Source organism: Nicotiana attenuata, chromosome 6, assembly GCF_001879085.1.
Source record: "Nicotiana attenuata strain UT chromosome 6, NIATTr2, whole genome shotgun sequence".
Classification (NCBI taxonomy): Eukaryota; Viridiplantae; Streptophyta; class Magnoliopsida; order Solanales; family Solanaceae; genus Nicotiana; species Nicotiana attenuata.
In genome coordinates this window covers 47,510,467-47,582,555 of record NC_031994.1, presented here as the reverse complement: position 1 = coordinate 47,582,555, position 72,089 = coordinate 47,510,467, and the positions used below count along the sequence as shown (strand labels likewise).

Sequence of the window (72,089 nt, the reverse complement as noted above, 5' to 3'; positions counted from 1 at the left end):
AAAGTCGGATGTCGATCCCACGAGGACTTGTGATTAACTATTAACTAAATTGGACTATCCTAATTATCTATACAAGAATTAAACCTAGAAGTATTTGATTCTAAACTAATTAAATAAATAAAAACAGATAATGAACTTTTAACAGAGAGAAAGAGCAGATATTTATGATATCAATGTAATGAAAACGATCTAGGGTTATGGGCTATCTAACATTCCTATTGTATTCTTCAATTGAATTAACTAACTAATTTATCTAGTTTATTGGTTGACAAGGTTAATATTGCTCATAAGAATCTGTCGAGTTCTTACTCGCCTATTCAAGCTAACCTAACGCATATATGTCTATGGAGTTAGAATCAATAAGAACGCATTTATAATTCCTGTAAATCAACCAAGCAAGGCAATTAGGTATATGTCTATCCTAACCGCGAATCCGTTCCCCGATGCCCAGGTTCAAGAATTTGCTCTACTCAATCCTATATGCAATCTAGAATTTCCACTTTCGAGTTCAATTCGAGATTCTTAGATAGTATTCAATTGGTGATCAAGCAATCAAATAATTAAGTGCAGGATTGAATAAATAAACCAATATGATAAACTAAGAAATCAAAATCAATATCCGAATAACAATAGTCATGAAAGAACCATAACCCTAGAACGTGAAGTTTAGCTCCACATAGACATGGTAGCAAAACAACAAATCATACAAAGAAACATAAAAATTACTAAGTTGGTGGAAGAAAAGATGAAACCCGGCCTCCACGGCGGCTCTGTGCTCTTCCTTGGTCAAAAATTACTCTAAAAAACGTTCTCTCATGTATATATACCAAGTAGGGTTGGGCCCAAACAATTATACCTTCTCCAATGTGAAAAAGGACACTTTTCCCGGGTGACTAGCGCGAGCTCGCGCGTGACTTCGCGCATAACTTCGCGCATCATTCTGCCTCAGCTCCCTAACACGCTCGACTTCGCGCATGAGCTCGTGCAGGAGTTCGCGCATGAGTTCGCGCATTTTTCACCCTGTTCCGTTCCGAATTTGGAAAAACGTAAAACATGAAGGTTGTAGCCCCTTTGAGTTAGTTTTCTAACCATATATTGTGTAGCCAAAATGGAGTTCCGAGCAAAAAGTTATATCTGTTTTACTAGACAGTGCGCAATATGCCTACTGTAGTCCTCGTTTGCTCTAACTATCATCCGTTGACCCCCAAACACGATCCCGGCTTGATTCCTGGAACTTTTACTCAAAGTTTAAAGCTTCAACTCACTTGAATTCACTCCATAACATGTACATAGCTCGGAATCACTCCTACAAGGCATAAAACACACCATTAGTGCAAAATACTAGCGATTAAAGCTCAAACTCAATTTAAGTGCAGTAAATTAGAATGTAATAATCGACTAAAATACGTAATTATAGCCTATCAAAATACATCAGGATTTTCCAAGTATCTGGATCCCTCCCTATCGCCCACACGTTGATGAAAAACCTTGTCTTGGGAGGAATAGTATACCCGGCCCTCTACGGTGATTTCTTCAGTGGACTCACTTGGAATTAATAATGGACCTGAGGATGCAACCGAAAGACTTCTTTTATGACAGATTTTATGTAATCCAACTGAGGCAGATCGCTTTCTGATACGAAGCTTCTGTTTCCCACAACATTTCTCACCTCTGCTTGTCCTCTTTCCATTGTTTTTGGGTTCATCAGTAGCTCTGTCATTGCCCAATCCAACGTAATGAATGTTGAATCCGTTCCTGCAGCAAACATGTTCTGCAATTACAGTAACAAAAGTTACAACTGAGGTTTTTGCCTTGCACAGTTATGAACTTAAAGACACTAAACAATGAACTATGAAAGTAATACTAAGACTTTTCTTGCTCCCTCCATTTCAATTTATAATGATATAGTTTGACTATAAAGACTTTTGATAGTTGTACTCCTAAATATATCATAACATTTGAGTGATTATATATTATACTTTTGAAACGTGTGTTCTTAAACATGTCATAAGATTTGTATAGCTATAAAAGCTTGTCATTTAGGTAAAATGAGAAGTGCAAGTCAGGTTGTTTCCGACTTTACAAAGTTGTCACTAATTTTGGGGCCTAACTTCTTTGCAAGACAGTGAAGGGATTTGTGAGGAGCATTACCTAGTTGATGAAGGTTGCCAATGATGGATAATTTGGGAGGGCTAGGGGGGAGTTTGATATCTCTTTTCTTGTTAAAGAGAAACCTCAGAGCAAGTGTAAGGAAGATTGATACAAAGAGTAATGGTCAAAAGTTTGTCTCAGAGCAAGTGTAAGGAAGATTGATACAAAGAGTAATGGTCAAAAGTTTGTCTCAAGCTGTTGGAGGAGAGACATTGGAGCTTTCAACAAAGTTTGCAGCTGTACTACAATACAAATGATCTTAGTTATCTTACAGTTCAAAAGGTATGTTGATGTGATAAATATAATACTCCAATAAGACTTTATAAAAGAGTTATAAATACTTGTATGTTGGTTTCTTCGTACCTCTTTCTTTTTCGAAATATGTTTGGGGAGGGGTTAAAATTTTGCCACAATTTATTAACTCTGACATATATAATTATTTTGGAGTCGTCATCTAATATTTATTTTAGTGTGCTAGGTCACCTAATTAATTTTATTATGTTGAAATTATTATTACTATTTAATTTGAGGAAAGAAAAAAGATTGAAATGAGTCCTAAAGGTCCACCAACTTGAGGTTTCAAATTAGGAGTTCATTTAACCTAACAAAAATATGTTCTCTCGACTTTTTTTCTTCTTTTTCCGTAAGAAAGGACAAGAATAAAGTTGTAAAAAAAAAGGATGTCAAGCCAGCTCAAACTGATTCTGACCAGCTCATCCCTAGCATAGCTTGCCAAATTCCTACTTCTCTAGAAAATTACCATATGATACTGTATGGGATAAAATATATTATATTAAATGATCGTATGAGAAAGTAATACAAAAATAGAGGATGACGGAACCCGAAGGTAACCATTTCGTTTGTTACCAGAGATAGTGATATTCATAAAGGTGAAATAAATGTCTGCCACCCGATAGCATTTAATGAAGAATATTCCGTAGATTTAGTACACTGTCCGTTACAAAATAATATGGCATTCATGCCCGCTGTTAACATTCTTCATGGCCCTCATAATTGACATTAAAGAGGGGTTTGATCCTAAGACATTGTTCCCTAAGTACAGCTATAAATAGTGAGCTCTATTATCATTGTAAGGACACGAATTTTCTAGCAAACATACGCTGCACTCTGTTCAAAGTTTAATACTCCCTCCGTTCCAATTTATGTGAACCTGTTTGACTGGGCACGGAGTTTAGAAAAAATGAAGAGTTTTAGAATTTGTGGTCCCAATAAGTCAAAAAGAGGTCTAGAGTATTTTTGTGGTTATAAAAGTTTCTCATTAAGGGTAAAATTGGAAGTTTAAGCTAAATTGTTTCCAAATTTAGAAAGGAGTCATTCTTTTTGGAACGGACCAAAAAGGAAATAGGTTCACATAAACTGGAACGAAGGGAGTACTACTTTATCTTCTTGCTTCTTGATTTCACTGCTGTTGCGCCGGAAGCCCAGCTCCCGAAACTATTATTTCTGCTATTTTGTCTAGATTTCAAGGCTAAGTGTTCAATTTTTATCTAGTTCATTTATTGTTTTAGGATCAAATTAATTCACTTGTCTATAAACCGCGTATAAATACAAATGTACCGTTTTATGGGTAAACAAATATCACTCGATAGAAAATCTAAGGAAAAAAGTCTAGAAATCACCAAACTCTATTTCAAATTATCTAAAAGATCCAATTCGACAACGATTGACTCAAGTTCATATAGACCAAGATCATTCTCAAGATTAAGGTCTGCAAGTGGATTAATTAGAGCTTAGGTACGAATAGGGGTGACAATTTGAGCCCAAATCCATCTAATTCGCTCAACCTGCCCAGAGATTAATGGGTTGGGTTACAAATATTTTAGTCTATGGGTCAATTTGGGTTGAGCCCAAATTAACCCATTATATTTTATAGCCCATTCTGATCCATTAAGCAGCCCAAATACAACCCATGAAACCCACCCAAAACAAAAAGGTATCTCAAACCAACTTATATAGAAATTTATTTAGTTGCCCCAATTTTACTTTTTTTTGTATTTTCAATTTTATGTTCTTTTGTTTTTCTGGATCATCCACCCCTGCCCCCTCCCCCTCCCCTCCCCCGCAAAACCCCCGCCCTTCTAAAAAAAGTTTTCGTTTTTTTTTTTTTTTGTATTTTCAATTTTTTATTTTTTTTCCTGCACCATCCACCCCTCCCACCCACCCTTGCAAAACCCCCCCTCCCTTAAAAAGTTTTTCTTTTTACTTTTTTTTTTTTGTATTTTTAATTTTCTGTTTTTTTTTCCTGCACCACTCACCCATCCCACCCTGCCCAACCCCCCCCCCTAAAAAGATTTTTACTTTTTTTTTTATATTTTTAATTTTCTATTTTTTTTTTTCCTGAACCACCCTCACCCCCAGCACCCCACCCCACCCAACCCCCTCCCCCCCCCCCCCCCCCCCCCCTCCCCCCCCCCCCCCCCCCCCCCCCCCCCGCCCCCCGTCCCCCCCCTCCCCCCCCCCCCCCCCCCCACCCTCCCCCCCCCCCCCCCCCCCCCCCCCCCCCCCCCCCCCCCCCCCCCCCCCCCCCCCCCCCCCCCCCCCCCCCCCAGCCACAAACCCCTCAAAAAAATTTTTTTAATTTTTTTAGTTTTTAATTTCTGTTTTCTATTTTTTATTTTTCTGCATCACCTACCGCCCAACCCCCCCCCCCCCTCCCCCCCCCCACCCACCTAACCCACCCCACCCCTACCCCTTCCTCCAAATTTTTTTTCAACTTACACATTTTAAGGTAAAAGGTTTTTTATGCAAGATGAGCATGGTTCTAAAACATGGCTCAAGTTGGGCGGGTGGTTGGATTATGACCCATTGTTTAGCTCATCTTGACCCAGCCTATCTTAGCCCAAGTACACTTTGGGCTGATTGGGCAATGACCCATTTATTGGCCTAACCCATCTTGACCCACCCAAATTCAGCCCAACCCGCCCATTTGCCACCCCTATGTACAAATTCAAAAAACAACTTCCAATAGGCTTAGCCAAAAGGTCACTAATAACTCTTGATGTCCCAGCTTAACACTAGTGCTTCTTATATCTAGCTAGACCCAAAAAAAAAAAAACCAAACAGGACAAAAAAAATCCTGCACAAAAAATGTCTTTCTTGTAGCAGAATGTTTTGTGTAGAGGAAAGATCCTGCAGCTATCTTTCGCTCGTTTTTACTCTATTAATTAATGGCGAGCACTACAAAGTCAGGCGTGAAAAGGATGGATGAAAGAGGTATTGCCGTATTTTTAATTTAACAATATACAATAAGTGAAAGATTGAAGGACGACGAAGGGTATTTCAGGAATTTGCCTCAGTCCATTTTTAAATGTTCCCCACTATTCGATTCTTAAATTAAAGTCTACTTGTAGACCTCCAAATCAGTACGTGTCCCATTGGAAACAACACGTGGCCTTAGTTTTTGTCCTTTCATTTAGGCTTCTTCTTCGCAATCTACGAGCTATTTCTCAGCTTTTCCAATCTGCCCATCCTTTTGTTCTTCTTTCTTTTAGGTGAGTTGTTGCTGCTGGCTTTCTCCTTCTGGTTTTTTTTTTGCTCAACTTTTTTTTTTTAATTTTGTGGTTTATTTCTATTTTTTATATATGCTTGTCACTGCTTTTGGTATTCTTTGTACATTTTTTTTTTGTGACTTTTCGGTTTTTCTAATTGCTCTTTCCACGTTGTTCTTCCTCTTCTCTCTATCCACAGGTGAGTTTGCTCAACTTTTTTTCCAATCTTCTGATTCTCTCCTTAGTCCCTCTTCCTTTATGTCTCTTTTGGAATTTTCTTGTAACTTTTTTGTTTCTTCATTACTAAGAAGTAAAAAAATGGACAATATATAATTTGGTACATAATGAATTTACATCGTATTTTGTGCATATGTTTCAAAATTGCTTCAAAATATAATTTTCAGATATGATTTTCTCTGATTTTCAGCAAGTCTGCGCTGCATGTGTTAGCTTGGTGGTATTAATGTTTCTAAAGTATGAATCTTTTTACTTTTTAATTTTTGGTTTTCTTTATTTGTGACCCTGTCACTGATTTTTGTTGTTGGGTCTCGGATACCATTTTGTTGCTTGTTCTTTTGTTTGATTTTGTGGGTATTCAGCAAATTTAGGCGTCATTGTAGCGTATGTCTCCCTTATTAAGTTTTCCCTCTTTTTTTTATCCATCTTTAAATTGTTAAACTAATATTCTTTATCCCTTTTTCTTGAAATTTAAGTACGTCAGAGAGTATAATATTGGAGAAATAAGTAAAAAAAATAGATGTTTGGGGAATACCTAAGATTTACTTTAGGGAATGAATAAATGTAGCAGAAATTTCATTTGAAAATGGAAGTTGCTCAAGTTGGGAAGAAAGATTAAGTTGTGAGTTTACCGTGCTGTGTGTTTTCGCCCTTATGCTTGTAGAACAAAATTAGTCCTAGTAGATTGATTCTCTCCATGCCCTTACATTTGTAGGTTTTTACATTAGGCGAAAAAAATATGTTGCCAGCCGGGAAAAGAGGAAATCTTCAGTAATACTTTCATTTGTATCTTGGCATTTAGGATATTGCGCAGATATAATACAATAACTTCGTTGGTACCTCGCAGAACTCTTGTAATCACATCAGTTTGTTTTCTTAGAATATTATTTATTATTCAAATATTTTTGGTGAATTAGGTGTGTATTATAGATTCGTAGCTCGGCTTCGGAGCAGGTCAATATAGTGAACATCTGAATGATATATATACTATGTTGGATTTTTATCAAGTGTTAGAAATGATTATTGATACATATCAACCTGTTTCAAACAGATAGAACTTATTATCCTTACATTTTGTAGGACTGTCAAGTAATTTTACCCTACAAATAGCCTCACCAGATAGATTCATAAATATGTATTTTGCCATATGTTGCATTGTTATCCGCTCAGATTATTGTTATTGTCTCTTTGAGTCAGGGCCAACAGCTATTGCTACTTATTTTTAGGTGAATCATGTCTTAAGTTTTCTTCTTTACGAACTTACTCATAGGAGAATTAAAGAACGCTATGATGTAGATGATACAAGAGTCCTAGAAAGTAGAAACTTCATATATGTAACTTCTGTCAATTTTCTTAATTACAGTTTTTGGACCTTTTTTGGCTATTGTGTGCTCCCTTTTTCTCAAATTACTCTTTGTATTCCTATTTGGGACAATTCCTCGAATTTTGAAGCAAAGATATCTTAACCCTGGCGTTAGAGGACTTCGGTACAATAAATTAAAATAACTTGAGATGCTTGTATTTTTTTGAACCTTAAACATCTAGCTGAAACAAGTTGCTCAGAAAGATGCTTTCTAATGTTAGATCAGAGGTGATATATTTATTAAACCATACGGAGGAAAACTTATGCCACATATTACTGCTTCAAATGTTATTTCTTAGCTTTGTTTGACTTCTTTGCTTTCAATAATTTTTGTACATGACTAAAATGAAAGTTGATTTTATCTCATGCAACCTTTGTGTGATAGGTTTGTGGTTCGATTTTCTTTATTATTTGCCATCATATTGGTCTTGTGAAAAATGTATGATAATAAAAGGGGAAGAGCTTTGTTCATGCTATAGTTTTACTGAACAAATTGGAAAAACTGGAATTTACCAGAGAATCTTTGCACACTGCTACTATTCTGTTGCAGCCACATTTTTAATTTTAAAGTATCTAATGTTGGCATGTCATGGGCCTAGAATGGTGTAATTACTATAGTGGTTGATGATCTTTGATATTGGAGGTCATGTGGAAGAGCTGACCAACCTAATTTAGTTGTTTGAGAAGTATATGTTTCCTTTCGTATTCTTTATTCTTAATATTCGTTGGTGATTTTAGCAGTTTATTGTCTTTTTGATAGGCGGGATACAGATATCAGCACTGACTGCTACTCAGAGTTGGCATTGCATTTTTGGCGCTTCCCATCATTATTTAAGTGCATAACACGTAAGGCTGCAAGACAAATAACCGAGACTGGAAAACTCTTTTTAACTTTTTGCTGCTAACTAATAAAGATATTGCACTCTATGACATTCATATTCCATAGTTCACCTGCACCACATAATTAAAACTTGCAGTATGGCATGCTAATCAAGGATTTTATTATTTTTGGCCTAGGAACTATTAGGAAGAAATTTACTATGTGGGTCATGATATGTCAAGTTAAAGTGTAGAACGCAAAAAACAACAACAACAACTACCCAGTATAGTCCCACAAGGTGGGGTCTGGGACGCAAAAAAGAGAATGTCAATTACACTTACCTCCATTTAGCTCTTAGATCTTGGTAAGTAATAATGTTAATTTACTTTACCATTACAATCTAATACTTCCTCATCGAATAAACCTTGAATTTGACTTGATTGATATTAGTAGTAATTGATTATCAAGCTTTCCCAATTCTGTTGATCAAGCTTTTGCTATCTCATTATTATGGATGGCGAAAAGATTCTACTCCTCTCACAGATTAAGTGATAGAACATATTATCATTTTGTTTTCTACATCAAAAGTTGTTATCATATCCAATAAGTTCTCCCTCTCCTTTCCTACCTAAATATTGCAAGTACCTTTCCAAAATTACAGTATAAAGGTAAAAATGGTGTTCCCCATTCATTAAAATGTTGGTGCTTGCTGCTCGACCAAGACTTCTCTTCGAATCTGATTATATGGGAATTGTTATACAAATATTTAATCATCAAAATTCGTAGTTGAAAGCTAGCTGTGAATTTGCTGATAATGTTAAATCTGTTTTTACTGAGTTAGCTTGGCTTGGATGAAATATTCTGATTCTAATGCCCAATTTTCTTTTCTTCCAGTACCTCCAAGATAAACTATGAGCTGTCAACTGTTAAAATCCGAATTTTATCTGTGTAGCATCAACTTTTTTATTAGTTGGATCACCAATATGAATTTGAATAATCCGTCTTATTTTTGTATTTCTCATTCTCATGGAAGCAAGCTCAAGAATGTATTTGTACAACTTTGTTCACAAGTGAATGTACATAGTATGAAGCATATTATATTAATATTTCTCAATGTCGGACCACTTTTGTACATCGATATTAGGCATAGCCCGTGCTATGCACGGGCACGGCCATCTAGTTTATTAAGATGAGAAGAGAGTAGGTCGGCTGCAATATATTGCAGAGATCAGGCTGGTGATCATGAAACTACAATTCGTGCCCATCGCCAGTTGAAGAAATTATTGGAGTTAATCAATAGAGTCTAATTGCTAGTAGTGTTACATAAATTGGAAGTTATTTATAAATATGTAAACATGTGACTCCAAAGTTGTTTACCCGTAAAACAGTACAGTTGAATTTATATGTGGTTTATAGATAAGTGAATCGATGTGATCCTAAAATGATAATTAAATTAGACAAAAAATATAAAACTTAGCGTTGAAATCGAGATAAGATAGTAGAGATCTTGAGCCCGGGAACAGAGCTTCCGGAGGTTAAGAACAATGTAAATAAGCAAGAAAGTGAAAAATGTTATTGAGCTTTTGAGAGAATATAGTGTATGCTTATCAGAATATTCATATCCCTTACAATGAAGGTAGAGCTCACTATTTATAGTTGCACCTAGGGAACAAGGTCCGGATCAAGCCCCTCTTAAATGACAATTAGCAGGGCCATTGAAGAATGTGTAACGATAGATAGTGAATGCCATATTTTCTGTAACGGAACGTGCACATAATACTATAGAATATTCTTCATTGAATGCTAACTTCGCCTTTATGAATATCATTCTCTCCGGTAACAAACGAGGTCGTTGCCTTCAGACCCGACTGTCTTCTGTCTTCGACTCCACGTGTCGCTTTCTCATGCTATCATTAAATATGAACATATTTTATCCTATACAGATAGTCCCCTTGCTTTCCAGTGGCATAACTTTGTGTCACCGGGGAGTTGATAGAGATACCTTTCTTGGCGGGAAATTATCTGACTCCTCTGAAAATTTTCTGACGGTTGATTAGACGCACGTCTCTCCGCATTTAATGCCTCGAACACACGTCATCCCACGATTCAGCATCAGTTTTGCCGGTTATCGAGGTAATTATGGCTACGATTCTAATCGACTATTCCTTTACTTACACACATCGAATTTCTCCATTTACACTTCATAATTTTCCAAACTTACTCAAACTCTCTTTACTCCACTCGAACTTGTCTTCAACTTTCTTTAATCTTCTTCTTCAGAAAACCACTTTCTCTCTTCTGATAACAATGACATCTTCTTCCAGAAACTCTAGTTCCTCAAAGAACAAAGGCAAAGATGATGTTGCTCCTCCTACGGTGAGCACCATTTTCCCAAGAAGTCTTGTCACAACTAAAGACTTCGAAAAGAAGTATCCTTCCGCTAACTCTCGCACATGGGCTATTGGCGTGTATCCTTCTTCTATCCATCCTTCCAGCATTCTCGCTGTGAAGGAAGACTGCCATTGCCATGATTTGAACATCATTGTTCCTGACCTGACGGAGCGGATAACCTTTCCCAAGAAGGGTTTCACGTATCTTTATGCGTATCCCTTCACTTTGGGACCATTCTCTTTGAACGGGGAGCTTAACACTGTTATCGTGGAGTTTTGCATTTGTTACCAGGTATGTTTGGCACAAGTGAGTCCTTTTGTGTGGAGGACAGTTGCTTGTCTTCGGCGTCTATGTCAGGATAAGGTGAGAAGCTAACCTTTGGCTCGATTAATGAACCCATATCCCCCCAAGATTTTCAGTGGGGGAATGATAAACTTGAACAAACGTGGTCACCACACTCTGCTAACCAGTATGGATGATGACAACGACCGTGGGTGGATGGAACGGTTCGTTGTAGTTGCCACTAGGGACATCATTCTGGTCACGGCTTCATCCTTTCCGGAACTGTGGAACAGTACTCGTAAGTTCGTCGTTTGCATTTTCTTCTAGTTAAAGATCACCCCATGCTGTTACTGATCCCTTTTACTTATTTCAGCAATTCAGTGGACTCCACCAGGGGTTGAAGGCTTGGACCAGTAGGACCAAAAGATTTTGATTGTTACTATGCCTGATACCCGCACGTGGAAAGAATTAGACCTTAAATATGGGTAAAAGACCAAAAACCATGGTAAGTTGGGCTCATCTTGTTTTTACCTTTTGTATAAGGAAGTTTATTAACCTTTCTCTCCTGTTGAATTTAGGTCTACCCCCATGGCTCATTTGTCGCCCCCGAGGAGGACGTTTTGGCTAATCCCGGTGACGCAGTGAGGCTGCTGTAGGAGGCTTTTACCCGAGTAGGTATCTCCGGGCCTGCTTCTAGTGCAAGTGCTTCTTCTCGGAGTCCCTGGCCGGAGAACAAGCAACAAAAAAGACGAAGCTCACTCCGCGGCCGGGGGAAAAAATAAAAAAGCAAAGAATGCAACACTCGAGCCATCCTCAGTTATTGTAGTGATGAGCGCCGCGCTCGAGCCGATCAAAGAAATCGTGGTGATCGACGATGATGGATGAGCCAGTTATGAGGCGGATTCTCTACATAGAAGACGACGACCTTTATCAGCTCAACATAATGCTCAACCTGTTGAGTTAGTTACACCAACCGAGGACGATGCCTCGACGCTCTGGGGGTATGATATGGTGGAAAATGATAAATCCCGCTTTCGAGTCCCAGCTGTCATGGCCGGTACTCTGAGACTGAGTATTGGGTCCCGTCCATCTTCGGTTGACGAGCAACCAACAACTAGCACTGCGTTTATCGCAGCTGCTTCTCAACCTACAACTTCATCAGTTTTATCTCCTTATTCACCAAACCTACCTTCGCCACCAACAACTGCAACATCATCTCCACCGGTCGTAGTTGCCCGAGAGGAGGATGTCCCTCTTTCTAGTCCCCAGTTCATGGGAATTTGGGGCAAAATTATGATGTCCCCTCCAAAGATCCCCAAAGAAGGAGGAGTGTCACCCTATCGGTCTCTGTCACACCTGATGCCATTTGTTATCCCGACCGGTTGAACTTGCTAATTATCAGAAGCGTTTGGCTTCAAAAAAAGATAGAGATAAAATACAAACTCTCTCGGGAGAGTATTTGTTGAATAATACCATGCACAACGCAGAGGTTGTATAGCCTTTGTTTTCTATGTCGTTTCTTCTATCTTTGTTATGGCACGGTTTTGAGTTTGCATTTTTGTTTTGCAAGCCAACTTCCTTGCTTCCGAGGGCCTTTAGAGGATGATTCGTGATAAGGAGGAACTTACCTCCGAGCGAGATCAACTTTTGGCCAAGCGAGATCAGAATGCTGCTCTCCTCTTAGAAGTAGAAGTACGAGTTGTAGAGGCCGTTGAGTTGGGGGCTCAATTGCAGCTAAGTGAGCAAAAAGTAGTGACCCTTAGCAGGTGGTTGCTCCGTTAAGGGCACAATTTGAAGAAACTAGGGCCAAATGGGTTGAAGTCCATAATGTCGTTCTTGTTGCATCTGATCGCGAGGCTGCCTCCGCTGAAAGATTGAATAATTTGGAGGCAGCCTTAAACTCCAAAACTGAAGAAGTTACTGTTGATGAGGCGAAGTATGCCTGGTTGGAGAGGAAGCACAAGAGGACCATCGAGCACAATAGAGTTTTCAGCTCCACTGTCCGCGACCTTGATGTCAGCCTCTAGGCCATCAGATCTTCACGGATAACCTTTCTACCGATGTTGACCAACTACAAGAAGAACTCCAGCACCGAGTGGCTTCCCTCGTTGTCGAAAAAACATATGCTATGTATAGCATGAGGAGAAAAACCTTGGAAGAGGCCAAAGCGGGTGTCATTGATTTTGATGCCGAAATCGCTAAGGCCCATGAGGTGGAGTCAACTGCCAAAAGGGGTCTTCCAGCACGACCCGATGCTACCGACTCTTCTGGTTCCGGTTCCGAGTTCTCGGGAACTGAAGAAGAAGCGGAAGGTGATGATGTTGAAGGCCAGAATTAGAGGCCAAGATATTGAGCCGACGATGGATCCACCCACTTCTCCTGGGGGCGCAGATACTTCTCTTCCTCCGGGTTCCGGAGATGTAGTAGCTTAGTTTTTACTTTCTTTTCTTTCTCATACTTTTTGTACTTGTGTTGTTTGGCACGTTTATTGTGAATAGAAGCAGCTTTTCATTTAAGTATCGTGCAGGTTTTTCTCTTTGCGTATTTTCGTTTAAGTATTGCGCAAGTTTTCCCTTTTGCGTCCTTTTTGTTTAAGTATTCTCAGAAGTTTTCTACGCCGAGATATGCGAGGATTAGGGTGTATTTTCCCCCGGTATTATTTGGATTCCGGGAATAGGTTCTTCCGAAATCAACCCTTTGACGTGAGGATTTCATATGAGAAGGCCCTCTTATGTTTACGGTGCTCTTGAAGAGGACGTCTCTTGTTCATTAGGACACTAGCATTTGAAGTATGTGTTTAACTTTCAATGATAAAATTAATTCATCGTTCAGACAGGAAACAAGATAAAAATAAAAGGACTTTACTTTATTCCTTCCATTTCAAAAGTACATAAGCATTCGTTGTGCTAAAAAGAGATTGCCATTTCTTGTGGCTAAATTGTACAACTTGTTTCTACGGGGCTGGTCGCCCAGTTTACGGTCCCGATGATACAAATTTATTTTTGGGTTTTGTATTCCGGTCGATGTGGCAGTCATTGTTTCCGTATCCTCATATCAATCCCCGCCAGTTTTTAAATACAAAGAATGTGAATTTGAACACTGGAAGTTTTGCACCTTTGAGGATTCCACTAGTGAATTGCTAGATAATTCAGTTCGATAGCAAACTTCACTTCCCCTTAGGAATTTATGCTATCGAGCCAACGATTATCTAAAAATCCCCCAGTGGCTTGCACTTGCGAATGGTCGGGTAATCCTTGCTCGACAGCAAACTTTACTTCCCGGTAGGAACTTTGCTATCGAGCAAAAGACTATCTAACAGCTCCGTAGTGGTTTTTAGCTCGCATGCCTTGTCTCTTTAAAGGACTTATTTCTACCGCTGAAGCTTCCTTCCTCGTATTCTTTTCGTTACTACCTCGTTTAAAACCTTGCCAGAAAAACTCAATTGGGACAAAAACTGGACGAAGGGAAAAGAGTGCAGCACATACTTTCAGTATAGGTGATGCTCATAAGCTTTAGTATCTCTAGATGTGTGCCACATTCCAGTTGTTTGGCAACTTTTCTCCGTCTTTATTTTCTAACTTGTATGACCCTTTCCCGGTGACAGATGAAACCCGTTGGGGGCCTTCCCACGTTGGACGTAGCTTCCCCGCATTGAGCTCCAGGTGTTCTGAGTTACTTTCCTTAAAACCAAGTCTCCTACTTTGAAATAACGGAGGTTGGCTCTTCGATTGTAATATCTTTCTATTCTCTACTTTTGGGCTGCCATCCTTATATTCGCTAAGTCCCTGCGTTCATCGAGCAACTCCAAATTGACCAATATTGCTTCATTATTTATTTCTTCATTCGCCCGGAAATATCTCAGGTTAGGCTCTCCTACTTCCACCGGGATTAGGGCTTCTGCTCCGTACACAAGAGAGAAAAGGAGTTTCCCCCGTGCTTGATTTGGCCGTTGTCCAGTATGCCCATAGTACTCCTGGCAGCACTTCGGTCCATTTGCCTTTGGCTGCTTCTAATCTCTTTTTGAGATTTTGTATAATCACCTTGTTTGTTAATTCTGCTTGACAGGTTGCGCTCGGATGATAAGGTGATGATGTGATCCCTTTAATTTTTAAGTCTTCAAGAAACTTTGTGACCTTTGCGCCTATAAATTGTGGCCTGTTGTCGCGGGCTATCTCTTTTGGTATCCCAAATTTGTAAATTATATTCTCTTACAAGAAATTTACCACTTCGCATTCGCTGATCTTTTGATAAGGAACTGCTTCAACCCACTTAGAAAAATAGTCAGTTAAAATCAAAAGAATCCTTACCTTAGCAGGGGCTGGTGGCAGCGGACCGACTATATCCATCCTCCACTTCATGAATGGCCATGGAGACAAAACTAAGTGCAATGGCTCTGCCGATTGATGTGCCAATGGTGCATAGCGTTGACATTTATCATATTTTTGAACATAAGCCTTGGCATCTTGTTCCATCCGGGGCCAGTAGAATCTTGATCCAATTAATTTTAACACCAAGGAATCTGCGCCTGAGTGATTTCCGCAGATCCCTTTGTGAACTTCTCGCATAACATAGTTAGCTTTGGAGGCTCCCAAACTCGTGCAACGGGCCTTGGAAAGATCTTCCGTACAATTGGCCTCCCTTGAAGCTGTATCAAGCTGCTTTAGTGCACAGCGCCCGAGAAGCCTTAGGATCTTTGGGCAATTTTCCGTGCTCGAGGTAGTCAATGATCTCATTTCTCCAGTCCCAGACCAAATTGGTCGCATTTACCTCGTAATAGCTATCCGCGTCCAATACTGAATGCATAAGCTGTACGAACATACCGGAATCCGATCCTTTCATCTCCGTAGATGATCCAAGATTGACTAGTGCATCTGTTTCCGCATTCTCTTCCCTCAGGACGTGCGTAATTGACCACTCCCTGAACCGAGTTAGCACAGCATGAACGTTCATTATGTATCATTGTATGCGTTCATCTTTGGCTTCGAAGATCCCGTAGAGCTGATTTACTACCAATTGGAAGCCGTATTTGATTTCTATGACCTCGGAGTCTAGTCCTTGGGCCAGCTCGAGCCCTGCAATCAAAGCTTCATACTTTGCTTCATTGTGAGTCAGAGGAACAATTCTTTTGGCCTGCCTTAGAGTTTGTCTCGAGGGCATGGTTAACACTATGCCGAGCCTGGACCCCTTCATATTGGAAGCTCTATCCATGAACAAGGTCCAAATTCCTGATGTCGATTCTGACACCAATACTGCTTCTTTGGTAGCCGAAGGTAAAAGTCCCGGGCTGAAATCGGTCACAAAGTCGACCAAAACTTGTGACTTAATCGCAGTCCTGAGTTTATATTCTATGTCAAATTCGCTCATTTCGACGACCCACTTGGCCAGCCTACCTGAGAGTTCAGGTTTATGAAGAATATTCCGCAGGGGAAAAGTGGTCACCACAGCTATTGGGTGACATTGAAAATAAGGCCTTAGCTTTCGAGCGGCGACTACGAGGGCTAAGGCCAATTTTTCCAGATGTGGGCAGCGAGTTTCTGCTCCCGTCAAAATTTTACATACATAATAGATAGGAGATTGCGTACCTTCTTTTTCACGGACTAAAACAACACTTACCGCTACATCCGAGACCGCTAAGTAGATCAATAGTTGTTCGTCTTCTTCTGGCTTTGACAGCAATAGAGGACTTGCCAAATACCTTTTCAAATCCTTCAAAGCCTGCTAACATTCCGGGGTCCTTTCAAAGTTATTCTTCTTTTTGAGGAGTGCAAAGAAATAATGGCATTTTTTCAAAGATCGGGAAATGAATCTGCTCAAAGCGGCCTGTCTCCCTGTCAGCCTTTGAACCTCTTTTACGCTTGGTAGCTAGTCTAGGATATCTTCGATGGCTTTAATTTTGTCGGGGTTAACCTCGATCCCTCTTTGCGACACAAAGAATCCCGGGAACTTACCGGAGCTGACCCTGAATTCACACTTCTCTGGGTTAAGCTTCATGTTGTATTTCCTTAAAATGTTAAAGGTCTCTTGCAGGTGTTTCAGGTGGTCGCCTGCGTTCAAAGACTTAACTAACATATCATCTATGTAAACCTCCATAGTTTTCCCTATTTGTTTCTCATACATTTTGTTTATGAGTAGTTGATAAGTGGATCCGGCGTTCTTTAGCCCGAAAGACATCACATTATAACAATATGTGCCGAAATTCGTTATGAACAAAGTTTTTTCCCGATCCTCCGGGTTCATCTTGATTTGGTTGTACCTGGAGTAAGCATCGAGGAAACTCATTAACTCGTGACCGGCAGCCGCATCAATCATTTGATCAATGTTTGGCAATAAGAATAAGTCTTTTGGGCACGTCTTATTTAAGTCCTTATAGTCTACGCACGTGCGAAATTTATTATTCTTCAACTACTACGACGTTAGCTAGCCAGTTAGGATACTTTACCTATTGGATTGAACCAATATCACGAAAGTGAGTTACCTCTTCTTTGACAAATTTATTTCTAACTTCGGCAACAAGACATTTTTTCTATCTTACCGGAGGGATGTTAGGATCCAGGCTTAGTTTGTGCACGACCACTTCTGGCGGGATACCTGTCATATCCGTATGCGACCACGCAAAATAATCAACATTAAATTTACAAAATTTGATAAATCCAGACCTGAGCTCAGGGTGCAGTCCTGTCCCCAAGTGGAACTTCCTCTCCAAGAATTGTTCGAACAATGTGACACATTCAAGTTCTTCCGCTGTAGATTTTGTTGCGTCAGTTTCTTCTGGTATCTGAAAATATCTTGGTACCTGATAGGATTCCGACAACTCCTCCCCCTAGTTGACTTTGCTCGGCTTGGGAGCAGGCGCCGGTTCCTGTAATTGCTATGACGCATGTTCCTTCCCTTTACTACTGGAAACTGAGATTGCATTCATCTCCCTTGCTGCCGATTGGTCGCCTCTTATTTGTTTAATTCCCTCGGGAGTTAGGAATTGCAACAACTAATGGTATGTTCATGGCACAACCTTCATCTCGTGCAATAACGTCCTCCCTAGGATAATATTATAGCCCATATCGCCGTCCACCACTTCAAAAAGGGTCATCTTCATCAGCCCCTCGGCATTTGTGGGCAGCAGGATCTCTCTGCAGGTTGTCACACTCGCTAGGTTGAACCCGACGGGGAGTTTTGTGGCCGAAATGATATTTTCGGTGAGCTTGGCTGGCTCCAACACTCTCCATTGGGTGATATTGGCCGAACTTCCTAGGTCCACCAAAACACATTTAATTTTAAAATCTAAGACATTTAAAGAGATTACCAATGCATCATTGTATGGCAGCAGCAGTCCATCTGCGTCTTTATCCGTGAAAGTAATGTCGTCCTCAACGTCTTATCGGAGTCTCTTACTGTAGATCACCGACACCTTCATCTTTTTTTCCGCCGAAAATGTCACACCATTAACCTCGTTCCCCCCGAAAATCATGTTGATCGTCAATCGTGGGGGATCTTCTCCTGTTTTCAAAGGTTCCTTATTATCACAATTACGACCGTAGTTATTTTTAGCCAGGTAGCTTAAAAATTCTCCGAGATGGCCGTTTTTCAACAGTGTCGCCACCTCCTTGCACAGATGCCGGCAGTCCCTTGTCCGGTGATCGTTACGATCGAATCTCATTGGCTTCGAGAATCGTGCTTCTTTAATGTTCCTCATAGCCGACACCAGCTCCACTACGATGACATTAAAGTTGTATTCAAAAAGCCTGGGTAGTAAGAATCTCGAGAACCTGATGTCTCCTTATCTTGTAATGACCTATTATTCCAGCCGTGATCAATTCTTCTATCAATGGTGAATCTATCCGTCGACTGAAAACCTCTACCACGTCCTTCAGCCCGCTCATAAGGCAAAAATCGCTCCCTTGAAGACCGTCGATTTGTGTCGAAGTCATCCTTCAATTTCTCCTTATTATTTTCCTGGTCCCGGTCCTGACCTTTGGTTGACGTTGAAAAGCCGAGCTGATCATCTTCAATTCTTATCTTTGACTCGTACCGGTTGTGAACACCCTCCCATGTTGTTGCCTGGAACTCAAGCAGACTTGCTTTCAATTTTCTGGAAGCATCGGAGCTTTTTAGATTCAACCCTTTAGTAAATATTTTGTTGCCCATTTGTCTGGTACGACCAGGAGCAGTGTCCTTTCTTTCTAGAATCGCGTCACGAACTCCCACTACAATTCGGACTCTCCTTGTGCAATCCTAAATATGTTGGCCTTTCAGGCATGTACCTTCTGGCCCCGGCAAGGGCCTTAATGAAAGAATTCGCGAGCATCTCGAAGGAATCTATGGAATGCTTGGGCAAGAGTGAATACCATGTTAGGGCCCCCTACGTGAGGGTCTCCCCGAATTCTTTCAATAAGACTGACTCAATCTCAAGCAGAGCCAAATTGTTTCCTTCACCACTGTTGTATAGGTGGTGATATGCTCCTGAGGATTTGAAGTCCTATCATACTTCGGCACATCTGGCATTTTGAACTGCTTAGGGATCAACTCTGGTGCTGCGCTCGATTTGAACCGCAGTTGGGTGTACTTCTTCGATTCCGATCCTTTCACTACTGGCGGTGCGCCCGGAATTTTTTACATTCGGGAATTTGATCCTTTAAAACTGCATGAGTTCGGTTTTAAAGGGATCATTTTCATTGTTGTTTCCGGAACCGCTACCGTTCCCCCCGGCCCTGTCAAAACCGACTTCGCCCTTCAGGTGTTGTTATCGACCCTTTGCGTTGTTTGATTTGCCACCGGGAGGAACTAGACCTCGTCCATTCGCATTGTTAGAAGCACCTGACAGCGCTTGTCTTAATTCCGTCATGACCAGATCCTGCCGCGAGGATGGCCCATAATGGCCTTTTGTTGCTCCCTCAGGATCCTTACTATTTCAACGACATGCTCGTCTTTAGCATTTCATCAGGAGTTGCCTCTCGAACATGTCGTGGATATTGCCCGCCGTGAACTGGCGTGGCCTTATTCCCCTCGTTGCGGGTATCGCTGATGGAATCTTCATGCCGAGGTCTACTCTTTCTTTTTTCGGAGAGTATGCCAATATGATCTTAATGAGGTGCGGGGCTTTGCATCTGACATTCGTTGGGCTTCTCTCTTCGGGAGCCTGCGCCCCGACTTTTTGTGCAATAAACCCCTCCGGCCGAAGACTAGTGGTAGGTGGTCCTGCGGAGCTTTCGGAACGATGTTGACGTCGTTATCTGCCATTTTTAATGACGTTTATTAAGAACAAAGAATCAAACAAGTTAGTAATATATGCAGGGATCAATAGGGAAGAATTTTGAAATACACAGTTACATAAATAAGGTAGAAAATCAATTAGTAGATAGTAAATCAAGGAGTCAGAGATTTGTAATCACTGGTCCATGAATGAACCAAGTCAGAAAAGCTAAGGAAAGTTTTTGACTCAAATCGAGTAACAGGGAAATCAGCAAACAAGGAAAGAAATCAATCAAACTTATACAAAGGAAGTCTGAAATTAATCAAAATTGAAAGCCATTTTAGAGGGGAGTTCAACACATATAAAGAGCACACAAACATGCTAAGCTGAATTTAGGGCAAAGAAAACGTCATGCCATTGCAAGAATGGTACTCACATAGGTCAGCAATGTAGAAGAGAGATAGTATCAAATAGCATACAAAGGGTCCAGTATAAGGACCTTAGAAGAGTTTAGTAGAGAATCAGAATTGCTTAAAGAAACAGAGGTTGAAACAAAGATTTCAAGACTCAGTTGAGCAACAGATTAAACAAATTCTGAAACTCGAAATAGTTAGGGTTTCTGAAATCCAACAATTTCAAAGATGAGGAGCAAGCATATCACATAGACAATGGTCTCAAAACTCGGATGAACCCCCAAATTCTAGGGTTTTTACCATCAATCGAGTGCAGAGATGAGAGGACAAGTAATCAAGGAAAAAGATACTAATCGAAACAGGTTCAGAGGTCTCAGAAAGGAACTGAGACCTTTAACATGCTCTTTCAGTAGTAGGAACTCATGAGAAGCATAGTAAAAGAACAACATGCGAAACACAGTAGAAGAACTCAAAGAAACATAGTAGAAGAAACTAATAAGAAACAGTAGGAGAAACGTATAAAGAAGCATAGTAGAAGAAACTTAATAAGAACACAGTAAGAGAAACATATAAAACACAGTAGAGGAAACTGATAAGAACATGGTAGAAGAATCTTAACAACAAACATAGTAGAAAAAGCACACAAAGAGCACAGTAGAAGAAACATAGTAGAAGAAACACACAAGAGAAAAAAAAAGAAAATCAGAGAAACATCTAAATAACTCAGAACCCTAGATAAAAAAAAATATAAAGGTTTTGAAAGACTTAGCGTTGAAATCGAGATAAGATAGTAGAGATCTTGAGCTCGGGAGCAGAGCTTTCAATGTAAATAAGCGAGAAAGTAAAAATGTTATTGAGCTTTTGATAGAATATAGAGTATGCTTGTTAGAAAATTCATGTCCCTTACAATAATGGTATAACTCACTTAGGAATAAAGTACTAGGATCGAGGCCAGCAGCAATGGAGACTAAGTATGACCGACTTCGAGTGAAGTACAATAACGAAAAGGCGAAATATCCGTAATCGGTCGAAGATCACGGCGGAAATCCCGGAACAGAACAAATCAAGGGCGGTTATTTGTACTAATCATGGGATTTACTTCCGTAATTAGAATTGTACCATAATCAGGATTCCTCTAGTATATAAAGGGGAGTCCCCGTCATTTGTAAGCACCTTACATTCCCAAATATCAGAGCAATATAATATTTCTTAGCTTACATTCTTGTTCACCGGCTTATTGTGCCTTTAACTATTCTTGCATAACTAGCTCGAGGGTGTCCGAGCTCGAGGGCTCTGTTCAAACGCTGGTTTGCTTAATATTATTGTCAATTTGCATCACTTATCTTTACGTTTATCAATTGGTATTAGGTGAAATCACATATCCTTAAAATCACATTATAAGTTTAATTGTTATCCAATTTTTAGGGTAAACAAACAGACACACCATCATTGTTGCATGTTTTAAGTGAATAGAGAAAGAAATAGGAAAAAAGAAATCTAACTCTACCTTTTAATTTACTTTGTTTCCAAAAGGTGTTTCCGGGGCATGTTTGTTTCTATTCTCATCATCTTCTTCACTCAAAATAGAAGGAAAAGGCAAAAGAGAAAAGATAATAAGAAATTTTTTAACTAGTTAGCCTTGTATATTATAGTTATATCTAGGATTGCTACGTAGGTTAGAAGCAAACTGTTAATAAAAAGGAAAAAAGAGATATAGTTGAGCGGAACTAAAAAACAAAAGGAAACAATAAAAAGGATTCCCAGCTAACTAGGTGTCGCCATGGGCCAAACTCGTTGACTTTCCATTTTGTCCAGAGTTGACTATTCAATCCCATTAAATTAAAGGATCAATTACACTATGCAGCCCTTTAATATGTCAATTGTTTATACTTTTCTATATTATGTAATCGTACACAAATAAATGTTATCCCAATTTTTTTAAAAATATTTAAATCCCTACACAAAGGACCGTTCATCTCTTGAAATATACTCTTCCTAACTCTATTTTATGCGACATTATATGTGTAGAAAGCCAATATTTTTTAGTTGACAACTTTGTATTTTTCAAACTTTTGTTAGATATTAAACGATTAGATAATATATTGCGTTTTGTACAACTCTTAAATATACAAATTTTATTTTTAAAAAAAAGTTAAAATAATTTATAATTAAAATTAAGTGATCTCTCGTATTCGGGTCCTGGGATCCAAGATGCGTCCCAAATTTCGGTGTCGGGTTTGAGTCTGGTTTCGTTCGCATGCACACATCTGCCCATGACCCCACCCGGACGCCTTCAACTCGAACTCTGCTTTTTTCCCTTGGCACGCTTCGTTTCTTTTATACGTTTCTGCTGATCCTTATGCTTACATATGTATTGTATGTAACTACTAGTTTGGTGTAACAGAGTCTTCTGTCAATTTACACATCCCCTGAAACTGCTTATATCTCAATTCTGAGACAAAAGTTTACGATTCGATTGTTAATTCGTAATTTCAAATTGATCTGAATCCAATTGTTGTTGTTCGTGAAGAGCTAGGTTTTTTAATTATTTTTCTTCTCATAATTGAATTCATTGGAACGAAGAGAATGCAGCAGGATTCTGCGTCCGAACAGGAACCGGACGATTCTGAATCTGAACCGGAGTTTGTCGAGCTCGATCCTTCTGGTCGTTACGGCCGGGTCAGTTTCTCATTTTTACATTAATTAATTAACTTTTGGCTTCGTTGTACATTATGCTGTGTTTGGAGTACATTTTTCAAACTGCTTAGTGACCATATTCTGCTCATCTTATATGATTTGACTGAAATAATATATGAGTGAAGTGTGAAAAATATAACAATATTGAAGTAATGATTGAAAAGTTAGTTTGGTAAGGAAATAGTCGAGCTACGGACAAGCTGGTCCAGACACCAAAAAAAAGTTAGTTTGATAAGGAAAGAATTTATCATATGCTACATAAATTTTAATAAATTAGAAAGTTTGAAGTCAGTTAAAATTGTACATAAATGGAATAGTGTGAAACGTTTCTTTTAACGTCCCAAATGGAAAGAGAATCAAATAAATTGGGATGGGGAGTATTTCATTTTGTATTTCCCGCCGTTCTATTCTTTGTTACTGCTTTGCTATTACTGTTGCCACATATCTGGCTAATTTTTAGTTCGGGTTTGGTGTCCATTTCATTAGTTATATACATATATTTGATTATGCATTGTGACTTTGAAGTTGATTGTCTTGTTATCTGCAGTACAAAGAGGTTTTGGGAAAAGGAGCTTTCAAGAAAGTGTATCCTTTATAACGTCTTTACGTGTGTGATGCTCTGCCGCTGTTTCATTTTGATTGATGGTGTTTGACAGGATAAGTAATAGAAGTATTAATTTGACTGGTACTCTGTTTCAATTTATGTGGTAGCGTTTGATTGAGCATGGAGTTTAAGAAGAAAAAAAAAGACTTTTGGAACTTGTGGTCTTAAACATGCCATGGATTTTTGTGGCCATAAAAGCATGTCATTAAGGGCGAAATAAGAAGTTTAAAGTTAAATTGTTTCGAAAATATAGGAAAATGTCATTCTTTTTCGAACAGATTAATAAGGAAACAGTGCCACATAAAATGGAATGGAGGGAGTATATTATAGGCCAAACCCATAAGCGGCCCCCTAAAGTTGGCTCCACTTTTCATTTTGACACTTTTACTTCGACCTTTTTCATTTTGACACTCCAACTCATCCTCTCATGTGCCACTTAAACACTAGTAATAATGGAAGAAAAATAAAAGTGATAGTGTAAAAGTTAGATTGATAGAGAAAACATTGCATAAATGTATTAACTTTGAATAGTGAAATGACTTTGAATTCTTAATATTTGTGAAAATTGTACAATAATATTGTTAATGGAATACTGTCAGATATTCTGGAAATTTGGTCATATAAATCAAGATGAAGGGAGTATTGTTTTACTGCTTTTTTGCCCATTAATGAATTTTGTCAAGTGCGATTTTTTGTCCATTCTTGACTTACTATTGGAAATATAGTTATCGAGCATTTGATGAATTAGAGGGGATTGAAGTAGCTTGGAATCAAGTTAAAGTTGCTGATCTCTTGAGGAATTCTGTGGACTTGGAGCGTCTATATTCTGAAGTTCATTTGCTTAAAACCCTCAAGCACAAGAATATCATCAAATTCTATAACTCGTGGGTTGACTCGAAAAATGAGAATATCAACATCATTACTGAAATTTTCACTTCTGGGACTTTAAGACAGTATGGATATGTGGTTTTTCTTCCTTTGCTCAACCCACTACCCATATTTCTGAAATATTGAATTGTGGACTGGTCTTTCTGTATGCTCGTGTAGGTACCGTAAGAAACATAAGAAGGTTGATGTTAGAGCACTCAAGAATTGGTCTAGGCAGATATTGGAGGGTCTCTCATATCTACATGGTCATGACCCTCCAATTATTCATCGTGATCTTAAGTGTGATAACATTTTTATCAATGGTAACCAAGGGGAAGTTAAGATTGGTGACTTGGGACTTGCTGCAATTCTTTGTAAGGCTCGCGCTGCTCATAGTGTCATTGGTGAGGTCCTCAGCTTTTCTAATTTTGCAACTGTCCTCAAGGTTTCAATTGGCTGTTCATTGGTGGTTTAGATGGTTGCTGAAAAATGCAATTCTATATTTGATCTCAGGTACACCAGAATTCATGGCGCCAGAACTTTATGAGGAGGAATACAATGAGCTAGTAGATATCTATGCCTTTGGTATGTGCCTGCTGGAGCTCGTGACTTTTGAGTATCCTTATGTTGAGTGTTCCAACGCTGCTCAAATATATAAGAAAGTGACAGCAGTAAGAATTTGCATCTTTCTTCCCAGGCTCTCTTTCTATCTTTCTTTCTTGTTCATCAAGCTTCGTACATGTTATTTTGTGTTCATGATTGTTGGTAGAGATATCATTTTCTTGGGAACAAGGTTGTAAGCAGCAAAAGTGATGGAAAATTTTGTAACTGAGAGTTATAGTTAGTGCGCCCCTTGAGGAACTATGACATTTATAGTTTTACATCATTGTTCGTTTACTAAGCTCTAGGTAATTATCTGTTGGTAGTCACACAATTGCTTCAAAGTATGTTCTTTTCTGGGCCCAGGGCTTAGTTCAAGTGGCAAATGTTAAGGGACTTGTGACTAAGGTCACGGGTTCGAGCCCTGCGCGCGAACTAAGAATGGTATTCAAGTGAGCAGGATAGAGGGCGGGCCCATAATCCCTGAATTTCGATGCAGAGCGATTTCTCGTTCATCAAAAAAAAAAAAAAAAGATGTTCGTTCCTGGGGGTTGATGACCTTTGTCTCTTTCTCCTTTTCCCTTTGGGTGGGGAGGATGGAAACTCCAGCTTCGGTCTGTTTCTTTAGAGGCGCATTACTCTACTAGCAAATTAGATAAATAAACACTTTTTAGGTGATGCTGCGTTTACATTTAGACATTTTAATACACTAACCTGGTTATCAGAACAAATACAAAGAAGTCAGGTTTCTGTGCTTTGTCGTGGTCTCGTGGTTTCATGGCAGTATCAAGTTCATCGACCTGATGATAGTGGCACTACTCCAAGGTCGAGCGAAACAAAGTGGAGCGAGGGGAAGGGATGATCTACTTGGAATTGGCTTCCTTGGAAGATCTCCAAAGGATGCTTGTAGCTTTAAACGAAGAGGGCAAATCCGCAAGTTGTGCAAAAAGGCTCAAATATAATATTACCCATTGGAATTGGAAAGAATGAGAATTCATTACTATTTTCTGCATATTGACAGGCATTTCTTAGGGACCAATTATGCTGCAATTGGAAGCTGTTTCTTGGAAGAAAACTGCATGAAGCATTTTTTCCTCTTTATTTCACCAACCTAAGAATTTACTGTTTGCAAACAAAAAAGGAATACTCCATTTGTACCATAATGATTCCGCTTGTTTCTATTTTAGTTTGTCAAGGATAAACGTTTTTTTTTTGCTTGGAGTTCTTAGTATTCATTTTGCTTGAGTCTTTGAATACAATCTCTCTCTCCTTGAATGTAAAAGTAAGTTTAGTCCCGATACCTTTCTTTTGTTAAGAAGGGTGTTCGATCTCACTTCAATAACCATTCCTTGTAAAGCAGGATGTTCAATTTGCAAAGGAAGTGAACAAACATGATCTTTTTGAAAAAGATAGTAGCCCTTCTAAGAAATCAACACTGTTTACGGACTTCTGTTGAATGAATGTCCTTGACTTGGTGGGCTCAGTAGCTCATGGTGGTTTCACCATAGGAATAAGATTTTGTTGACCACTTAAAAGCAGTTTGGCTATATATAATCAGAATCAACTGCTGACTGAAGGAACTTCAGGTTTTACTTTCTTAGTCTTGTATCCACATTAGTTAAACTCCTACCTGCTTTTGATGATGAAAAATATTCTTTTGGTCCTAAATTTCTTATTCAAATGAGCCTGCTGAAATGTTGGATTGACAGTTCATTTTAGATAATTTCATTAAGCTCTATCTCGTAAAACCAAAAGGGCTCCTGTGCACTTATTCGTTCCTTGAATAACTACCTGTGTTATTAATTGCTAATATCTTCAAGCTATGGGACCTATTGGATGCCCAATTGCCTACATTTTTTTTTTGATATTCGTTTGTTCTAGCAAACTACCTAAAATACATTGTCATGACCTGCTTGCATAAGTGGACGATTCTATCCCAGATGGAATACATTCCATTTCCGCAATATAAATTCAGAAGATTACATAAATGCCAATCCCCAACTTGGTTTATATGTCAATAGTGTTTTGTCAACATTGAATAAGAAGCACTGCCCCCTCCTTTTCACTGGGACAACAACAACACCAAACCCAATATAATCCCATAAGTGGGGTCTGCGGAGGGTAGCGTACGCAGATCTTACCCCTACCTTGAAGGTAGAGAGGTTGTTTCCGATAGACCCCCGGCTCAAGTAAAGATCCTTTTCACCGGGACAATTTTCTAAAGGACTTTCAGTACCTCCTGGTTATCAGTTCACCTCCAAATACCACCCTCACCTTGGGAATTTCTATCCGAATGTCAATTTCATTCTTTAGCATTGCTCCAGCTAGCAATATCAACCACTTCATTTAGACCTTACTCCAACTGAAATCATTGTCATACTCTCTCTTTCTCTCTCCATGTTTAATAAGTGAGTTATCTTGTTCTCCTATGAGTGCTAACTCAACAGTATCTATTAGCTAATCCGGTCTTCTGTTCTGAATAATGTGGTATGTGTTTTGATGTATCACATAAAACATTGTATTGTTAGGTTATTTTAGTGAAGATGAATAAGATTATTTAGTTCAATTAATACTGTGTACTAGTGTAAAATTCCATTGTTAGTTATTAAGTACATGGTGCCTATTGTTTGTTTCATTTATCAGAATTATGTGTCATTGACAAGGCATAGTTAAAGAGATGGGGCTTATTGCTTGACGTGCACTTAACTTAAACATGCTCATGATGTGGTCAAGCGAACCTCTATGAAGCAGCCTAGCATCACTTTAGGTTGAAGCAGAACAGACAACTTAAACTGAAAGATAATTTTTCTTGATCAATTTCTCCAACAATATAATGGAGATCTTGATCTAGATCCAGCAACTGACATGGTGTTGAAGGTGTTAAAATGAGTTGCAACAATACACAGTATGTTAAGTGGTAATGAGAGTAGTGGTTTGGCTGAACGAATAGCAACAGAGATGCTCAAGCAAGATTATGAGGGAGTAGTAAGGATTTTATTGTGACAGGGAAAGGAGCTCTTTAGTGTTGAAGGTGTTAAAATAACTTCCAACATCCAAGGCGGTAACGTAAGTAGTAATGACTAGTAATTGTCTGGTTGACGGATTAGTGAGAGAGTTATAAAGGCGGTGATGAAACGAGGGAAGGAAAGGCTGTGCTCGGATTTAAAGGATACTAGTGATGGAGAATAATTTACAAGAAAAGAAAAGAATCATATCAAATGGCTAGGTTTTTGTAACTGTTAGAATAGTCATGTAAATAGGAGTAAATAAATAACCCTAATCCAATATATATTAGGAGTAGGACATGTTATGTGTGTGTATATATATAGGGCTCATTGTAACATATGTCAATACATCAATAATATATTTTCTCCCGTGCATTCTCACATGGTATCAGAGCAATTGTGAGAGATTTATCGCTGTGCATAAATTCCAGCGATTCCGGGAAGAGAAATCAGTCACCGGAACCCTTTTTTTCCGGCGACTTTTTCAAGCCTGTTTGCGTCTGCTTTGTCTCTGTCAGTGTTGTGCAAAATCCAACACTACCACAAGAGTCGCCACTGTCCGGCGACCAAACCCCACAAAAAATCTCCGGCAAACAGTACCCCACGCGCCTCCACGCGCCACCAGAAGCTCACGCGCGTGAGCCCACGCGCCGGCTCGTGCACCACTTTCCGGCCATAAAAACAACAAGAGCAACGACAGAAGATGTTTCTAGTTCTTACACTCGCTGGACTCCCTAATGACCTTGATTCAGTACGTGACCAGATTTTGGCTAGTCCAACCGTCCCCACAGTTGATGAATTATTCTCTCGATTACTTTGCCTTGCTGCAGCACCTAGTCACCCAGTGAGCTCATCACAGACACTTGACTCCTCTGTCCTCGTATCCCAATCAGTGGACAATCGGGCATCTCATACTATGGAGAATAGACGAGGAAGAGGTCGTTTTGGAAGATCTAGACCCAAGTGCTCTTATTGTCATAAATTTGGACACACTCGTGATGTATGCCATTCTTTACATGGCCGCCCAACCAAAAATGCTTATGTTGCTCAGACTGAGACTATAGGTAACCAGGGATTTTCTTTATCTGAAGGGGAGTATAATGAGTTCCTTCAGTATCGAGCAAGTAAGCAGACATCTCCACAAGTAGCTTCTGTTGTCTGTTGCTGGTAATTCTTTTGCTTGTGTTTCCCAGTCTAGTCCTCCTGGACAATGGGTTGTGGACTCAGCCGCTTCTGATCATATCTCTGGTAATAAATCACTTTTGTCAAATATTGCGTATTCACAGTCTCTTCCCACTGTTACTTTAGCCAATGGGTCTCAAACCAAAGCAAAAGGAGTTGGACAAGCGAATCCCCTACCCTCTGTCACTCTAGATTCCGTTCTCTATGTCCTTGGCTGTCCTTTTAATCTTGCATCTGTTAGTCGTTTGACTCGTGCCCTCCATTGTGGTATATATTTTATTGATGATTCTTTTATTATGCAGGACCGCAGTACAGGGCAGACGATTGGAACAGGACTTGAATCAGAAGGGCTTTACTACCTTAACTCCCTAAAATCCTCCAAGGCATGTCTAGTTACAGATCCTCCGGACCTAATTCATAGACGTTTAGGACATCCAAGCTTATCCAAGCTTCAGAAGATGGTGCCTGGTTTGTCTAGTTTATCCACATTAGAGTGTGAGTCATGTCAGCTCGGGAAACATACCCGAGCTTCCTATCCTCGTAGTATTGAGAGTCACGCAGAGTCTATTTTTTCTTTAGTTCACTCTGATATATGGGGTCCTAGTAGAGTCAGTTCAACCTTGGGATTTCGTTATTTTGTTAGTTTTATTGATGATCATTCAAGATGTACTTGGATTTTCTTAATGAAAGATCGTTCTGAGTTGTTTTCTATATTCCAGAATTTTTGTGCTGAAATTAAAAATCAATTTGGTGTTTCCATTCACACTTTTCGCAGTGATAATGCCTTAGAATATTTATCCTCTCAATTTCAGCAGTTTATGACTTCTCAAGGAATTATTCATCATACCTCTTGTCCTTATACCCCTCAGCAAAATGGGGTTGCAGAGAGAAAGAATAGGCACATCATTGAGACTGCTCGCACACTTCTCATTGAATCTCATGTTCCGCTGCGTTTTTGGGGCGATGCAGTTCTCACAGTTTGTTATTTAGTTAATCGGATGCCTTCCTCTCCCATCCAGAATCAGATACCGTATGCAGTATTGTTTCCCCAATCACCCGTATACTCTGTTCCCCCTCGTGTTTTTGGGAGCACTTGTTTCGTTCATAACCTAGCCCCCGGGAAAGATAAGTTAGCTCCTCGTGCTCTCAAGTGTGTCTTCCTTGGTTATTCTCGTGTTCAGAAGGGATATCGTTGTTACTCACTTGATCTTCGTAGGTACTTTATGTCCTCTGACGTCACATTTTTTGAGTCTAAACCTTTCTTTACCTCTTCTGACCTTTCTGACCCCCTTGATATATCTGAGGTCTTACCTATACCGACCTTTAAGGAGTCTACTATAGCACCTCCTTCACCTTCCGCCACAGAAGTCTTACCCGAGTCTCCTATAGCTCCTCCTTCACCTTCCGCTATAGAAGTCCTATCCATTCCAACCGTTGAGGAGTCTAGTGCCACAGGAACACCACTTTTGACATATCATCGTCGTCCGCGCCCAGCATCAGGTCCAGCTGATTCATGTCCTGCACCCGAACCTGCTAATACTGCGGACTTGTCTCCTCTTAATCAACCGATTGCACTTCGGAAAGGTATACGGGCCACCCTTAATCCTAATCCCCATTATGTCGGTTTGAGTTATCATCGTTTGTCATCACCCTATTATGCTTTTCTATCCTCTTTGTCCTCTGTTTCCATCCCTAAGTCTACAGGTGAAGCATTGTCTCATCCAGGATGGCGACAGGCTATGATTGACGAGATGTCTGCTTTACATACGAGTGGTACTTGGGAGCTCGTCCCTCTTCCTTCAGGTAAATCTACTGTTGGTTGTCGTTGGGTGTATGCAGTCAAGGTTGGTCCGGATGGTAAGGTTGATCGTCTTAAGGCTCGTCTTGTTGCCAAAGGATATACTCAGATATTTGGGCTCGATTACAGTGATACCTTCTCTCCTGTGGCTAAGATAGCATCAGTCCGCCTTTTTCTAACCATGGCTGCTGTTCGCCATTGGCCCCTCTATCAGCTAGACATTAAGAATGCTTTTTTACACGGTGACCTTGAGGATGAAGTTTATATGGAGCAACCACCTGGGTTTGTTGCTCAGGGGGAGTCTCGTGGCCTTGTATGTCGCTTGCGTCGGTCACTTTATGGTCTAAAGCAGTCTCCTCGAGCCTGGTTTGGTAAGTTCAGCACAGTTATTCGAGAATTTGGCATGATTCAGAGTGAAGCTGATCACTCTGTATTCTATCGGCATTCTGCCTCGAGTCTCTGTATTTATCTGGTGGTCTATGTTGACGACATTGTTATTACCGGCAATGACCAGGATGGTATTACTAAATTGAAGCAACATCTCTTGCAACACTTTCAGACTAAGGATCTGGGCAAACTAAAGTATTTTCTGGGTATTGAGGTCGCTCAGTCTAGCTCAGGTGTTGTGATCTCACAACGAAAGTATGCCTTAGATATTCTTGAAGAGACAGGAATGACAGGTTGTAGACCGATTGATACTCCGATGGATCCGAATTCTAAACTTATGCCAGGACAGGGGGAGCCTCTTAGCGATCCTGCAAGATATAGACGGTTGGTTGGTAAATTAAATTACCTTACAGTGACAAGACCTGACATTTCCTTTTCTGTGAGTGTTGTGAGTCAGTTTATGGATTCTCCGTGTGATAGTCATTGGGATGCAGTTGTTCGCATTCTTCGGTATATAAAATCAGCTCCAGGCAAAGGTTTATTGTTTGAGGGTCGAGGCCATGAGCAGATCGTTGGATACTCAGATGCTGATTGGGCAGGATCACCTTCTGATAGACGTTCTACGTCTGGATATTGTGTCTTGGTAGGAGGAAATTTGGTGTCCTGGAAGAGCAAGAAACAGAATGTGGTTGCTCGGTCTAGTGCAGAAGCAGAATATCGAGCGATGGCTATGGCGACATGTGAGCTAATTTGGATCAAACAGTTGCTCAAGGAGTTGAAATTTGGTGAGATTAGTCAGATGGGACTTGTGTGTGATAATCAGGCTGCTCTTCATATTGCGTCAAATCCAGTGTTCCATGAGAGAACTAAACACATTGAGATTGACTGTCACTTTGTTAGAGAAAAGATACTCTCGGGAGATATTGCTACAAAGTTTGTGAAGTCGAATGATCAGCTTGCAGATATTTTCACCAAGTCCCTCACTGGTCCTCGTATTAACTACATATGTAACAAGCTCGGTACATATGATTTATATGCACCAGCTTGAGGGGGAGTGTTAGAATAGTCATGTAAATAGGAGTAAATAAATAACCCTAATCCAATATATATTAGGAGTAGGACATGTTATGTGTGTGTATATATATAGGGCTCATTGTAACATATGTCAATACATCAATAATATATTTTCTCCCGTGCATTCTCACAGTAACGTACAGTTGTCTTCTCCTCCGGGCAAACATGGAGTCCTCAGAAGTGCTTAGCACTTACCACACTAGTTACCTCCATCCCAAAAGGATTGTGTTCTTTTTGCATCATGACTAAATGTTGTCACTTGCTTTAATAAAGGGAAATGTCTTTCCTTCACTGCCTGAGTACCTATTGCATATTGAGGACTATACTATATCAAAGTAATATGAGATCCACTTTGATCCTTGTCAAATCTCAAGCGTATCACAATCAAACATATATCTCTACTTCTGGGGCGTAGTTTTATTGGAAGTACTGTTTAATTTAAGCTCCAGTTTTAACTTTGTGCCAGGGCAAGATGAAACTGTTTAGACTGGATCTTAGGCCCTAGGGAGCACCTTATTTTACTATATTAGATCATTACTCAACAAATCCACGAGTTTATATGATCAATTTTCAGTGTTTGATTGCTAGAAATTATAAAACAGGCATGAACTTTTTTTGGGGTGGGGGTGGGGTGGGGTAGGTTGGGGGTGTGGGTTTCTTTTGAGCGGAAAGAGGGAAGCGGGAGCTTGTTAATTTGGTTGGTAATCTTAATTTTTCTGCAGCTCTATTTTTCGTTTTAGCAGATCATTATAATGAGATAGGTGACTCTGCATTTCTTGGTATTTTTAGTTTCATCTTACAATACTACATTGCTAAGATTCTGATTTTACCAATTGCATCTATGAAGGGAATTAAGCCTGCCTCATTGGCAAAAGTGAAGGATCCAGGAGTTAAAGCCTTTATAGATAAATGTATCGCAAAAGCTTCTGATCGGTTGCCTGCTAAGGAACTATTGATGGATCCCTTTCTCCTTTCAGATGAGGATTCTGGAAATATAGGTCGATCTTTGAGCTCCAATTCCAGACATGCAGGTAATTATCTGATCGCCCACTTCCTGAAATGTCCGCTAATATTATTGACTTCTGTGAGATTTTTTACAGAAATGAGGGATGATCAGTCTGATAATGGAAAAAGTACTAAGGACCCTTTGCCTGAGGGAGCTAGAGATTTCACGGTGCAGGGCCAAAGGAAGGACCTAAATACAATATTTCTTAAACTGCGAATAACTGATTCAACAGGTTACCATTTGCTCATGCTCATTGTTTCTTTATCAAGCTTAAGATGCTTCCCGTAATTAGGTTGTATAACAGTTGAACTGTGGTATCAGGTCATATTAGGAACATTCACTTCCCCTTTGATATTCAAGTTGATACGGCAAACGCTGTTGCTAGTGAAATGGTCGAAGAGCTGGACCTGACAGATCAGGATGTTTCAGCAATAGCAGCAATGATTGATTCTGAAATTCGGTCATATATCCCAGATTGGGCACCAAGAGAATGCTCTAGCAATGACATAACTGATGAAGTTGCTCCCGGTAGCTGTACTTCTAGAGCCCGAGATGATGTCCCCCCCTTAACAATCGATTCTGCTCATTCGGGCAGTCTTGTGTTGGAAAGACTTCCTTCAGGTCGGAAGTACTGGTCTGATTCACCGAAAACAGCCAGTAGTGCAAGCTCTCCGCTCAGACAGGGGCCTTCAAACATGTCACAGACCGATTCACCAATTCGTGAAGGTAGCTGGACCGAAGAAAATGAACAATCACCTGTTGTCCTGAGAGAGGGAGGCAGTTCACATTTTGATGCTGCCTTACTCGAAGATTATGAAACTGAGACTTACATGGATGATGAGGCCAGTGTTCTACATGATTCTTACCTTGATGATAATGATCATTCTGCGGATTTTAGTTACTCAAGCAGGCCTAATTCATCAGAGGAAAGAAATAACATGATCAGCAACAACTACCCAGCTGATGTCAGACAAATTGTCAAGAAACTCGAGGAGCTGCTAGGTCAGCAGCAAAAGGAGCTAAATGATCTCAGGAAGAAACATGACTCGGCTATATCAGATATTCTAAGTAAGCTTCCTCCTGAGATCCGTGGCATTTATGGTTGCAAAATATCTTCCCATAATTTGTAGTGCGGATGAGGCTGCTATTCTATGGATCCTGAAGACTGAAGTTTCTCCGTGAAGATGTTACAGTGCGGCCTTTTGCCACTCAACTGCAGATAGTTCTTGGATTGAACCAATTATCTGACTACCCTTGAAAGGTTTCAAGATATTCCAGAATGCTGAAAGATTAATGTTGCTGACAATGGTCACATGCAGATCAAAAGCTAGAGGGGAAAAGCATGGACCTATCGTTAGATACAGATTCACTTCTGTCAAGGTTACCATCATTTCAGGGCCAGGAATTACAGTAATACAGGTTTCTCATTACACGCGTATGGTGCGTCTGCAAGTCATGTTGCTGCTAAAAATGAGTCCTTGAATTTCATGGCATGTATACTTGTACATATTTACATGAGTATTTTACTATTGGAAATGTCAATTGGTTGAAATAATGCGTTAGTATATAACTTCATAAGTTTCTTTGATTTTATCATTGGTGTTCACTAGATCTGTAAAAAAAGTAAGTAATATTATCTGAATGATTCTACTGTTTGCTGTTGTCCGGTTTTTCTTCACAAAGTATGTTTTTTCCTATGTGCTTATAAACGCCTCCCTCACGCCCCCGCTACTTTTACCTATACTAAAGCTCTTTATAAGCTCGATACAGATCATTGGTGTAAACTCAGGGTTTAAACTTTTGTATATGCCCTATTGTTCTCGCACTTTTTAGTCAATCCTTCATACTTAGGTATTACATACTAGTATTTGACATGAACTTTTTTCTAAAGCACACGTTACCATATTTTTCTTGCACTCTACTGTATACATCCCACTCCCTGTTAAATTAAACACTACCGAAAACTAAAAGGGAGAAAAAGATACAAGATTTTGGAACATAAAGATTTTATTTTTATTTTTATGTGAAGTTAAAAGAAAAGGCAGGGTAAAAATTTAGACTATTTTCTTACGTGTCACATTTTGGGAACAGAATTCACAGAAATCCCATACCCCTAATCCCCACAGTTGCAAGTTGCAGCCCAGTGTGTCATCTAAGTGATTAGATAAAACCCCACATATATGAGAGGCCCTCTTTATTCCTACCAAGGATAACATCATTATCCTTCTCCTCTCCTCTCCTCTTCTTCCTTCTTTCAACCACAATCCTCACTCCCCCTCTTTCACCCTCTTCTCCAAAATTTCAATCCCATTTTCAGGCAAAAAACTGCAATGGCTTCAATTTCAGCAGCTTCTGCCACAGCTGCAGCTTCTACAAAGCTTGCATACCCTTATTCCCCTTCTTCCTCAACCAGTAGCGGGAATACTGCTGCTGTATTCCCTACAAATTCCTCAAAGCTTATCCTTTCCTCTTCTTTTACACCCACCCCATCAACCCTTTTCCTCCACTCACCAACCACTACTCCGTCCACCACCCACCCCCGTCGGTTCACTGTCCGCGCTGCACGTGGCAAATTCGAGCGTAAAAAACCCCACGTCAACATTGGTACAATTGGCCACGTTGACCATGGAAAGACCACACTCACAGCTGCTTTGACCATGGCGCTTGCCTCTATGGGCAACTCCGCCCCCAAGAAATATGACGAAATTGATGCTGCCCCTGAAGAAAGGGCGCGTGGTATTACTATCAACACTGCCACTGTTGAATATGAAACAGAAAACAGACATTATGCCCACGTGGACTGCCCGGGGCATGCTGATTATGTCAAGAACATGATTACTGGTGCTGCCCAAATGGATGGGGCAATTCTTGTTGTGTCAGGTGCTGATGGCCCAATGCCACAGACTAAAGAGCATATTTTGTTAGCTAAGCAAGTGGGTGTCCCTAATATGGTTGTTTTCTTGAACAAACAAGACCAAGTTGATGATGAGGAGTTACTTGAGCTTGTTGAGTTGGAGGTAAGAGAATTATTGTCAAGTTATGAGTTCCCTGGCGATGAAATTCCTATTATTTCTGGTTCTGCACTTTTAGCTCTAGAGGCTTTGATGGCTAATCCTAGTATTAAAAGGGGTGAAAATCAATGGGTTGATAAGATTTATCAATTGATGGATAATGTTGATGAATATATCCCTATCCCACAAAGACAAACTGAATTGCCTTTTTTGATGGCTATTGAGGATGTTTTCTCAATTACCGGTAGAGGTACTGTGGCGACGGGGAGAGTGGAGAGAGGGACTGTTAAGGTTGGGGAAATTGTTGATATAGTTGGATTGAAGGATACTAGGAATACTACAGTGACAGGGGTTGAGATGTTTCAGAAGATTTTGGATGAAGCGATGGCGGGAGATAATGTGGGATTGTTGTTGAGAGGTATTCAGAAGATTGATATTCAGAGAGGGATGGTGTTGGCGAAGCCCGGAACAATTACTCCTCACACAAAGTTTGAAGCTTTGGTGTATGTGTTGAAGAAGGAAGAGGGAGGAAGGCATTCCCCGTTCTTTGCGGGTTATAGGCCTCAGTTTTACATGAGGACAACTGATGTGACTGGAAAGGTTACCGCGATTATGAGTGACAAAGGAGAGGAATCTAAGATGGTCATGCCTGGCGATCGTGTAAACATGGTGGTTGAGCTTATCATGCCGGTTGCATGTGAGCAAGGGATGAGGTTTGCTATCAGGGAAGGAGGAAAGACTGTTGGAGCTGGTGTTATTCAGAAAATCTTAGAATGATGAACTTGCAGCTGAGCATCTCTTTTCACATGATCGGCACTTTCCATTGAAGTTACTTAATCCATTGTCATATATGCAAACTTCTTGGTTACTTTTATTATGTCTTAGAATCTTACTTTAGTTGAAGTATCCTGTTTTAAACACCAAATTCTACTGAACTTTTGGGATTTTTCCTTAGTCTCCTGTTTCACTTTTCCTTTGCTTGAAAGGAATGAGAACATTTGATTTCATGCACTTTATTTAATTTAGAACAAATGTGAGACTCTGTTTGAAACTTTAAGTGCAGATTTGCTAATTTGAGATTCACTGCTTAGGCTTTTTGTTTCAGCAAAATGATGCTGATAGAAAAGCACAAAAGAATAAGGAATTTGTTTGTAAACTATGGATAATAATTTTCAGCTGGCGAATGACTGAATTTCTGTAACTAAGAACTATGGTACTCGAAGCAGATATGTATTTATCTGCATTACTTAAAATTGGTATTCTGTATTGTTTGGTTTACAATGTTTGAGCAGAACATTCAGAGTTGGTTCATCTTGGATTAGGGGTGTACATTCGAATCGGTTTATGCATATGTACAAATCGATAACCGATAAGTAATTATCGATAAGGGTCAAAATCGAATCGATAAATCGAATGCACACCCCTAGACTGTAGACACTTGTTAAATGAGTAATTACCTATTTGTGTAGATTAATATAACATACAGAATGTATATATATTCCGCTACTATTTTGAAAGCGGCTATACAATATTATTTTCCCTAATCTATACCCTTTCCTTTACCCTAAGTCCCTTACCCTATTATTTCCTCTACCATATTTAAGGAATGATCATATTTAAAGATCAAGGGAATGAAGTTCAAATTAATAGAAAACAAAATTAGCCGTGATGATGTGTTTTGTTTTGTTTTGTTTTTTTATACCGTTGGAGTGTTGGTGGCATACATTTGATCCCTTACTTTAGTTTTGTTGCATGTGCTTGTTGACACAATTTTTATATTATAAATGGTGTTCGTCTTATTTTAGCTTCTTTTTGTCCATATTAGTTAGGCGCGTTTATAGCGATATACTTTCCGTGGAATCCCGCAAATTTTCTTATTGGTGTAATCGATAACCGAATCGATAAGCCCCCAAAATCGATAAATCGAAATCGAAAAAATCGAAACCTTATTGAAACGATAACGATAAGCATATGTACAAATCGATAATCGATAAGTAATTATCGATAAGGGTCAAAATCGAATCGATAAATCGAATGCACACCCCTATTTGGATTGGAGGACTCACTGACCTTAGAATACAGAAGCAGTGAATAATATGTCATATGTGATGCTGACATGATGAGAAATGTTGCTTCATTACTAACACGAACACCTCAGATATTACATTACAATTGTCACATACACTTTACTTTTGTATCTTCAGAATGAAAAGGTCCATTTTCTCATCTTCTTTGTTCCTCTTATCTTGCATTACTGATGCACTCTTTGAATCCAGTGGTTTATTTCTTCTTAGGTGAGTGGCTTATTTAGCCAGCTGGTCAGTTCTGAGTTCCATGGTTAAGAAGCATGTGTTTCAGAGCTAACATTATTTAGAATGTGTTTGATCTTTCTTGATTTGATACTCTGGTATGACCTTTCTTCCCAATTGTTGGTGCTTGGTTTCTATGTTGCTCGGACTCTGCACAAATGTCATTATGTGCGTGTTTGATCCTCCAAAAGTAGTGCCTTTTTTATGGATCCGGTACGGATGCGGCAGCAATTTTGGGAAGTCCGCGCAACATAGCTTGGTTCTATCCTGCAATGTGGTTTTAATTGCTCGTAACTTCACATGAAAAATGAAAGAAGTTACTCTTTTGATCAGTGCAAGTCAAGTCATGTGCAGTCAGTTCGCCTTACATTAAATACTTAGTAATCCCCTTGCTGAATCAAGCAAAGGATAAATGCATTGCGACCAGTGATAGAGCAAGTCTACTTAAAAAATCTTAGTTTGACGAGCATCAATGCTAGCAAGTCTTGTTAAATCGGATTTTACTATCCGAGACAAGGTGTCTTCTCGAAAACACTAGGTGATTTCTTTCATCTGTCCAAGCCTCGGTGGATAAAGTTTATCCAATACCTGTGCTAGTGGAAGATAGCAGGTACCCTGTGGAATTAGTCAAGGTCCGCGCAAGCTGGTCTCGATTCTGTATCAGTAAATTTACCTTTTTCACGTGGCGTGTTAGGAAAATTCCACTTGGCAAGTAAGAATCAGAAATGGATATATACAAAGGGATTTGCTACCGGGCTCAATGATTCTTTTATCTCGGAAGCTGTGGTTATCGAAAGGGTCGAGTATCCGAAAAGATGAACAAGGGTCGAGTATCTGAAAAGATGAACGTACATATCCGAAGATTCAGTCAACCGCACCCTGAGATCCTGGCCATCGGATGTTATGCTAAGGTTGTTCCTGTAAGGAAAATGAGTAGATAATATTGACTAAGAACAAGAAGGAAAGAAGAACAACTTATCAAAAATAATGTGTCGCGGCAAGCCACTGCCTTGAAAGCGATTTCGGCCCGACTAGGTGCAAATCGTTAAGACCAGTTGCTCCCCAAGGTTCCCCAGCATCTCCAAACACATGCACTCGTGGCTGGAAGTTTAGAATTTGCACAAAACAGTTGCCCAGAAAGAAGAGAAGATGAAGGTATTTTGTGTGTTGGATAATTCACAAAGAAGACTAGGAAGAAAGTAATGGTTAGCTAGATGAATTCTTGGTTAAGAATTGAGTGAATATGATGGCTAATGATCATCTTATTTATAGGCAATTAGGGAGGTTGCATGTATGACAAGTGTGGAGAGTCTTTTAACACTTGTCCAAATATATAGTCCACTTGTCTTCAATATTAACAAGTGTACCTAATCTTCCATCCATGAAGACACATGGTAGATTTGCATAGCCACTTGCCCAAGTCATTCAACACTTGGCTTTAAGGCTTCATGCAAGAAGCCACTTGGAAATATGTCAAAGCCATTCAACACTTGGCTTTAAGGCTTCATGCAAGAGGCCACTTGGAAATAAATAAAAAACTCATGGATATTGGTTGTAAATGGAATTTCAAAAAGAAATTATTGACTTTGCATTATGAATAATTCCAACAATCCCCCACTAATGCAAAGATAAAAATAGAACAATTCTGGGCAAAAGAAGGAACATGTACTTAAGTGTCAATATCTTTCAATTTGAATTGACACGTAGTGAAATGAGGCAACAACTAACATCCACAAAGTGAAGTACTCTTGAACTGAATGGACATTAATCGAGACCCCCACAACACATACTATATCCTTAATATTATGCAAACTCTGCGATACTAACAAAGTGCTTTTATGGTCATGCACATGCCTTGGGTCTCATGAGTGCTCTAGAAAGACATCCCAAGTCTTTCATAAAAGGCGAACACACCTTTACACTCACGTAGGTGATTCCATCAAGTCTATCTACACATAGACTACCTTAAGGCTATGGAATCATTAAGAGCAAAATAAGCTCAATCTTATAAATCACTACCACACGCCATAGGGATAGGAAATGTGGTGCATATTGAGGTCTCATATGGATTCGTTTGACCACAAACGGGTATCCACCATACTTCCTCAATCCATGGGCTTTAGCCCCATCCCCCTCGAAGTTTCAAGGATAACTCTCCTTGCCAAACCCTTGGTTAAAGGATCCGCCAAATTTCTTTCGGATCTTACATATTCCAAGAAAATAACACCATATTTCAACAATTGTTTTACCGCACCATACCTAATGCAGATATGTCTTCTTTTTCCATTGTACACACTATTTTTGGCAATTCCAATTGCTGCCTGTGAGTCACAATGTAGAGAAACTGGTGAAGCTTGTCTTCCCCATAAAGGCACGTCTGCCAATAAGTTTCTCAACCACTTGGCTTCTTGCCTTGCCAACTCAAGAGCAATGAATTCAGACTCCATAGTAGATCGTGCTATACAAGTCTCTTTTGAAGACTTCCATGAAATAGCACCTGCACCTAGAGTGAACACATAGCCACTAGTGGAGCTAACTTCATCATTGTCTGTAACCCAGTTTGCATCACAAAATCCTTCTAAAGCAGCAGGAAATTTATTAAAATGCAAACACCAATCCATAGTACCTCTCAAATATCTTAGCAGATGATGAAGAGCATTCCAGTGTTCACTACTAGGGTTGTGAGTATATCTACTCAATCTAGTAACAGCATAAGCAATATCAGGTCGTGTATAATTCATTAGAAACATTACACTACCAATTATCTTAGCATACTCAGTTTGAGAAATACTAGATTCCTTATTCTTTTTCAAGTGTATGCTAGGATCATAAGGAGTTCTCACAGGTGCTACATCAAAACAATTAAACCTTTTTAACATTTTCTCAATATAATGAGACTGAGATAATGAAAAACCACTAGAAGTTCTTTTGATTTTAACCCTAAAATCACATCTGGTTCTCCAAGATCTTTCATTTCAAATTTAGAAGACAAAAAATTCTTAGTCTCACTAATGACATTCACATTAGGGCCAAAGATTAATATGTCATCCACATACAAACATATAATAACACAATCTGATCCTATCATCTTGGAATAAACACAAGTATCAGATGCATTAACAACAAAACCATTATCCACTAATGTGCTATTAAACTTTTCATACCATTGCTTAGGTGCCTGCTTTAGACCATACAAAGACTTTCTCAATTTGCATACTTTATTCTCCTGTCCTTGGATCATAAATCCCTCAGGTTGAGACATATAGATCTCTTCCTCTAAATCACCATTTAGGAAAGCCGTTTTAACATCCATTTAATATATCACTAAATTATGAATAGCGGCTAAAGCAACAAGAGTTCTAATAGTCACTATCTTAGTCACAGGAGAATAAGTGTCAAAGTAATCAAAGTCTTTCTTTTGGTTAAAACCTCTAATAACAAGTCTAGCCTTATATTTCTCAATTGTACCATCAGGTCTCAATTTCTTCTTAAATATCCACTTGCTACTTATGGGTTTACAACCTTTAGGCAAATCAGACAAGTCCCAAGTGTGATCAGAAACTATAGAGTCTAATTCACTTTTAATGGCCTCTTTCCAAAAATTAGCGTCTATTGACCTTATTGCTTCATTGTATGTGTTAGGGTCTTCTTCTATTGCACGTAACTTCACATGAAAAATGAAAGAAGTTACTCTTTTGATCAGTGCAAGTCAAGTTATGTGCAGTCAGTTCGCCTTACATTAAATACTTAGTAATCCCCTTGCTGAATCAAGCAAAGGATAAAAGCATTGTGACCAGTGATAGAGCAAGTCTACTTAAAAAATCTTAGTTTGACGAGCATCAATGCTAGCAAGTCTTGTTAAATCGGATTTTACTATCCGAGACAAGGTGTCTTCTCGAAATCACTAGGTGATTTCTTTCATCTGTCCAAGCCTTGGTGGATAAAGTTTACCCAATACCTGTGCTAGTGGAAAATAGCAGGTACCCTGTGGAATTAGTCGAGGTCCGCGCAAGCTGGTCTCGACTCTGTATCAGTAAATTTACCTTTTTCACGTGGCGTGTTAGGAAAATTCCACTTGGCAAGTAAGAATCAGAAATGGATATATACGAAGGGATTTGCTACCGGGCTCAACAATTCTTTTATCTCGGAAGCTGTGGTTATCGAAAGGGTCGAGTATCCGAAAAGATGAACAAGGGTCGAGTATCTGAAAAGATGAACGTACATATCCGAAGATTCAGTCAATCGCACCCTGAGATCCTGGCCATCGGATGTTATGCTAAGGTTGTTCCTGTAAGGAAAATGAGTAGATAATATTGACTAAGAACAAGAAGGAAAGAAGAACAACTTATCAAAAATACTGTGTCGTGGCAAGCCACTGCCTTGAAAGTGATTTCGGCTCGACTAGGTGCAAATCGTTAAGACCGGTCGCTCCCCAAGGTTCCACAGCACCTCCAAACACGTGCACTCGTGGCTGGAACTTTAGAATTTGCACAAAACAGTTGCCCAGAAAGAAGAGAAGATGAAGGTATTTTATGTGTTGGATAATTCACAAAGAAGACTAGGAAGAAAGTAATGGTTAGCTAGATGAATTCTTGGTTAAGAATTGAGTGAATATGATGGCTAATGATCATCTTATTTATAGACAATTAGGGAGGTTGCATGTATGACAAGTGTGGAGAGTCTTTTAACACTTGTCCAAATATATAGTCCACTTGTCTTCAATATTAACAAGTGTACCTAATCTTCCATGCATGAAGACACATGGTAGATTTGCATAGCGACTTGCCCAAGTCATTCAACACTTGGCTTTAAGGATTCATGCAAGAAGCCACTTGGAAATATGTCAAAGCCCTTCAACACTTGGATTTAAGGCTTCATGCAAGAGGCCACTTGAAAATAAATAAAAAATTCATGACTATTGGTTGTAAATGGGTTCCCATTATCAAGAATCTCGCTCTCCACTACCCAACTCCCTGACGTGCTGGCTTGAAGCTCGGAGCGACAGTATCTCCCCCACGACTATGAATACCATCTTTGCATTTCGAGAGAGGGGCATCGTAAAAAAAGAAGCAGCATACTATAGAAAATTTTCAGTGATCTTGTTCACTTTATTTCGCTGTCAAACTTTGTTCAATTATCTTAACGATTGTTAATGCTATTGCCTATTCAACCCGACGAGGCTCTCATCTGATAAGATTTTCACTATTCCTACTTTTATTTATTTTATTCATTAGTTACTGTCTGTCATTGGTTTTCTTGTTTCAATTTTGGATCGAAACGATTGCTAGAAGCCTTAAAATACAAATTCAATTGTTTCCTTCAAAATCACATTTTGGGTCAAACAGACTCCACGAATATCAAGTTAAGAAAACAATGAGTTTTCTTAACACTCTGTTTGGATCATTGTTCTCCACCGTTTTATAACGTATTGTATTGTATTGTATCGTATTGTATCATATCGTTTTATGAATATAATGTTTGGATAGATGGTATTGTTTGTTATTGTTAAACAATATTTTGCTGTTTGGTTTGATTGTATCATACTGTACTGTAACTGATAAGTTTACTAAAATACCCTCAATTGTTAAATATTAAATTTATCAAAAATTATGCATAAAAATAATTAAAAAAAATAAAACAGAAGAAGGCAAAACACCTTAAGAAAGCAGAACAAAGGAGCGAGACAGAAGAAGGCAAAACAAAGGAGCACGACTAATTAAAATTGAGTTAAAAGCAAATTAGGAGGAAAAAAAAACAGAAGGCGGCAAAACACCTTTAATGTTGGCAGCAGAAGTTCTGAAAAAAAAAACAAAGTAGGTTATAGGTTGGAGATTTGAAGTTAAAATAGAAAAAAAGGTAAAGGGTAAAATAGAATTGTGGAGTAATAAGTTAGGGCATAATTGGAAAGAAAAATAGGAAACAATCCCACCACACCAAATCGATTGTTTCAAAAAAGGGGACTTTTCATTGTTTCAGAACAATGGATTTAACAATACAATACAATCAATTTTAATGAAACAATCAAAACAAACATTGTTTTGGAATAACAATACAATACGATACAATTGGGAACAACCATCCAAACAAGCTGTAAGTCCAACGACCTTTCTTTTCCCTACAACACAATTGATATGTCACTAGTAAGTTGTTCTTTTTTTCAAGCGTATATCAGTCTATTTGTATAGGGTAAAATATGCTATGTCAAGTGACCGTTTAAAAGAATGACACGTGGAACCGAAGGAAATTATCCCATTTGGTACCGGAAGGAATGATATTCATAAAGAGATAATAAATACCCTCCGCCCGGTGGCATTAATGAAGAATATTCTACAACATTAAGTACATTTTCCGTTACGAGGAATTTAGAATTTATGCTTACCGTTACATCTTCGTCAATGGGCCTCATAATTGATATTAAAGAATGACATGATTCCTAGAACCTCATCCCCTAGACGTAGCTATAAATAGTGAGCTTTGTTATCATTTTTTGGTTCTTACTGTTGTTGCACCCGGAATCATTATTTCTGCCTTTTCATCTTCATATCAAGGCTAAGTATTACACATTTCTCAATTATTTAATTATTTCATCGAATTAATTCACTTGTCTAGAAACCATGTATAAATTCAATTATACCGTTTTACGGATAAACAGCTTGGCGCCCACCGTGGTGCCTAGACAGCCGTGTAATTAAGTTGGTCCTTGCATCTTTTACTAACGTGTTTTGGTTATTTGTCTTAGAAAAAATCATAAAAAATGGCAGATAAAGTGTTAACAGTGCACACAATCCTGAGGTTCGAGGAGATCAGCCTCATTTCGAGGATTCAATCAGATACACCCACAATGAGGGGAACGATGCCACGCCGATCCACGGCAGACGATACCCGCGATATGTTCGGAACCAACTCCCGATGATAATGAAGAGGAGCATGTTGTTGATGCGGTAAGGGTCCTACAAGAGCAACAAACAATTATTCTGGGCCATCTCACATGGTAGGATAAGGTTATGATGTAATTGAAACAGGCCTTATCGGGGGCTTCCAATAACACAAATAGACGAGACCCAGTTCGTCCCGGTGTTCCCGTAAATCAAACAACTCAGAGGGCCGACAACAACACCCCGAGGGGCGAGGTTGGTTCCGATAGAGCTGGGGGGGGGGGGGAGGAGCGGATCCAGCTTCAATGACAAAAAATCCCTTCAAGAACGAACTTTTACGGTTTATGAGAGAAGTGAATGCCCGCATGGACCAAATCCTGGGCCACCGGTGCTGAAAGGACCAGACTCGAAGAAGTATACTCAGTTTCCATAAAAACCGAGCGCGGCATCGGAGTTTATCCCGAAACGGTTTAAAATGCCCGACGTGCAAAAGTATGATAGAACTTCAGACCCTCAGGAGCATAAATGATTTAGCTTCTCACGAGATTGAATCTGTTTTGCTGAAGAAATTTGGAGAGCCTCCGAGGGGAGCCTTGACGTGGTATTCAATGTTGCCCGAGCATTCCATAAATTCCTTTGAGATGCTCGTTGATTCTTTTATTAAGGCTCATGCCGGGGCCAGAAAGGTGTAGGCCTGAAAGGCCGACATATTCATTATTGCACAAGGAGAATCCGAGTTGCTGCGAGAATTCGTTACACGGTTCCAAAAGGAGATGATGTTGCTCCCGGCTATTCCAGACGAATGGACGGTTGAAGAATTCACCGAGGGACTGAATCCGAGAAGTTCAGATGCTTCCCGGAAATTAAAGGAAAGTTTGCTTGAGTTCCAAGCAATTACTTGGCCTGATGTACACAAGCAGGACAAGTTAAAGATAAGGATTGAAGATGATAAGGTCGGTTTCCCGTCGTCGGCAAAGGGACGTGAAAAGAATAAAGAAAAATCAAAGGATGACTTCGACACTGACAGACGTTCTTTGAGAAGCCAATTTTTTCCCTACGAATAGAGCGAAGGCTGCAACAGAGGTTTTCGGTCAGCAGATTGATTCGCTACCGACAGAAGATCTTATCATGGTCGGGACAATAGATCGTTGCAGGACAAGGAAGTGTCAGGTACGCGGGATCCTCCCTACCCCAGGCTATCAGAATACAAGTTCAATGTCAGCGTAGTAGAGTTAATATCAGCCATGAGAAACATAAAAAAAAGGACGGTTTCCGAAGCCGATGAGATCCGATCATAGCCACAGGGATCCCACCTTTTTGGCGCCAAAAAAGACGAAAGCATCCATAACCCATAGCAAAAGACTCTGGGAAGTTGCCGAGGCCGATATCACTTTCACGGAGGAGGACGCAGACGGATTACTACTACCACACAATGACGCACTGGTAATTTCTTTAGATGCGCTAGACTTTAAAATTTAACGTGTTCTAGTGGATCCAGGAAGTTCGGCAACTTTCATACAATGGAGAGTATTGGAGAAAGCTAAACTCACCGGAAGCATCATTCCGGCCACAAAACTCCTCACTGGATTTAACCTCGCGAGCGTGACAACCCGAGGAGAGATCTTGTTGCCCACGAATGCCGAAGGAGTGATGAAAACAACTCTTTTTGAAGTGGTAGATGGTGATATGGGATATAACATTATTCTGGGAAAATCATGATAGCACGAGATGAAAGCAGTACCATCAACATATCATCAATTGCTAAAGTTTCCAACGTCTGAAGGAGTTAAACAGATAAGGGGTGACCAACCGGTGGCAAAGGAGATGAATGCAATTTTGATCTCCAGTAGCAAAGGGAAGGAACACGTGGCATAGCAACTATAGGAACCGGCGCCCGCTCCCAAATTGGATGAAGCTAGCCCGGGGATAGAAGCGTCAGAATCTTATCAGGTGCCGAGGTATTTCCAGGTTCCAGAAGAGACGGATGCAACAAAATCCACGGCGGAAGAGCTTGATCAAGTCGCGTTGTTCGAAGAGTTCTTAGAAAGGAAATTCCACTTGGGACAAAACTGCACCCCGAGCTCAGGTCTGGCTTTATTGAATTTCTTAAATCTAATGCTGACTATTTTGTATGGTCGCATGCGGATATGACAGGAATACTGACGGAGGTAGCCGTACACAAGTTATGTTTGGAACCCAACATATCTCCGCTAAGACAAAATAAATGCCCTATTGTGAAAGCCAAGAATATATTCGTCAAAGAAGAGGTAACTCGCTTACTTAATATCGGTTCGATTCGAGAGGTAAAGTATCCAGACCGACTAGCTAATGTAGTCGTAGTTCCTAAGAAGAAAAATAAGTTTCCCATGTGTGTAGATTATAAGGACTTGAATAAGGCGTGACCGAAAGACTCGTTCCCACTACCAAACATCGATCAAATGATCGATGCGATGACCGGGAATGAGTTAATGAGTTTCCTTGATGCTTATTTAGGGTACAACCAAATTAAGATGAACCCAGATGATGATGAAAAGACTTTGTTCATAATGAATTTTGGCACATATTGCTATAATGTGATGCCCTTCGGGTTGAAAAATGCCGGAGCCACTTATCAACGGCTCGTGAACAAGATGTTTGAAAAACAAATAGGAAAAACTATGGAAGTTTATATAGACGATATGCTCGTTAACTCTTTGAACGCAGGTGATCACCTTAAGCATATGCAAGAAACTTTTGACATCCCGACGAAGCATAATATGAAGCTTAACCCCGAAAAATGTGCGTTCGGGGTCAGTTCTGGCAAGTTTCTGGGATTTTTGGTATCACAAAGGGGAATTAAGGTAAACACTGATAAGATCAAGGCCATCGAATACATCCCGGACCAGCTATAAAGAGTGAAGGAAGTCCAAAGTCTCACGGGGAGATTGGCAACTTTGAGCAGGTTCATTTCCCGATCATCAGAAAAATGTCACCATTTCTTCGCACTGCTAAAAAAGAAAAACAACTTCGAATGGACCCCAGCGTGCCAGCAGACCTTGAAATATTTGAAAAGGTACTTGTTAAGCCCTCCATTACTTTCGAAACCAAAGAAATGTGAGACACTGTTAGTCTACCTCGCAGTCTCGGAAGTCGCGGTAAGTGCGGTTTTAGTCCGTGAGGACGAAGGTACGCAATCTCCCATTTATTACATTAGTAAAATTTTAACGGGAGCAGAAACTCACTACCCGTATTTGGAGAAACTTGCCTTAGCTCTCGTAGTCGGCGCTCGAAAGATAAGGCCCTACTCCCAATGTCACTCGATAGCCGTGGTGACCACTTTTCCTCTACCAAACATCCTTCACGAACCCAAGATCCTGGGTAGGTTGGCCAAATGGTCCGTTGAAATAAGTGAGTTTGACATAGAATATAAACCGAGGATTGCAATTAAATCAGAAGTCTTGGCTGACTTTGTGGCCTATTTCAGTCCGGGATTGCTACCTCTGGCAACCAAAGAGGCAGTAGTGGTGTCGGAATTGACATCGGTGGTTTAGAACTTATTTACAGATGGAGCTTCCAACATAAAACGGTTCGCGCTTGGTATAGTACTAATCACGCCATAAGGGAAAACCCTAAGGCAAGCCATCAGAACGATCCCTTTAACTAAAAATGAAGCTTTGATTGCAGGGCTCGAGCTGGCCCAGGGAATAGATTCCGAGGTCATAGAAATCAAATGCGACTCGCAACTGGTAGTAAATCAGGTCTACGGGATCTTCGAAACCAAAGAGGAACGCATGTAACTATACGTGGTAAAGGTCCAGGCTCTGTTGGCTAGATTTTGAGAGTCATTGATTACTCATATCCCGAGGGAAGAAAATGCAGAAGTAGACACATTGGCTAACCTCGATTCATCGACGAATATGAAGGGATCAAAGTACATGACGGTAGTACAACTGATGCATTCGGTCCTACATGCAGATAGCTACTATAAGGTAAATAAGACTAATTTGGTCTGGGACTGGAGGAATGAAATCATCAATTATCTCGAGTACAGAAAGCTTCCCGAAGACTCCAAAATGTCTCGGGTGCTGCATGCCAAAGCAGCATGATATAGGTTCAAGAGAGGCCAACTGTACAAAAAATCTTTCCAAGGCCCGCTGGCCCGATGCTTAGGGGCATCCGGAGCTAATAATATTGTGCGAGAAGTCCACGAAAGGATATGCGGCAATCATTTGGGCACAGATTCCTTAGTGCTAAAACTGGTAAGGGTAGGATATTATTGGCCCCACATGGAATAAGACGCCAAAGACTTCGTACTAAAATGCGATAAGTGCCAAGGCTACGCACCACTGGTACATCAACCGGCAGAACCACTGCATTTGGTTCTGTCCTCGTGGTCGTTCATGAAATGGGGGATGGACATCGTCGGACCACTGCCGCCGGCTCCCGCTAAGGTAAGATTTCTTTTGATTTTGACTGACTATTTTTCTAAGTGGGTGGAAGCAGGTCCTTATCAGAAGATCGGCAAACGCGAGGTGGTGGATTTCTTGTGGGAAAATATAATTTGCAGGTTCGAAATACCAAAAGAGATAGCATGTGATAATGACACAATTTATCGGCGCAAAAGGCACAAAGTTCCTCGAAGATTTGAAAATAAAGAGGAACACTTCTTCACCCTACCACCCGAGCGCAAATGATCAAGCGAAGTCAACTAACAAAGTGATTATACAAAACCTCAAGAAAAGGTTGGACGCGGCTAAAGGTAAATGTCCAAAGGAATTACCCGAAGTTTTATGGCATACCGAACAACGACCAAATCAAGCACATGAGAAACTCCTTTTTCTCCTATGTACGGGGTAGAAGCCTTAATCCCGGTGGAAGTAGGGGAACCCACTTTGAGATATTTCCAAGAAGATGAAGAATCAAACAATGAAGCAATGTTAGTCAGCTTGGAGCTACTCGATGAGCGCAGGGACTTGGCGCATGTAAGGATGGCAGCCCAAAATCAGAGAATGGAACGATACTAGAATCGAAGAGCCAACCTCCATTATTTCCAAGTAGGAGACTTGGTCCTAAGGAAAGTAACTCAAAACACCCGGGAGCTCACAAGGAAGCTAGGTCCAACATGGGAAGGCCCCTACCGGGTGTCAGCTGTCACTGGGAAAGGTTCGTATGAATTAGAGAATCAAGATAGAGAAAAGTTGCCCAGCAACTGGAACACGGCACACCTCAAAAGATATTATTGCTGACGAACATCGCCTGAACTGAAAGTATCTGCTGCACTCTTTTTCCCTTCGTCCAGTTTTTATTGGGTTTTTCTGGCAAGGATTTTAACGAGGCATCAACAGAAAGCATACTGCGAAGAAAGCTTTAACAGCGGCAATAAGACCTTTAATAACAAGACACACAAGCAAAAAGCCACTTTGGGATGGTTAGATAATCTTTTGCTCTGTAGCAAAATTCCCATCGGGAAGTTAATTTTGCTATCGATCAAAGGTTATCTGACCGTTCACAAGTGCAAACCACTAGAGGGTTGTTAGATAGTCCTTCACTCGATAGCATAAATTCTTGAGGGAAAACAAAGTATGTTACCGAGTTAAGGATTATCTAGCAATTCATTAGTGGGATCCTCGAATGTACAAGACTTCCAGTGTTCCAATTTGCATTCTTCGCATTCGAACACTGGAGGGGGGGGGGGATGATATAAGGATACGACAACAATGACTGCCACGTCGACCGGGAAGCGAAAACCGGAAACATAGTTGTATCATCGGGACCAAGGACTGCGCGGCCAACCCCGTAGAAATAAGTTGTACAAGCTAGCCACAAGTAATGGCAATTTCGTTTTCAGCATAACAATTTCTTTTGTACTTTTTGGAAAATAGAAGGAATAAAATGAAGTCCTATTGTTTTTAAACATAAGAGAGCTCTCTCTTCTAAAAACCCTCACGTTAAAGGGTTGATTTCGGAAGAATTTATATCCGGAATCAAAATGCCTTCGGGGAAAAATACACCCGAAGCCTTATACGAAAGAGGCAAAGAGCAAAACTTGCGCAACTACTTATAGAAACCCTCACATTAAAGGGTTAGTTTCGGACAAATTTGTACCTAGAATACCGATTCTTTTGGTGAAAAATACACCCAAGGCCTTTTATAATCAGACGCAACAGTAAAACTTGCGCAAAACACTTAAGCAAAAAAGGAATCAGAGTTAAAACTTGCGAACGAAAGAATGCAGAAAGTCTCATGAAAAAAGATGTTTTATTTACAATAAACATGCCAAAAATAGCATAAGTACAAAATTTGGGAAAAGAATGAGAAATCTAAACTGTTGTATCTCCGAACCCTGGAGGAAGAGAAGTGTCTGCGCCCCCAGGGGGAGTAGATAGATCCGCCACCGGCTCAACATTTTGTCCTTCATCGTTTGGGCCCTCAGCTTTATCTTCCAGTTCCTCTTCAGTTCTCGAGAACTCGGAACCGGAATCAGAACCAGAAGAACCAGAAGCATCAGGCCCTGCCGGGAGACCACTTTTAGCAGCTAACTCAAGCTCATAGGCAATTTCAGCATCAAAGTCAATGATCCTAGCTTTGGCCTATTCCAAGGTGTTTTCTCCTCATTTGTTCATAGCGTAAGTTTTCTCAACAAAGGGGGAAGCCGCTCGGTGCTTAAGTTCTTCTTGAGTTGGGCTACCTCGGTAGAAAGGCCTTCTCGGGCAGATCTAACAGACCGGAGGCTAACATCGAGGTCACAGACACATGAGCTAAAGAGCCTATTGTGCTCGATATTCTTCACGTACTTCTCCTCCAACTGGCATATTTCATCCCCGCAGCAGTAAGCTCTTCAGTCTTGGAATCAAGGCTGCCTCTAAGTTGATCAATCTTTCAGCAGAGGCAGCCTCACGATCGTATGCAACAAGAACGTCATTATGAACTTCAATCCATTTTGCCTTAGCCTCTTCAAATTGAACCCTTAGCAGGGCGATCTATTGGCTAAGGGTTTCCACTTCTTGCTCGCTTTACTGCAAATGAGCCTCCAATACAACGGCCTCAGTGGCTTTGGCTTCCAGTTATGAGAGTCGAGCAACACCTTGCTCCCGCTCTGCTAAAATCTGATCCCGTGCAGAGGTAATTTCTTCCTTTTCACGAATCAACCTCTGAAGGCTCTCAAAATCAAAGAAGCTGGGCTACAAAGCAAGAAAGGCAAAACTCAGGGTATGTTTAGGCAAAAATAAAAGAAAGTAAGGAATGTACTGCTGCGGCATTGTGCATGGTGTTGTTCAGCATCTCCTGAGAGTGCCTGAATTTTCTTCTAATCTCTCTATGAAGCCAAAGGATTTAGGTAATTAGCAAGTTCCACCAGCCAGGATAGCAAGTTGCATCCGGTAGAGACCAAAAGAGTAACGTTCCTGCTCCTTTGTGGATCTTCAGAAAGGGCAGCATAATTTTGCCCCAAAATCCCATGAACTGGGGACTGGGGAAGAGGAACATTTTCTTCTTGGTCAGGTGCGACCGGTGGAGATGATGTAGAAGTTTTTGATGGAAGAGTTGGTGAAAGAGAAGAAGCTGATGGCGATGAAGAATGAGAAGCAGCTACAGGGAATGCAGTGCTGGTTGTTGGTTGCTCATCAACCGAAGATGGAAGGGACCTGGTACTCAACCTCATGATACTGGGCGCGACAACTAGGATTGGGCAACGATAGCTGGCATTCCCTACCATTTCAAACTCCCCCAGAGTGCCGTTACATCGTCTTCGGTTAGAGAAGCTCCCTCATCACTAGCTTCTCATCATCATCGATCAACACGATGTCTTTGACCGATCCGGGAGGAGGGCTAGTCACCACAACTTCCGTAGATGACTCGGGGGCAACAGTCTTCGCCCTCTTATTCTTTCCCCCGGCCGTGGAGGAACGCCTTTCTTTTTGGTTGCTTGTTCTCCATCCGGGGACTCCATAATAAAACACTTGTACCCGAAGCAGGCCCAGAGATATTTGTTCGAGTAAGCGCCTCCTGAAGCAGCTGCATCGCATCAACAGGGTCATCCAAAACATCCTCCTCAGGGACGATAACCGAGACCGTGGGTAGACCCGATTTCAGGAAAAAAGGTAGAAGGGATCAATTAATTTCTTCACATAAAAAGCTAAAACAAGGTGAGTCTAAGTTACCATGAATTTTAGCCTTCCACCCATATTTAAGGGCTAGTTCATTCCACGTACGAGTTACTGGCGAAGTGACGTCCAAGATTTTATGGACCTACCGATCCAAGCCTTCAACCCTAGGTGGAACCCATCGAGTTTCTAAAATAGGCGAAGAATGGAGGATCAATACGAGTATATAAACAACAATCTCTAAAGGAATATCGGACAAGGAACTTACGAGTGCGATTTCATAATCCCGAAAAGGATAAAACGTTGTCGGAATGATGTGATGAAATGACCCGACCGGTTGTTTTGAGAATATGCACTTCGCTTGGTTGTTTGAGGGCATGAGTAGCTTCGTATTATGTATTATGACTTATGTGGATCGTCAGTTTTGATTTTCAGGTTATTCGGAATTGATTTAGAAGAATGATTCTCAGCTAGAAGGTTTATATTGGAAAGGTTTGACCAAGTTTGAATTTTTAGAATTTAACCTCGGATTGGGTTTCTGATGGTTCCGTTAGCTCCGTTGGGTGATTATGGACTTAGGAGCGCGTCCGGATCGTGATTTGGAGGTCTGTAGTGGAATTTGACTTGAAATGGCGAAAGTTGAAATTTTGGAAAGTTTGATCGGGAATGGACTTTTTTATATTAGGGTTGGATTCCAATTCTGCAAGTTGGAGTAGGTCCGTAATGTCAACTGTGACTTGTGCAAAATTTGAGGTCAATCGGATGTGATTTGATAGGTTTCGGCATCGGTTGTGGAATTTGAAGTTTCAAGTTCATTGATTCTTGAATCGAGGTACGATTTATTGTTTCGATGTTGTTATGTGTGTTTTGAGGCCTCGAGTAGGCCCGTGTTATGTAATGGAATTTGTTGGTATGTTTGGACGTGGTCCCGAGGGGCTCGGGCGTGTTTCGGATAGATTTCGGGCTATTTTTCCTTCCTTTTGCACTGTTGTATTCTGCTGGTATCTGGTGTATCAGTTCTTCACCGCGTTCGCGAGGCAAGTGTCGCGAACGCGTAGTGTATTTGATGGCAGTGGCATTTTCTTCATCGCGTTTGCGAATATTGGTCCGAATTCGCGAAGAGTTGGGGCCAGTCTCCTTCGCGTATGAGAGGTCGCGTTCGCGTAGAGTTGAGCGAGCTTGGAGCTGGAAGATCTTTCTTCATCGTGATCACGAGGCTTGTGCCGCATTCGCGTAGTTTTGCCTCTAGTGTGTATCGCGTTCGCGAGGCTTGTGCCGTGAACGCGTAGAGCATTTTGGTGGTTGATAATTATTTTTCATTGCGAACGTGATGGTTATCCTGCGTTCGCGAAAGAGGATGTCTGGGAAAAAATATAAAGTACTCTAGTTCGAGCGTTTCGGCCATTTTTGCATTTTTGGAGCTATGGAGCTCGGATTGAGGCGATTCTTGAAGCAATTTTCACCATATGAATTGGGGTTAGCGTTCTCTACTCAGCTTTGTATATTTCATGAATCCATTTTCATTTTTAGCAATTGGTTGATGAATTGAAAGAGGAAATTGGGGGGTTTTGGCCTAAAGTTTCATAATATGAATTTTGAGTTTTGAACAGCGATTTGGAGTCGGATTTGGGTGAAACTAGTATGGTTGGACTCGTAATTGAATGGGTTGTCAGATTTTGTGAGTTTTATCGAGTTTCGGGGCGTGGGCTCGGGTGTGATTTTTGGCTGGATTTGGGATTTGATGTAGGATTCGATCTTTATCATTTGTAATTGTTTCCTTGAGCTTCATCTGATGTATTTGAGTTGTTTTGGCTAGTTTTGAGCCGTTCGGAGGTCGCTACGCGCGTGATGGAATTCTTGGAGCATTGCTTGGGTTGCTCGACGTTTGGAATTGGCTTGTTTAAGATAAGTAACTCTTCTAATCTTAGTGCTGAGGGTATGAAACCCCGAATTTACGTGTTCTGTGATTGATGTTGAGGTGACGCACATGCTAGGTGACGGGCGTGTGGGCGCGCACCTTATGAGTTGTGACTTTGTTGTTTTTAGGGCACTGTTTAGTGGCCCACTTTGTTGATATTTGTGTTTTTCACCATGTGATAAAGTAATTGAGCTGTACATCATGCTAGATATCATATTTATGCTTTATGCTGATATTGTTGGGACCCCTAGCGGTCGTTTCTTGCTTTCATCTTACTGACTTCATTGATATTTCATACTCAGTCACATTCATGCATTCATATCATGTCTCAGTCCCAATTGTTACTTACGGATACATCATATCATTGTTCCGGGTAAGTTTTCATGACATTGTGAGCCCGTGGGTAAGACTGGAGAGATTGATAACTAAGTGAGGCCGAGGCTTGATTATAAGTGATAGTTATGGGATCGGGTTGCACGCCGTTGCGGTTCTTCTGATATTGATACTATGGCACGTGAGTTGTCCGTGCAGATTATAGCGCTTGGGCCGAAGGAACCCCTCCAGAGTCTTCACACCCCTAGTGGGCACGGTTGATTATATTCGGGGATGGATCTTCCCTTGGTATGGAGATGGATCTTCCCCATGAGGCTGAATTGGCCTCTTTCCTCGGTACTGGAGACTGATGGTCAGTGATGTATATATTTTGGGATGGATCTTCCCTGGGCCGTATGATCCATATACAGTACCGAGTGGTTGAGCATTTATATATATACTTGGAGATGGACCTTCTCCATGGAGCCGGAATGGCCTTTCCTCGGTACTGGGTGACTTATAGTTAGTGTTGTATATGTTTCGGGATGAATTTCCTGGGCCGTATGGGCCATATACAATCAAGTGGTTGAGTATGATGATTGTAAAGTGTGGTGCAATGAGGTTGAGTACTCTGAGAGTGTGAGTACATGATTCATCTCTGGGATACATGGCATTGGCATGTATATATGGCATACATGCATAGAGACGCATTTCCTCATGCCGTACGGTATCACGTCATTCATGAATTTTGCACATTGATATGTGGTCATAGAGAGGCATCTCACACTTGCTATCATGCTATCTGAAAATGAAACATCTCTTTTATTTTGGAAAGGGTTTTTGGGAAGAATTACAATTTTCAAACTATGTCATATTTTTTTTGAAGAGCTCGGTAACGGATTTAGTTTTCATTGATATTCTTGAAAAACAGAACTGTTTTTCGAAAAAAATTATGAAAAAGCTGAGCATCTTATCTTTGAGTTACTTCCTTATTTATATGCTCTATGTTGTTATGAACTGCTATTTGTTATTGGTGTTGGACCCGACCTATGTTCCAGCTCGTCACTGCTTTCAACCTGAGGTTAGGTTTGTTACTTTTTGAGTACATGGGGTCGGTTGTACTCATACTACACTTCCTTCACGTTGCGTGCAGATTTCGGATGCCAATGTTGCTGTGTTCGATGAGAGCTGAATTGGAAGATGTACCTGTGTCCCGGTTGTAGCTGCCTCTTGTTCATGGTAGCCTTAGATTATATAACTCTGTTTATGTACTTTTCAAACAGAAGATGTACTTATTTCCTAACAGTTTTGAAATCTCTACTCTTAGAAGCTCATGATTTGTATTACCAGTCCTTAGGAAATGTATAAGAGCTAGATAATTCCTTTGTTTAATTATTTTATTAAGTTAAATGGAAATGGATAATTATTGATTGGCCTACCTAGCGGGTTGTATTAGGTGCCATTACGACTAGTGGATTTGGGCCGTGACAGATTGGTATCAGAGCTCTAGGTTCATATGTTCTACAAGTCATGAGCAAGTGTGTAGTAGAGTCTTACGGATCGGTATGATTACGTCCATACCTATCTTCGAGAGGCTACAGGGCATTTAGGATATACTTCCCATCTTTCATTCCTTATCGTGTGACATTGAATCAACTTGAAGCATAATCCTTTGAATTCTTTCCACGCATTTGTGTGCGCACTCGAGCGCTCGGTATTAGATATGCATCAACGGCCTGTGATTCCCTGGATGAGGTGCGAGATGTGATTTCTATGTGTTGATGATGGGCCAATCTAGAGGACTTGAGGCCGGGTTTTGACTGTCACTTGAGCACTGAGGTGTTGATTGTGTGAGCACGTACTTTTGGATTTATATGTCCGATAGTGTCCTTATCAGTGGAATTTGTGGCTGGATAGCTATGTGATGAGTATGATGTGACTACGGGAAGTGTTCAAACGGTTTGAATATGGTGAAAAGAGTTTGATTGAGATGTAAATTGGTGCTTGATTTCTGTCTTGATTTGACGTATAATCTCGAGCTGTGGGTGTGTTGAAGGATCCTTTCGTGTCATTTAGTTGAGTAGTGAAGTAGATTTTTATGTCGTGATATGAGTTCAGACTCAGGAAGATTAAGTGATTGCGTAATGGTTATGACTGTGCAAGGGTATAAGGAGATGTTAGTTTCAGCCGAAGTAGGTGGGTTATCTCCTGCGGGGTGTCCTAAGGGTTGCGTGATCCCTATGTTGTTTTGTAGCGAGTTCTCTTTTACCAGTGAGTTATATGTGTTGCAATTTGAGTTTGGATCGTTTATGAGAGTTGGCTTAACTGTTACAAGGATGAATGCAAGATTTGCAAATGATTTGAGGTATTATATGGTTTGTGTTACATGAGCTTAGGAAGGATTTAGTTAAATCCTATTGTGGTGTTATACCAGTATGGGGGTGGCTATTGTAAGTTATCAGATGCTTTATTCCTTTGCTTTGAGCCAAGTGGGGGAGTCTTCTATCGACGGGTTGATTGCACGGTTATGTGTTATATTGGTTTCAGTTTGAGATATACTGGTGAATCAATTATGGCTTATAGAGTTTGAGATCGAGGATGACTCGAGTAAAAGAAATTTTTGATAAGGGTTGTGTTATGCTTTATGGGTATATGAGAAACATTGGATGATTGAGTTATTATTTGTAAAATATGTAGCGTGCATGGAGTAGTGATTCACTCGGTTGCTTAGAAGAGTGGATTACTTTCTTGGGTGTTGCTGTGCTAATGGGGCACAAGTCGTTCGATTCGTTTGATCAGTTTAATTGAGATCTGAGTAGAGTAGAAGACTCTCAAGAATAGTTCTAATGGATGCAAAATCTAAATGTGGCAATTGAGAATTTTGCGGATTTGTACATGGCTAGAATCGGAGGGTTACATTGGATGGTGTCGAGACTCACAGTATTTCTATATCATTGTGGATTCTACATTTTAGTATCAGGAATGTGAAATAAACAGCTTTAAACTCACAGAAGGTCTCTTCAGAGTGGGTATCTCGGTTGTGGTACTTGAGGGGTGCTTAAGAGAGCATTCAACCGCTTATGAACCTTAAGGCGGTGTGTTTTTATGCTTTGGTCTCGTGTGGTGAGTCTTGGTTGAGGATTGTGGTATTATGGCGAGGAGAAGTATCAATTTGAAGGTAATTATGAAGGAACTCGGAGAAATAGGACAGCTTGGTAGTAGGTTGGATCGGCATAGTAATGGATATGATTGGTTTTTTGGGTGCTTATGATGTGGTGGGTTTCTACAAGTGTTTTGTAGCGATACTCTTGGGTTTTGACGGCCTGCGTAGCCTGGTTAATTTAGAGGAGTTCACGGTTTGGTTTTGTGCAAATGGGATTCGGAGAGTTCTTGATAGTTTCGACCACGGTTAGAGATGTATATTTCCTACTGGCGTGAGGAGCATGTGATGTATAATGATTTTCTCCGGGATGAAATCAAATGGAAGGTCCTTGGCTAATTGAGTATGTATTTGCTTGTGATTCTGAGTGGATTATGAAGTTCTCATATTTTTCATATGATGGCATGGTATATATGGTGTGTTGTGTGGGATGGAGATTTGCATGAACAAGGTCACAGATCAGTTTTGAAGGGAAGATCATAAAAATTCTTAGGCAGCATGGACGGTTTCAGATGACTAGGTAAATGATATTACTATTTGGTATGGCTTGATGAGAATATACATTTCAAAAGGGGGCAACCTGTGATGACAGAATCAGAGGCAACAGCCTCAGTACGCGTAGGAAGGGCATAGTATCTGGCTTGGCCTCCCCCTCTAGGGCGACCTCTACCTCCCCGACCTCCACCTGTAGCTGGCTGGGCAGGTGGGGTAGCAACTGGTGCTGTAATCATAGCCTGGGAACTCTGCGGAGCATGCTGTGGCTGAGAAGTCTGTGGAGGTGCACCCTAACTAAGTCCAGGGCAATCCCTCACCATATGGCATGTGTCGCCGCACTCAAAACAAGCTCTAGGAGGATGTGGCGGTTGTGACTAGCTCGGGCCAGGCTTGCTGGACTGACCACTGAAAGCACCCCGTGCAGGAGGCACACTAGATACTGGAGGTGCATAATAAGGCTCCAAAGGTCTAGAAGGAGCTATAATACCACTGGCTGCTGGAAGAGCTGAATGAACGGGGGGACTCATATAACCCCTATCATGACAAACTGCAGCTGGGGCACGGACACCAGAATAATGGCCCGACTCTCGAGACCTCTTGGCCTCTCTCTCCTCTCTATCCCGAGCATGCATTCCCTCTACTCTCCTAGCAATGCTCACCGCCTGCTGATAAGCAATATCCATCTCCAACTCCCGGACCATGCTAGATCTGATGCTGGGAATAAGCCCTTTAATAAACCGGCAAACTCTCTCACGAACCGTAGAAACCAAGGCCTGTGCATGCCTAGCCAAGTCACTGAAACAGACAGCATACTCCGAAACAGTCGTAGAACCCTGGCACAAATGCTCAAACTCCGCAGCTATGCGTTCCTGAGGCTCTGAGGGACATACTCTATTAAGAACATATCTGAAAACTAAGTCCATGTAAGGGAAGCTGCCTCAGCTGGACTGTCCAACTCAACAATACGCCACCACTGATAGGCTGCTCCTCGAAGCTGGAAGGCAATGAAAGAAACCCCACTCGATCCTGATATACCCATAGTGCGGAGGATACAGTGGCACTCCTCCAGAAATCCCTGAGCATCCTCCGATGCTAGACCACTGAATGTAGGAGGCTGGTACTTCTTGAATCTCTTAAGCCTCCGCTGCTCCTCCTCTGAAGCTACTGCCCTATCCTCGGGATGAACTGGGGCTACAGGCGGTATCGATATAATCTCTGGGACCTAATCAACCTGCACTCACTGCTCAGGAGTGCGGGCGGCGGGAGTCTGTGCTCCTCCCCCGGCCTGAGATGTAGCTGCAACAAGGGGAATCAACCCTACCTGAGCTAAAGTGGTGTACATGCTCATGAACTGGGCAAGGGTCTCCTGGAATGGAGTAGTAGTAGCAGTAGGCGTATCAGGCGCCTGGGCGCCGGCTTGAGCTGCTGGTGGCTCCTCTGTAGCAGCTCGCGTGGGTGCTCCGGCTGAACCACGTGCGCATCCTCGGCCTCTACCCCGGCCCCGACCTCTGACGGCTCTAGCAGGGGGCGCAGGTGCCTGGTCATCACCGGTAGCTCGTGTCCTCACCATCTGTGAGAGAATAGAAGATAGAGTTTTAGAATTTTGATATCAAAAATCTCGCACGACAAGGAAATCAAATGAAGTGGAATTTTTCGTAACAGTTACATAGCCTCTCGTAGATAAGTACAGACATCTCCGTACAAATCCGCAAGACTCTAATAAACCGGCTTGTGATTCATGACTCCTATGAACCTAGAGCTCTGATACCAATTTTTCACGACCCAAGTTCTCCTTCCGTGAACTGTCGTGATGGCACCTAGTCTCTACGCTTAGGTAAGCCTAACAATTTGCGGAAAAAGGAAATAAATATACGAAACTAGCAATTTACAGGTAACATAATAAAGCAGTTTGAAATGCCGCCCGACATATACAATATCACTCTCTCACACTGAACACAAAACACTCCCGAAACCTAGAATCTCATGAACCACAAGCTAAAGAAAATACATAGTGTTCTAACTCCAGAAGTCTAAACAAAAGGAAATACAAGAAGTCTATAGCTAAAGGGAGAATAGAGAGGGACCTCAAGGTCTGTGGACGCGGCAGATATACCTCGAAGTCTCTGGGTCGCCTCGCCTCACGGATAGTATGGCTGAACAGAAAAACCTAGATCTGCACACGAAAAACATGTGCAGGAAAGGGCATGAGTACACCACAGCGGTACCCAGTAAGTGCCAAGCCTAACCTCGGTCGAGTAGTGACGAGAAAGTCAGGGCCCTACTGGTTATATATATAACAAGGTAAAACAGTATGAAACATGACAGTATAATTAAAGATGCTAACAACCAATAAAGATGAAATCACAAAAAGAAATAACTCAGTACACAGAGAAAAACAATAGGGGATCTCTCGGGATAACGTCCCGTAGTCCCAAACGTAAGTGTTCAGGGGATCTCCCGAAATACCGATCCGTAGTCCCAAAGTAAATATCCAATACAGGGGGATCTCTTGGGATACCGTCCTGTAGTCCCAAATATAAATGCGTAGGGGATCTCCCGAAATAGCGATCCGTAGTCCCAAAGTAAATATGTAGGGGGATCTCCCGGGATATCGCCCCGTAGTCCCAAAGTAAACACACAACAGTCTCAAGAAAGAAATCTACAATTCTATTCAAGTTCGTATCGAGAAACAGGAAATTCTATTCTAAACATGCTACACAGAATCCAAGTAAGCAGTTAGGCAGATAAGACAGTTAAATCACATAGGCATGATTTCCTAAGCTAAACAGGAAACTTCAAATACAAGTATTGCTCAATTAAAAGAAAACACAGATATTTTCTTAATGAAAATGGGGTTTTTCAATAATTAGCACGTGTACGCACTCATCACCTCACGTACACGACATTCATATAACAACAGTACCAAAATCCTAAGGGAGTTCCCCCACACAAGGTTAGGCAAGCCACTTACCTCGAACCAAGCTCAATCAATCCGAAATCACGCTCTTGCCACGAGTATCCAACTTTGAGTGGCCCAAATCTAATCAAATCAATTTCATAATGTAAATATAACTACAAAGAACTAGTTAAGCTAAAAGAATCGAAGCTAAGGCGAGAAAACAGAAAACGCCCAAAAATCTTCCCCGGGCCCACGTCTTGGAATTGGGTAAAAATTATGGATTATGAACACCCATTCCCCCACGAATTCACTCATACAAAAATCATCTCAATCCGATGTCAAATTCGTATTCAAAACTCAGATTTTCCATTGGGGAACTTTTTCCCCCATTTCCAAACTTCTACCCCTCAAGTTCCCTAATTAGATGAGGAAAATAACAATAGATTAATGTATTAGAACCAAATTAGAGTTAGAATTCATTACCCAATAGTTCTCCTTCAAAGTCTCTCAAGAAATCGCCTTTTACCGAGCTCAAAATCAATTTCAGAAGTTATGAATTCAAACCCTCGATTTCACTCTTTTCTGCCCAGCGATTTCCGCTTCTGCGAGGGGTCCAACGCACTTGCAGTAGCGCTCCTATGGCTCATACTCCGCACCTGCGGAATTTCATTAAGTCACCAGATTCCGCACCTGCGCTCCTTACCTCGCAGATGCGGTTCCGCTTCTGCGGTCCTTGAGCCGCATCTGCGACCAACTGCCCTTATGCCTTAGACTGCATCTGCGGTTGCCAAACTGCTTCTGCGGCACCGCACCTGCGGTCCAAGCTCCGCAGGTGCAAAACCAAAGGGTTCAGCAAGTTCAGAAAATTACGTAAGGCCAAATCCAATTCCGTTAAGCATCCGAAACTCACCCGAGGCCCCCGGGACCTCAACCAAACATGCCAACCAATCCTAAAACATCATATGAACTTAGTCGAACCCTCAAATAACATCAAACAATGCTAAAACCTCGAATCACCCTCCAATCCAAGCCGAATGAACTTGAAATCCCAAGAATTCTACAACCGATGCCGAAACCAACCAAACCATGTCCGATTAACCCAAAATTTTGCACACAAGTCACATTCAACACTACTGAAATATTCCATCTTTCGGAATTGGATTCCGACCCCGATATCAAAATTTCACTATCGATCCGGAAACTTCAAAAATTCAACTTTCGGCATTTCAAGCCTAAATAAGTTACGGACCTCCAAAACACACTCCGAACACGCCCCTAAGCCCGAAATCACCCAATGGAGCTAACGTAATTGACGGTACCATTCCGACTACGGTCCAAATTCTAAAGATTAAGCTCTCATTTAGGGACTAAGTGTCCCAAAACACTCCAAAACTCAAAACGAATCTTCCCGACAAATCAGAATAGTAGAAATAAACACGGGGAAAGCAGTTAATAGGGGATCAGCGCGTAAATTCTCAAAATAACCGGCCGGGTCGTTATAGTATTGTATCGTCCCCAAGTTCGGAGCGTGACAAATAATCATTTCAAATGTTCCTCGATGCAACATGGGCCCTAGTGATGACTTAAGAAGTTTCAAGTTATCAGTGGTAAATTATAGATCAATACAGGTAAATCAACAATGGATGGACAAAAGTCACAAAGTATGAGATGAGATTAGGCCATCAGTCTTAAGATGAACAGTAATGAAGAAGTTTTAAAGGACTCAGATTTATACCTATAAGATAAGCAACGAAAGTAACCTGGAGTTTGGTTGCATACCTCAGTAATGATAAATCAAAGTAAGAGTTATGGTATAGTATGACCTACCTAGGTGCAGTAAAGTCATATGGATGGATAAACGGATCTATGAAATAAGCTATAGCAATATTCATGAGCAACAAAGTACCGAGCGAAGAACTTCGGTATACCCATAGATGCCCAGAGGGACATCTTATCATGCTTTGTATATGTTTACAAAGTGAGGCCTAGAGATTGGCTAAAGGCTGGAGGAGAAGAGTCGCATAGGCGCACTTACAAAGTCAGAGCCGTATGGGCTGCATGATAAAAAGGTAGTAACAGTTCCGAGATTGGAAGGATTCCGATCACAAGTCGTGGTATGAGAAAGAGGCCTAAAGGGGGGAATGACCTGGCCTTTGGAATTATTCACAAAATAGTTACCTAGGTAGCAAGGAGAGTACTATAGTATTCGGAAGACATAAGTTATGAAAATGATAAGTGCATTAGTCAACATTCAAGGACGAATGTTCCAAAGGGGGAAATGATGTTACACCCCATGTTTTCGTACGTGAAAGTACGCCATAAATAAATTGATGGAAGCTCGGAAATGAGATGTTACATCCCGTATTTTCGGACGTTAAAGTTTTGCTGTAAGTTAATTGACGTAAGCTCGGGAATAAGATTATTTTTGAGGTTATAAGTATTATGCTATTTCAAACAAGTGATAAGTAAATTCGTGAAGGAGAGAGGGTAAGCGAATCGAAGAAAGTGAGTTTCGTCGAAGTTTGTCAATTTTGGGATAAAATACGGTCCAAGCTATAATAGCCGGTATTTATGGACTAGTACCATACAAGGTACCACGTGACCATGAAAGTAAGGTGCATAAAATGTGTTTAAAGTGAGTAGCATTCTATGTAATTTGAGATAATTCTTAATTATGTGGGTAGTTGGTTAATTATTGGTTAATGGAAGATTAACAAGTTAATCAAGTGATTAGTGAATAATTAATTTAAATATTTGCATAAGAATTACATCTCCCAACATGGCAGCACATCAAAGACAAATGGTAACTCTTAAAGTCACATAAAAAGGTGCCACATTTGGAGGAAATTTTGTGACTAAGTCATCCAAAGTTGGGACCACATCCATGTATAAGATATCTTAAACTTAAGAGTCTCATGACTCTTAAGAGTCTCATCACATTACTATCTCAAACTTAAGAGTCCCATGAATCTTAAAGAATCTCATCACGTTACTTGAGCCATTCTAATATGTATTTGCATATATCACATAAGCAATGTAAGATCTTCAACAATTCAAAGCAACATGAGATTTTGCAATTATAAGGGAGCTCGGTATAATCTTTCTCAAGAACATCATACGGATTTTTCCCAATCTCGATCCGCCGTTACGTGTCTTTTTCGCAATTGACGTGTGTTAGATGAATTGTCAAAAGAATCGGCTGTGGTATGTTAAGGCTATCCCTTTTTTCCTTTTGGCATGATCTATACGACACAAACGAAACGAGAAAATGCATAACTTCCATAAATGACTCTATTCATAGAAGTAATAGAGGTGCCTATGTTCTTGAATTACCATATGTCTTGTTATTCTATCATCCGTTCATGAGTCTCCAAAAATACGTAAGTTGATAAAGTTTACTTCATGATATTACCCAAAGGCATAAAGGTCTTATGGCATTCAAAGAGATTTTATTGACGTACTTCTCATGCATTGCATTCATTTATACATGTACATTGACCCATGACCAGATGGCGTTATATACGCATATATATGTGTGTGTGTGTATATATACCTGATCAGCTGGTATACATTGATGATTTGCCCACAGTGGCCGAGATGATATGATGGGATGCTCTCAGAGACTTGATGATGTTATAAAGGCATATACCCATGCATGGTATGATATTTATACGCATATGAATGACATTATAATATTAAATGATTCACAGAGCTATTCAAATATACATGTTGAGTATTTTACTCCATGTTTCTCTCATGTTTATTATTCACCGATTTTTATTCCTTACATACTCGGTACATTATTTGTACTGACGTTCCTTTTGCCTGGGGACGCTATGTTTCATGCCCGCATGTTCCGATAGACAGTTTGAGAGTCCTCCAAGTAGGCTATTAGCTCAGCGGAAGGTGTTGGTGCGCTCCATTTGCTCCAGAATTGCTTATTTGGTCAGTATAATTAGGACATGTATTGATTGGTATGGCGGGTCCCAGTCCCGACCTTTGTAATACTTATGTACTCTTAGAGGCTTGTAGACAGATGTCATGAATACGGATACTTGTATTTGTCGTTGAGTTTACGAATGATCATGTTGGCCTTATAAGCTCGTATGTCACGTATTTAAGTTTTTTTTATATCAGGTTGGGTCGTTCTATGTCAAGTATTCTCTCATGTTTATTCTACTTATCTCACGACAGTCTCTCCGGCTCATTTACCTATAATAGTATGGTACGAGAGATACGTAACGTTTGTACTCGGTTGAGTAAGATACCGAGTTCCCGTAGCGGCCCATCGGTTTGGGTCGTGACAGTGAGAAAGAAGGATTATGTGGTTTGTAAGAATTTATAGTGGGGATATGCCTATATTTGTGGTGCTGGTTACTCGTGCAGTTACATATGTGCTCTAACATATGGAAGAGCTAGCTGATTCAATGATATTAATGAATGTGGAGAGAGATTCTTAGAATGTCTTCGCTTCAACAAGTTTACTTATAAAACCATGAGAAACTAGAGTTGCATAAGCCTCCATTTGCCAAGGACCACTGTTGTAAAGTGTTACTGTACTCCTTTGTTCACTCTATCGGGTGGCAGTTTTTGATAATTGTGTTTCTTGTTGTTGTTTATGCTTGTTATTCATGTCCAATTGGAACTTGCTCTCGGTGTTGCTGCAACACATAAAGTTGCATAGGGATCCATTAGAGTACGCGCGAGTGTAGTCCATAGTAATGTTAAAATAGCGTAAATATTGTTAAGAGATATGTTTGAGTTAGAAAACAAAATTAAAAAGAGTAAACTTTTAAAATGATGAATATTGATCATATTTAACTAACTCAATAAAAGAAAAAAAGTTTATCTCACAAAAGTATTCAAATGCTTTATTATATTTTCAATATATGAGTTATGTATTTTCAATATATGAGTTAATACTTCTTGACCTTATAGCTTTGAGGTGTAGTTTGAAGAAGCAAAAAGTGTTATGTCTGAAAATCCCCCTGGTATTGGTCTTAAAAATTAGAATTCTGAGCACCGTGTTCCAGCCTACAATATTGCTATCACCCGGTTACCCTGAACTTGTTCTCCTAGCACCCTGTCTATCATAGTTGTATTTCTTCTGTACTGTCTTGTGAATGCAAAGGCTATTAACTGGTTTGCTTGGGTACGTCAGTATATGCTTGAAAGCATCAGGGATGTTTCCTCTTCTGCTAATAGCTTGCGCTATGGTTTACTAATCTCTCATATTTTACAAGTTATGAAAGTGAATTTGTCTCCTTATGCCCCTAAGATTATTTCCAGCAGTGACAAGACTGCCATTGCTATGATGGGGTACATACTGGTTGAGGGAACTTGGTTCAAGAAGGACAAGGCACCAGAATCCACTCCTCAACAGGGCACTGGAGGCATTAAGTCTGAAGCAATCAAATCCTCTCCCTCAGAACAACTACTACTGATGCAACAAAATATTGTAGGTATCAAGGAATTGCTAATTTATATGCAGGAACAGGTGGATAACATCAGGAAAGTGACAAAGAAAACTGGAGCAGATGTGGCCAGGTTAAGACTCAACCTTCAAGCCACAAAAAGGAAAGGGATCAGGGCTATGCAGGATGTCATTGAGAAGTTGCCCAAAGTCACCGAGGAGATTGATTCCTCGTATGATAGCTTCTGCACCTGAGTGATTAACACATTGAAGTATTTTCTTGGAATGAACTACCTGTCTGGGCTGTTTAAACAATGTTTTCTTTGTTTTTGTTTGTTTAATAAAACTTTTCTTTTGGTTGTGTTTGGATGGAAACTGTCGATTGTGCCCACTTTTGCCTGCTATAACTGTTAGATGTATATAATTATGCATACTATATTATTAGTTGTTATCCCATGTATCTCTTCTTGCTTTTTTGATTGATGTTAAAGAGGAAGAAGAAAAAGAGTACAAAGACAGAGGGAGCGTGCAAACAAGGGCACAAGGACAGGGGGAGCAGAAGTACACTCATTGAAAGGGAAATATCCCCTAAATTAGTCAAACTCTTTTTGGTTTATTGTCATCATCAAAAGGGGGAAGATAGTTAGGTTTAGAATTTTAAGGATGATTACTAAAACAAGTCCTTGACTAATGCAATTCTACTATGTGTGCAGATTCACAATAAAGCAACTGCTCTGAAGAATACAAGGAAGGAAAGAAAATCATCTAAGCATATCGAAGGGAGCCAACGGCTACGATATTCAAATTTTCCAACAGATACCAAGAAGGAAAGAGAATCAATAAAAAAAGCAAGGGATTCTCAAGCATAAAAGGAAGGAAAGAGAATCAATCAAACAAGAAAGAGATTCTTGAGCATACAAGGAAGGAAAAGGATTCAATCAAGAGAAATCAACAGAAATATTTAAGAGCAATTGATTGGTAAGATGAATGAGCCAAAAAACAAACTGAGAATGAATCTGGTTATACTACACACGCTAGATTCATGAGGCTACCCTTGGGTCCTACTCTTAGAACATTTTGACTTAAAAAGTAAAAGTCTTACAATCAATGATCTTCCACAATCTCAGAAAAGAAGAATTAGAAACTTAATCGAGCACTATTAAAGAAGAGGAGGAAGGACAAGGAAGGTTACACAACTTAATACAAGTTTTTATATCTTTCTAGTTCTTATTACAAACACTGTATTATTGAGTTTATAAAACTTTTAAAATGATGAATATTGATCCTATTAACTAACTCAATAAAAGAAAAAAAAGTTTGTCTCACAAAAGTATTCAAATGCTTTATTATATTTTCAATATATGAGTTATGTATTTTAAATATATGAGTTAATACTTCTTGATCTGATAGTTTTGAAGTGTCGTTTGAAGAAGCAAAAAGTGTTTTGTCTTAAAATCCCCCTGGTATTAGCCCTAAAAACTTGAAATTTGAGCATCGTGTTCTAGCCCACATTATTGCTACCACCTTGTTCTCCCATACTGGTTCTCTAAGCACCCTATCTATCATAGATGTATTTGTTTTGTACTATCTCGTGAATGGAAAGGCTATTACTGGTTTGCTTGGGTACATTAGTATATGCTTGAAAGCATCAGGGATATTTCCTCTTCTACTAACCGCTTGCCCTATGGTTTACTAATCTCTCATATTTTTACAAGTTATGAAAGTAGATTTGTCTCCCTATGCCCTTAATAATATTTCCAGCACCTATGACAAGACTTTCTTTGCTATGATGAGGTACACTCTCGTTGAGGGAACTTGGTTCAAGAAGGACAAGGCAATAGAGTCCACTCTTCAATAGGGCACTAGAGGCATTAAGTCTGAAGCAAGCAAATCCTCTCCCTCAGAACAACTACTACTGATACAGCAAGACATTGTAGGTATCAAGAAATTGCTAACTTCTATGCAGGAATATGTGGACAAGATCAAGGAAGTGACAAAAGAAACTGGAGCAGATGTGGCCAGATTAAGAATCAACCTTCAAGCCAAAAAAGGCAAGGGATCAGGGCTATGCAGGATGTCACTAAGAAGTTGACCAAAGTCACCAAGGATGTTGATGCCTCGTATGATAGCTTCTGCACCAAAGTGATTAACACTTTGAAGTGTTTCCTTGGAATACACTTACTGTTTGGTCTGTTTAAACAATCTTTTCTTTATTTTTGTTTGTTTGATAAAACCTTTCTTTTGGTTTTGTTTGGATGGGCATACAGCTGACTGTTCCCACTTTTGCCTGCTATAACTGTTAGATGTATATAATTATACATGCTCTATTATTAACTGTTATTATTAGATATTATCCTCTGTTTCTCTTCTTGCTCTTTTTAATAGATGTAAAAGGGAAAGAAGAAAACGAGTACAAAGATAGGGGAGTGTGCAAACAAGTGCACAAGGACATGGGGAGCAAAAATATACACCTTGAAAGGGAAGTATCCCCTAAATTAGTTAAACTCTTTTTGGTTTATTATCATTATAAAAAAGGGAGAGATTGTTAGATTTCAAATTTTAATGATGACTAATAACAAAAAGCCTTGACTAATGCAATTCTATTATGTGTACACAAAGCAATGACTGTGAAGAAAATAAGGAAATAAAGAAAATCATCTAAGCATATCGAAGGGAGCCGACGGCTATGATAGTCTAATTCACTGAGGGATACCAGAAGGAAAGAGAATCAATCAAACAAGCAAGAGATTCTCAAGCATACAAGGAAATACAAGGAAGGAAAGGGATTGAATCAAGAGAAATCATCAAAAATATTTAAGAGCAATTGATTGGTAAGATCAAGGAGCCAAACTACAAACTGAGAATGAATCTGGCTATACTTCACATGCTAGATTCATAAGACTACCCTTGGGTCCTACTCTTAGAAGATTCTGCTTCAAAAGGAAAAGTATTACAATTAATGATATTCCATAATCTCAGAAAAGAAGAATCAGAAACTTCATAGAATACTATTAAAGAAGAGGAGGAACGACAATGAAGGTTACACAATTTAATATAAATTTCTATACCTTTCTAGTTATTAGTACAAACACTGTATTCTTGAGTGTACAAGTGTCACAAAAGATAGGATGAGTTAGAAAATAGAACAAGAGTTGTGTCAAGTTTAGACAAATACTGTTGCTGAATATCGTTAGTGGTGAACGAACAAAAACTACAACTGTTGTAATGACTCAATATTAAAGATCTAAGAGAACCCTTGTGACCCAAGGGAACTAGATGTAGGTGCCACACGGGTACTAAACCAGTATAAAACTTCTATGTCTTTACTGTTTTTATTTTGCACAATTTAATTTTGTTGCGATCGAGCCTGCTGGAAAAGTTTAGTCAACTAATTCTCTATCTATTCAACTAAATTTATAATTTGGTTGCAATTCACCCCCCATACTTTAGTATTAGAGTGAAGACTCACCAAGTATTGCCTAACAACAAGTGAGAAAAAGATCATGGCGTCAAGCACAGTCGTTGGAGCATATTTCATGAAGGAACCTCTCAGGTAAGACCACCCTACTTCAACGGCTAGAACTTCTCACACTGGAGTGCGTATGGAAACCTACACTATGTTATATGACATTAAAGTATGACGTGTGATCAAAAAGATAAATCTTCTTATTCCACCAAGGAAGGATAAAGATGGTGAGATCATAGCATCATCTGATCCTCTCGACTTAGATGATTACACTGAAGAACAAGCAACTATCATTCAAGTGAATTCCAAGGCTAAACATTTCCTGTACAATGCCATAAGCGAAGAAGACTATGGAAAAATATCAATTTGTAAAACTACAAAAGAAATGTGGGACAAGTTAGAAGTCATATATGAATGAACAAACAAAGTGAAAGAAACAAGGATAAATCTCCTGGTTCGTGACTATGAATTATTTCAAATGAAAGATGGAGAATCATTGGAAGAAATGTTCTCTCGATTAAGCAAAATCCTTGGATATTTGAAACCCTTTGGTACACCAATAAGAAGTGGAGAGCAG

The 72,089-nt window shown here is 40.2% G+C and overlaps 2 protein-coding genes and 1 long non-coding RNA gene across 4 annotated transcripts; all 3 read left to right on the top strand.

Moving 5' to 3' along the window:
- On the top strand, positions 5,673-9,218 carry LOC109226949. The gene is made up of 2 exons (XR_002068185.1): positions 5,673-8,444; positions 8,975-9,218. It is a non-coding gene; the product is annotated as an uncharacterized LOC109226949 (long non-coding RNA).
- LOC109226948 (probable serine/threonine-protein kinase WNK3) lies at positions 22,542-35,236 on the top strand. Of its 2 annotated transcripts, none has more exons than XM_019391896.1 (8): positions 22,542-23,032; positions 23,598-23,635; positions 24,380-24,538; positions 24,702-24,925; positions 25,035-25,192; positions 33,415-33,598; positions 33,668-33,805; positions 33,895-35,236. In XM_019391896.1, the coding sequence occupies exons 1-8, from the start codon at positions 22,940-22,942 to the stop codon at positions 34,701-34,703; spliced, it is 1,803 nt and encodes a 600-aa protein (XP_019247441.1). In that variant the 5' UTR covers positions 22,542-22,939; the 3' UTR covers positions 34,704-35,236. The 2 variants fall into 2 exon arrangements, with proteins under 2 accessions (XP_019247441.1, XP_019247439.1); XM_019391894.1 differs by having other exon boundaries at positions 22,544-23,032; positions 24,380-24,607.
- Positions 35,772-37,595, top strand: LOC109226947 (elongation factor TuB, chloroplastic). Its single transcript, XM_019391893.1, has one exon. It carries the CDS (start codon positions 35,904-35,906, stop codon positions 37,359-37,361), a length of 1,458 nt encoding a protein of 485 aa, XP_019247438.1. The 5' UTR covers positions 35,772-35,903; the 3' UTR covers positions 37,362-37,595.

Bases quoted from the DNA above. Each gene is read 5' to 3' on its own strand.
- LOC109226947 (XM_019391893.1), top strand. From the start codon at position 35,904: ATGGCTTCAATTTCAGCAGCTTCTGCCACAGCTGCAGCTTCTACAAAG.
- LOC109226948 (XM_019391894.1), top strand. From the start codon at position 22,940: ATGCAGCAGGATTCTGCGTCCGAACAGGAACCGGACGATTCTGAATCT. The intron at 24,608-24,701 runs GTATGGATATGT...ATGCTCGTGTAG, and splicing joins ACTTCTGGGACTTTAAGACA to GTACCGTAAGAAACATAAGA. The intron at 33,599-33,667 runs GTAATTATCTGA...GATTTTTTACAG, and splicing joins CTCCAATTCCAGACATGCAG to AAATGAGGGATGATCAGTCT.